Source organism: Bombina bombina, chromosome 5 (assembly GCF_027579735.1).
Source record: "Bombina bombina isolate aBomBom1 chromosome 5, aBomBom1.pri, whole genome shotgun sequence".
NCBI classification, from domain to species: domain Eukaryota; kingdom Metazoa; phylum Chordata; class Amphibia; order Anura; family Bombinatoridae; genus Bombina; species Bombina bombina.
This window is the reverse complement of record NC_069503.1, coordinates 639,733,848-639,805,936: the sequence shown is the minus strand read 5'-3', so window position 1 is coordinate 639,805,936 and position 72,089 is coordinate 639,733,848. Positions and strand designations below refer to the sequence as shown.

The following is a 72,089-nucleotide window of genomic DNA, read 5'->3' as shown; positions in this document are numbered from 1 at the left end:
TTATTCTACCTATTTATGCCTAAATACATAAATCAGCAATAAGGAAAGCAAGTCTACAGGGACAGATGATAACGCCCTGCCTGTCACACTGCACACAAAAGCAAATAAAACAGCAAGAGGGAGATAGACATGGGACCAGAGTTCTATCATAAATAGCTACCTTGTCAAGATTGGCTACCTCAATGTGCGCACGATCACAATTACATAATTGAACGCTACATATGTCTGAAAGGAATGTGTGAAATGTGATTATGTAATGAATAGCGTGCGCAGATGCAGGTAGCAAATCTCAACGAGGGAACTGATCTCCTGCTTCCATTGTATGCATTGTTAATCACACATATATACGCTGCACTGTAATTCCCCCATCTTCACTATGTTTTTTGCCTCCATCTGGGAGGTTCAAGGGGGCGCCATCGCCAATCCTCTCACATCTACTCCAAGAAAACCTCTAGGAATGAACCCCCTCAGGCAGAGGCAAAAAAGATAGTGGAGATGGGGAAATTACAGTGCAGCGCAATGGAAGCAGCAGATCAGTTCCCTTGTCGAGATTTACTATCTGCATCTGCGCATGCTATTTAATACATAATCGCATTCCGCACATTGCTTTCAAACATATGTGGAGTGCGATTACGTAATTATGAGCATGCGCACGTCGAGGTAGCTAATCTCGACAAGGTAGCTATTTTTGACAGGACACCAGCAAGCTCCGTGGCTCAAATAAATTCCTGCTTTAATCCAGACCTGTCACAGTGGGATCTATACAAATCATCAGGTGACCATGTAAAAACATAATAAAACGTGTGTCACACGACCAGATCATGTGACTTGGCAGGACTGTGTTTGAGGTTAACTCTAGTGAGTAGTTCCATATCAAGGGGGATTGTTTACTAGGCATTTTATACCTGCTGGTTGTAATTAAATTCACTACACTTAGACAGCTATTTGTACACCTTCTTATTTTATTTGATCAGATTGACATTCACTTCACATGAAGGGGCTATCAGGTTTGGAAGCTGCCAACTCCCAAAGCAAAGATTTCCTTTATAAAATTATTTACACCTTCCTGTGGGTGACTATAAACATATATAGAAATAAACAGACATCCACACATAAAACAGCTAAAATTAAAACAAAATTGCTTGAGATTAATTAAAATATGGTACCAAAAATCAATAATTAAAAGGCCATTATAGTGGAAACATTACATGGTCTATTTTATCAGAGAGTATGTAATCTTATCACTAGTGACCCTGCAACTTTGATTGGACCACCATACATTAACACACGGGACCAACAGTTCCCAAGCAGTACTTTATGTTTTTAACCCTATTGTGGAGGTTAAACACGTATAGTTGCAAGACTGCTAGTAATAAAATTCCACACTCTAATTAATTAGAGCATGTCATTTTTTTTAACTATAATGGCCCTTTAAATATTGAATAGATTGTAAGTTCTTTGAAGCTAGACCCTTCTAGTGTTGTGTTAATTTTTTATGTTTAGCCTGTTTCATGCATTTCTTTTTTACCTTACAGTAAGTCGGTATCATTATGTTCCTCTATTCATCTACAGAGCGCTAAAGAAGTTAGTGGCTGTATACAATAAGCTCAAATTTTATTCACCAATTTGTATTACCATCTTTTCACTTTTAGGGCATAATCAACATAAATTATCTGTAATCAAAAGAACAGAGAATATTCTAATTTGACTTTCATAAAAAGTCTGAGCATTTCTTTGCAAAGCTATAAAAAGTAGCAGACAATATTGCTTTTGTTTCATATTTCCCAAACTAAGAGGCATGGTGTCTGGCTGTTTCCTGCCAGCATATTCTTTGAAATTCAATTGTTGCTTTGTGAAGTTTAAAAACCAGGCATACATTATAGATGAATTCACTGAATAAATCCAATGTGGTTTAAACAAAGACATCTCGATTTATGGGTGGAGAACAGGAAGTGAAGTTGAAAGAAATATTTCACATTACGCTATTGGATGTCAATTAGATGCAAAAATAAAATGCTAAGTGATATCTGTTTAGGTATATCTGAAGCAAGCAATATTTATTTTAATTACTTACATAATTTGTAGTCAATGTACTTGATTACTTTACTAACATAGGGCTAGATTACAAGTGGAGCTCTAATTTATTGCGCACCCGCAAACAGGCAAATTTAGCCCAAATGCCCCCAAAATGGTGTCTTATCTTTTTTTATGAAAAAAAAATTAGCATTCTTTTTCATAAAAAATTACTGCATAAGGCAGTTTTAAGGGGTTAAAAGTTGGTGGGTGTGGGATGTTAGAATAAAAAAAAAACGGCACTGAAAAGTGCCTTTACATTGCAGTCTATGGGAACTATGTGTACCCTGTAAATATATATATATGTATATACAGGTATATTTATGTGTTAATATGTGTATATACACATATTAACACATAAATATAGATGTATACATTCATTAACATAGATATTTAAAATGGCTGCCTATTGCTGCGCTACTTACCCCCTTCGCTGCGCTTAGGTTCTGTGCCATGTTAAACGGCATCAGATCAAGGCTCCCATTGGAGCCTATGGAAGCGTGTTCTCATGAGCACAATGCTTCCGTGCAATTATTGCACCTAACTCGTAATACCAGCGCGCATTCATGTGCACTGGTATTATCCAGTTGTACGCAAATATGACTTTAGCGTAAGCGATATTTTGCACTCAACTCATAATCGAGTCCATAATTCTTAATCAGTTTACAAACAATATAAAGAAAAATGCAAAAGCAACTTCTTTACCATAACTATTTTACCTAAACTAAGGACATCCGCCCTAAAACTAAGCTATACAAACTCACAAACAAAATATGAACGGAAAATAAAAGCAATGAGAGGGTTGGGGATAGATTTAAAGGGACAGGCAAGTCCAAAAAAGAAACTTTCATGATTCAAATAGGGCATGCAATTTTAAACAACTTTCAAATTTACTTTTATTACCAATTTTGCTTTGTTCTCTTGGTATTCTTAGTTGAAAGCTAAACCTAGGAGTTCATATGCTAATTTCTTAAACCTTGAAGGACGCCTCTAATCTAAATGCATTTGATGGTTTTTCACCACTAGAGGGCATTAGTTCACGTGTTTCATATAGATAACATTGAGCTCATGCACGTGAATTTACCATGGAGACAGCTCTGATTGGCTAAAATGCAAGTCTGTCAAAAGAACTTAAATAAGGGGGAAGTTTGCTGAGGCTTAAATAGAAGGTAATTACAGAGGTAAAACGTGTATAATTATAACTGTGTTGGTTGTGAAAAACTGGGGAATTGGTAATTAATTAATTATCTATCTTTTAAAACAACAAAATTTCTGGTGTTGACTGTCCCTTTAACAATATATAGCTCAAAAAGAAGACACAACACAACACAATGGCAGTTCCAATTTATACATGACATCTCAAAAGTTGAACTGCAATTTTAAATCCAGAGAGTGCAGTATCTTCCTGTTAATATCTGAACTTTCCTGCACACTGGTACATCAATTTTTTTTAGTTAGAGGGCGCCGGTTTCCATGCTATACACACACACACAAATATATATATATATATATACTGTATATATTTAAAACAAAAAAAGAGAAGAGACCACTATTGTCCAGCACTAGACTATTGCTCTATCATAAATATCACACATAAAAAACACAAAAGGGTGAAGGAGAGAAGGGTCTATGCCCCCAGTTAATACTTAATGCAAATTTATTATTGTAACAAGAGGACAACCTAAATAAATCTACTACTAGTCTGCAACAGGAACATCTCAGTATAAAGCATGTGCATATTATATAATTAATACATCTAACATCTGTGTAATGTTCCAAAAACAATATTGAGCTTAAGGGCTGAAAAATGTCCCACCAAAAGGCAAGTAGTTTAAAGTTCGTAAATCACCATCATAAGTTCATTTTCCCAATCACAGCACAACCGGCTGTATTTATAATCCAAAAGGATAAGGCTTATCAGTAGTGTCTCACCAAGTGGCAATTAGATATATACTACTGATTTTAGATCACCCATCCAAACTGCTGATGTAACAGAATTTCAGGTGAACCAATTCCTTCCAACCACGGATACACAACATGAAAAATAGCAAACCGCTATATTACCTTTGTAGATGAAAGCTTTAGAATGACTCAGTGTTGCTTTCACACTTTCGGCAATTTTAGGTTGACTGGGGTTATATGCTGTGTTACCTTACGTTGTGTTTACTTGTCTCCTTCTTCCTGGGTTGGGTATTAGCACCATTCATACACCTTAGCAGTGATGGTATTGCCACAAGTGTTCCTTTTGAGATACAGAAGCGGTTACGAACATTTCAGAGGCACTTGAGCGCATAAGCGCGCCTCTATCGGTAGCTCAAAAATAATAATTTGCAGACAAGCAGTATCTCAGGGGCTTGCAGCTGACAAGCCCGCTGAGTAGCAGCTATGCGCGTTTCACCCATTCAAACATCAATGGCTACTAGAAAACTACCTGGATTAATTGATATACCATTCAGTTTTTTCAGAACATTCAGTGAGTCCTTCACATATGATGGGAGGCTCAAAAGGCTTGGTCTTAGGCAGAAATCAACATACTGAGAAATATGCTCTGTCAGAGATCTCATACCAGATATTATGAGACGCCCAGGGGGCGGATGTTTCTTTTTATGTAACTTTGGCAAGTTATAAAAAGTAGGTGTCACCGGATGTTTCACATATAAAAAATCCAGTTCTTTTTGAGTTATTAATCCCTCTTCTTTTGCTCTATTTAATATTACCAAAATATCCTCACCATATATCTCAAATGGGTTGAAGCGTAGTACTTTATATTGTTTAGGATCTTTTAAAAGGCGTAAACATTCTAAAATGTAATCATCAGTATCTAAAACTACTACGTTACCGCCCTTATCAGATGGTTTGATGGTAATCTCTGTGTCTCTTTTCAATTTGTTAAGTGCTTTCCTTTGTTCTACACTTAGAATATCTGAACTTTGAAAACCTGGCTTCAGCAGATCAATGTCTCTCTCCACTAATTTCACAAAGTTATGTATTAGTGGAGTACTAGATAAAGCTGGCATATATCTGGATTTACTTTTTAGATCACTAAATCCTATATTCTCAGATTTCTCTTCAATATTAATGTCCTGTTTAAAATTCTCACCAGCTAATTCTTTTAACACTTTTAAACTTTGTTTTTCATGTATGTTGAAAGTTGGTCGATTATCAAAAACTTTTTTTAAAATCTATTTTTCTCACGAAAAGGTGTAGATCTTTCACTACTTCAAATTTATATATATATAAATACACACACACAACACACACATGTGTGTAACTAAAGGGTCTCAAAGGTCTCAATCGAGACTGGGCCTGCAAGTTTAGGGGGCCCATGTGGCCATGCAATTAGTACTGGTTTCACTACGGGGACATGGTAGGGCCCAGGCTCCACCTGCATCATGCCTGGCTCCTCTAACACCATATTTGTACAGGGGCCTCTTCTGGTGCAGACTAACCCCTTAGCAGATTAACCAAAGATGAATGGTGTCTTACATTCTCAGAGCAGCCGCACTTTCTGCTGATTTCAAACAGCCAAAAGGGAATTGTTGAAATGGAAGTTTCATTAGTTGTTTAAAGGGATAGAAAAGTCAATATTAAACTTGCAGGATTCAGATAGACCACATCCTTTTAAGTCACTTTTAAATGCACTTATATTTCAAATGTGCTTTGTTCTCTTAGTATCCCTTGTTGATAAAAATATGCAAATATCCTACACTAGTGGGAGCTAGCTTCTGATTGGTGCCTGCACACGATTGTCTCATATGATTGGCTAACTAGATGTATTCATCTTGCTGCCAGTAGTGCAATGTTGTTCCAATTTGATGATAGGAGTAAATTGAAAAGATGTTTAAAATTGTATGTTCTATCCAAATCATGAAAGAAAATTTTGGGTTTCCTATCGTTTTAAATAGTGACACAATAAGTGTAAAGTTTTAATTTCAATAAAACAATGGGTGCTGCCATGTTGTAACTTAGGTTACTTTCTCTGCTGTGGCCAATTAGGGACAGTTATAAATAGGTCACTAGAGTGTGCAACCAATGGCTGTGTGGATTATAACAGTGTCCTGCACTTCTATTTCTAACAGGAACGGGAATGCTCACTATTTTAGAATTGAATTACAGGAAAAGGGGACACAATAAATAATGAAATTTATTGTAGAGGTATTTTATATATACAATGTATCATTTTATATTACCATCTCAAAGTGTTTAATGTCCCTTTAAAGGGACACTAAAGTCAAAAGTAAACTTTCATGATTCAGATAGAGCATGCAGTTTTAAGAGCTTTTCCAATTTACTTCTATTATCAAACTCTGCACATTATTTTTATATACACACTTTCTGAGGCACCAGCTCCTACTGAGCATGTGCACAAGTTCAGGTTATACGTATACTAGTCTGTGATGGGCTAATGACTATCACGATACAGGGGGCTGGCATATGGGGAAAAAATACATTTGTCAGAAAAAAAATCTATTGCTTATTTGCATTGTCTTTTTATTATGCACTTTTTAACTAAGCAATTCTACTGTATTTAGTTGTCCATTAAATGCAGGGACTACCTGTTTGTGAGACACACCGTTCTCAAGATAAAAACTGCCTTTTTAGAGAATTCCACCAGGCGCTTCATAGTGCTGGTGAGATTTCTTAGAGAATCTCACTAGCTAAAGACCATTTTTTGAACCTTGCTAGATAGGTATATTATTTTGTTTGTGGCCATTTATTGGTTGTATAGATTTTAATGGTGAATAAATATTTGAAGTTTCTGCAAAACTGGGAATCTATTAAAATGGACACTAACCTTTTCTGTTGTCTTGTTATAAAATAATATATCAGTCAAGTATAAATAATAAGTAATAAAACAAATTAACATCTTGTTTGCTGACAAGTGGCCAGATTACAATGGAGTGGTATTTAATGCTCCCGCTCGATCGTTAACTGCACTAGAAGTAAGCTTTTTGCGCTTGTATTATGAGTTGAAAGTAAACTGTTTTCGCTCTTGCGCTAACCCAACGAATGCAAAAAGCAAATTTTAGAATATTGGGTACGTGTTCACATACTCCCCCATAGAAGTCAATGGAGAAAAAAAAGTCTAAAAAACACCAAACTCGCGCGCAAACCCGATCGCATATTCTCATATGGTTAATTTTCTAAAACTGCCCCAAATGCCCTCAAAATAGAGGGAATTATAGTTTTTTATTTAAACTAGGCAGTCTTAGGGGTCTAAAGTTGATGGGAGTGAGGTGTAAGAAAAAAATGTCACTGAAAAGTGCCTTTACATTAAAGTCTATAAGAACTGTGTGTTCCCAGTAAATATATATGTATATGACTATATACATATATATTTATGTAGTCATATGTATATATACACATATACAACAAAGCTCACATTGGAGCCTATAGAAGCGCACTCTCATGAGCGCAATGCTCCCAGCAATGCAAATGCAAGCTCACGTTCGCATTGCTGTTAACTTGTAATACCAGTGAACATTAGCGTGCGCTGGTATTACACAGTGGAGTGCAAATATCGCTTTCATGAAAGCGATATTTAGTGATACACTTGTAATCTGGCCCTAAGTATTTTTACAGGACTAATAAATATACTATTTATTTAAATTAACTCTGTTTAGGTTCAGACGACCTTTAAAGACATATTATATCAGATTTTGAAAGGATTAAATAAAATAAGCAAAATTATCATTACATTCTTTAATTGTCTATGGTGGAAAATGATAGTTTTACTTCACCATGTCAAAAGCTTTTGATGTGTCCATGCCAAATAGGAAGAGGGGTTTTTTACTTTTCCCCATCTATAAATGGAACACAGCTACCTGGATTTTCAAGATATCTATGTCATAGCATCATCCCTGAACAAATCCTATTTAATCCTCAAGGACTGTGTATGACATATATTCTATCATGTAAAAAATTTATAATTTGTGTTTAGCAGTGAAATTGTGGTCCTACCAAAGTTGGTCTTGTCAAGCTGTTGAATAAGTAGTTTGAACAAAAAAACAAAGATACACCATATATAATTATACATAATTATAAAGAGCAAGAAACTGGTGGCTACTCAAAATAAAATCTAAAAAGAGCTTTAATAAAGAAAAGGTTGAAAATAGCTACATTGAGGAGTATAACAAAAATAGAAAGTTATGGGCAAAAAAAAAAAAAGGGTCAATGAGTTTCATGTAAAAGGATTTCAATTTTGGAACATGCCAATAACATCAAAAATGCAGTTAAAGATTAAAGAAATGGTAAAACAATCACCACTGTCGCTAAACATTTTCAACTATATCAGCATAGCTCACCAAACCATTTAAAATACTCAATAATTCAAAGAATTAATGTAGGCATAAGATGAGGTAATCTTGAAAAATTACTCCTCAAAGCAGAATGCAAATGGCTATATCTTCTAAACGCAGTGAAGCAACATGGTCTTAATAATAACAACAATTATTCTGTATATTTATAAAAACGATACCAACAACAAAAGGATTAACCAAAATCAAACGATACACACAGTTACAAGCTGCACTTTATTCATTACCTTAAAGGCACTAAATTTGTTTAAACAATAGCACACTATTTGTAATTTTCTAATTTCTCTCACATTTATTTTGTCACTCAATAATATTATAAGTGGATCATAGACACTTAATATTTGAATTATAAGATAAATAACAAATAAATCTAATGTAGAAGATGATAAATATTGGAATATTACCCTATTTCCCTCCATTCACTAATATTAAATTCAAATTTGTTTGCACAAACTGCACTACACTATTTTTAAATTACATCCTTCAAACCATGTAATTCTGACAAGCATCCACAATTGCACTATCACTTTCATTTCACATATACCAATTATCAAGATAGCTAAACTTACCTTTTAGCAGAATCTATTAGAAACAGGGGTCAAGTCCTACAAAAAAAAGTGTGGGAACTCACTAAGACTTCCACCCCTCTCACAATTAATATTGTTTTATACATACATGCATACATACACAGACACACATACACACACACACTGTATTTATATGTATCTATACACTTTGGTTAATGAAAGCAAATTAAAACCAATGAAGGGTTGAATTGTTGCCTTTGGGCTCCAGACTCCTCCTCTGTCACAGAGTCTCACTCACTTAAGGTGCAACAGTCCTATTTCTGCTGAGGGGAGCTAAATAATCCCAGAGCAAGCCACACAGAAATGTAGGCACCATCTGTTCCACACAGTGCAGAGTGATCACACAGCAGGACTGCTGACAGGCTTACATTTAATGTATTGTAGGAAATGTTACTACCCATTACTAGAGGATCTCACTATCCCTCTAACCAGACTGTGCTTCAGCTCCTCTCGCCAGCAGCAGCAGTGTTTACTGAAGTGTTCCTGTTCTCAGTCTAGGGGGAACTTAGTTTCCCCTGCAAAAATAGTGCAAGAACTCCGTTCCCTTGCGTTCCTGCACAACTTGACCCCTAATTAGAAACAAGTCCATTATAACAGCTAATACTAAGATTAAAAGATATCTATAACAACATAACTGCACATTAATTCACTGAAGTAACAGATATAAACTTATTATATCACAAAGATTGAGAACTGATGATATGACCGCAAGTAACATTTAGAACTAGAGTCTATTGAAATTAAGTTGCATAATACAGTGTAACAATCAGAGTATTCGCAATCCAGTTACAAACATGACAATTCAGGCCAAATAAATTTGATCTCCTAATATTCATTTAGCATCAAGTATACGATCAAGAATATCAGGCACCAAATAATATGTATATAATGCTAATGCCACATTGAATAATTGTAAGATCGGATACGCTACAAAGTATCACGTAAAATGTAAACAATGATCAGCCAATAGAATTGTACCAGGAAGTAAAAAGAGAAACTTGTTCGCCTAAATAAGATAACAAATTACTACAAACGTCATTGCATACTGATTGGACATTGCTATTAGAGTGACAACCATACCAACCAATCGAAATTCACATCTCGCCAATCAGAAATAAGAGGAGGGATCAGTAAACCTGTAAATAAACGGTTTCAAAACCAACACGTACCCCCTCTGAAGAAGCATTGAGTAAAATGCATGTCAGGGGATTTCTTTGAGAGCCGTGTCTCTCTTTTTTAAACATGCTTGTTGTATACAGTTGTTATTGGTTAAAAGACCAGAGGCATTTATCTAAAATCTAGAGTGACTTACCTCCTATACATGTAGCTATATTTATCTACCCTACAAACTTACCTTTGTTTAATTATAACCGCTGCATTGCCAGAATACTAACTATAACAGGGAAAGATAAAAAATAATTTAAACACAATTGTTTAAGCAGCCGCTCCAAACCCACCAGTCGGCATACAATCAAAGACTCATGCTGATAATGTCAGACGCCACCACAAACACCAAGCAGCAACAAGGAGACCATCTCACAGAGGCAGGGTGCAATGCCGGGGATGCAGCAAACCAAAAGCAGGTAAGTAACAGAATTGAAAAATCCAGCAGCACAGCAGTGAGCATATTTTGCAGTTGAATCACATTTTTGAGGATCTTAGTTGCCCAAATTTTATATATAGAAGACGTACATCCACTAGTAAAATCTATATTCCCCCGGATGGGAAGATATTTTGAGCTGGTACGATTGATCCCTAATTTGTGGCAAGTTTTGCTCCATGCCAATACTACATTATGCATTGTATATTTTAGGGTTAATTTTTTCATAACACTAAGTTGGTTAGAATGAAGATATGCTTTAAGTGAATACGGGGCAATTATCGTTTCTTCTATTTTATAATTGGTAATATAATCGGCTTCTGTAAGTCAATCCAATGCTATTTTATATAGACATGCAAAATTATAATTTTGAATATTGGGAAGGGCGAACCCTCCCATCTCTTTAAGATCTGTTAGCCTTGCTATTGAAATTTGTGGTTTCTTAAAAGACCATAGGAAACAGGAGCATTCAGCATCAAATTTTTGGATGTCTGATTTTCTTAAAAATACTGGAATATTTTGTAGTAACAATAAGATCTTGGGAAATAGACACATTTTTATTAATGTAATTTTTGCCGATAGGGTAAGTGGTAACTTATTCCACTGCTTAAAATAGTTAAAACATTTTTTCCACAATGGTCCAAAATTTATATCATACCATTCTTCTGGATTCTTTGATAGATTTATTCCTAAATATTTTATATTTATCTCTACACTGATTTATTAGGAGACTATTTCTTTTCTTGATCACCCAAAGAATCTCTGATTTAGATATTCAATGATTATCACATATAGTATTCTTAAATACAACACAAAATTAAACCAGATACATTTCTATACCAATTAGAAACTTATATGGACACTATACATTTTGGAAGGAAAACAGCTAAAGCATGCAATACTAGAAAAGGATTCTATGCCTTTTATTTTTTAATAATAATAACAGTCTCAGTGTTGTGTGGGGTATTTAGATCCTATCATTTTTCAAACCAGTCTCTTATTGCATGTAGAAAAGTGTATGCACTTTTTAGTTCAGGAGAAGAATAAATTAACTAGACTGTCCCCCGTTGTTGCTTACTCCTTTTACTCTTCTTTAGATATGTTATGGATTTATCAACCATCTATCGCACGGGATAACCCCGTTAGAGAGACTGGTCCCTTTTCTTTTTTTTTTTCCCCAGCCTCAATATGTAATTATAATTGATAGTTCAGTAGAATAAAAAAAACTTTACTTTGATTGTATTTTAGGCACAGTACTTATCTTGACTTATCTTGACCTCGTTGTAGCAGATGTATCCGTCCCTATGTCTCTTTAAGACTTGAGGTTGTTACACCATGGGCTCCCCCTCCGCACTCTGTTGCCTCCTACCCCTTAGCGGTTTAGTGTAGGTTCGATATCACTCCTTATGTCCTACCTGCCGTCAAATTGGGGTTCTAGGAGGTTTGCAGTCAGGGTGATAGCTCCATATAGCCCAGGTCAGCTTGTAGGTGACGGCAGCGGGGATCAGGTTTTCCCACCAAGATTCTCCAACTTGCCTTCTTGGATTCACCGCTTAATAGCTCCTTAATAGCTCATATCCCGGCGTTCAGCAGCTTGAGAAACCGCAATCTCTGTATCCGACTTCCCACCGGCGTTATGGAAGCAAACAGCAAGCTTGTCTGCACCTTTCCCGTGCTGCCTCTGTCGCCTTTTAGTCTTCACCCCTGATATCCAATGCCCAAATGTACTGTATGATTTCCCGTGTGGCTCTAGCGAGTGAGCCTTTATGGCTTGCGAGATATCCTGCTCCCTTCGGGTGGCTTGTACACGAAACAATTTGTCCACTCCAGCCTCCTAGATAGCCTGGTGCATGTGTGAGACAAACAATACACACAATTTGCTGTAGAGAGCAGCGGGGGGCCTTGGCGTAGCTGGAGCACCTAGGACACTAACTTTGTGCGTCTACACAAATCCCTCCTCCAAGCAGAAGTCCCAAGTGAAATGCTACAGCGGTCTTAATTGTTATAGGTGGGTTTTTAAAGAGTGTCTAAAGCTATACAAGGTTGAAGGCAGTCTGATGGAGCAGGGTAGAGAGTTCTAGGGGACAGGAGCAGCATGTGAGAAGTCTTGGAGGTGTTTAGAATGGCAGAGAGGGGCAGCTGATGTAGATTGGCAGCTTAGATGGACGAATCTAGCTGAAGCATACATAAAACATTAGAGGGGGAGAGACAGCATTTGGGAAGGCATTTTAGAAGTGGGGTGCAGTAGTCAATGTGTGATAAAAGGATGAATTAGTATTTTTGGGTTTCTTGAGTAAGGAAAGGGTGAGTTCTGGAAATGTTGCATAGGTATGCACAGCAGGATTTGGTAAAAGCTTGTATACGTGGAGTGAATGTGAGTTTAGAGTCAAGTGGGACCCTAAGACAGCAGACCTAGGGTGAGATGTTAAGAATAGAGTCTTCCACTGTAAGCGAAATGTCAGGTGTGGGATGTCGGGGAGATGGTGGGACAAGAAGCAGCTCAGTTTTAGACAGAATGAGTTGTAGGTAGTGTGAAGACATCAAAGAGGAGTTTGCAGAGAGGCAGTTGGTAACCTGTTTGAGTAAAGAGGGAGAGGTTGCAGTAGAGGAAAAATCGATTTGGGTATCATCAGCATATCAGTGGTACTGGAGCCCAAGGAGGATATCAGTTTTCCAAGTGACGATGTATAGATAGAAAAAAGAATGGTACCCAAGACAGAATCTTGGGGTACTCCTACTTCTCTTTTAAATGAAACTGTAAATAAATGGTGTGAGAGAAAGGAAGTTAACAAAGAGAGAGCTGTGCCTCAGATGCCCAAATAATGTAGGTTTTGTAAGATGGACAACTGTGTTGAAAACAGCTGATAAATCCAGAAAGTTGGTAAGGAGTAGTGTCCCTTTGCTTTAGCTGATAGTAGATAATTTGCTACTTTAGTAAGAGCAGTTAGTTTTAAGTGTTTAGGGCCGAAACCAGATTGTAGGGGATCAAGTAAGGAGTTAGTTGAGAGGAACTGAGTTAGGCGATTAAAGACTAGTCTTTCTTATAATTTGGAGGCAAAGTGAAGTAAGGAGACCATCCAATAGTTAGAAGGGGTGTAGGGGTCAAGCAAGGACTTTTTAGGATAGCGTGATTAACATGCTTGGATGTATCATGAAATGTGCCAGTGTCAAGAGACTAGTTAAAGAGATGAGTTAGGGAAGGGGTTAAAGAAGCAGAGAGAGAGGGAAGACATTGTGAAGGAAAAGGGTCAAGTGGACAAGCTGTGAGATTAGCAGAATAGATAATTACAAAAACGTCTTCCTCTGTTACAGGAGAGAAGTAACATGGAGTTTTGTAGGGTGGGTAGGAGGGCTGTGTTTGAGGGGTGTGGGGAGAGATATCATTTGCAAATGTCTCAATTTTATTTTTGAAGTGATCAGCTATAATCGGAGCAGTTAGTTTGGTTGTGGGTGGAGGTGCAGGCAGATATAGAAGGAAATTAAAGTTGAAAAACAGCCTTCTGAGCTTGGATGCGTGAGTTGACATGAGGGATGAGAAATAGGCTTGTTTGGCTAGGCTGAAGCAGCGTTGTATGATCTGTGGATGAATTTATAATGGATTAAATCAGCACGGGTACGTGATTTCTCCACTAACACATGAACATCACTGAATATAGTGGGTCTGTTTGGTGTTGTCATTGAGCACATGATGCATGGCAAACAGTGGAGCATGCAGCCTTGTCAAGTGTTGACTTTAGTGCCAAATTATACTACAAGGCAACAAGGTCTGGACAAGAGAGGGTCAAAATTTTGGAGAGTAGAGGTTTCAGTTGAGCAGAAAAGTCTGTGAGATCCAAGTAATTTAAATTCCTGTAAGGTAGCAGTTTTTGGGGGCTTGAAAGGATGCTACAGTTAGAGAGAAATTTAGTAGATGGTGGTCAGAGAGAGGCTATAGGATGTTAGAGAACTTGGAAATGGAACAGAGGTTGATGAAAAACAAGTAAATTAAGTTGCCTTCACAGTGGGTTGGAGATGTTGTCCACTGAGACAGGCCAAAGAAGGTGGTAAGATATAGAAGTTTAGAGTCAGAAGTCATGTTAGGTTTGTCAATAGGTATGAGTGTGGGAGCCAGGATGGTCTAAAAATTGTGATGCTGGGCCAGCTGGCCTATAGATAACACCAACATGGAGAGCTATAGGGTAGAAGATATGGATAGCATTATCTTCAAAAGATGACAAAGAGAGGGGTGAAGGAATGCAGAGGAAGGTACAGTATGGAGACAGAAGTATGCCTACTCCCCCTTCTTGTCTGTCTCCTGGCCTGGGAGTGTGAATGAAGTGCAGGCCACCATAGGACATAGATGCTTCAACAGTTTTATTAGAAGAGGAGAGCCATATTTCTACAAGTGATCATGCACTATGGCAGATGGGCTTGATTTATTTACCTATGTATCTATGGCTATGTCTAAAATCATTCTCTCTGCTGCCTTCCTCCATGTTTTGTTCATTCTGTTGTTCACTCACACTCTGTATTGGATTAATATCCATTGCACACTATCTCTCTTTTTCAGCAGATGTTTTCTCTCTGAATTCCTGCCTTCTTCTCTGGGACTATTCCTGCTCCCTTTCCTGCCACTATCAGATGGTCGTATACAGTCTGACATCCCTCCCAATATAAACAGGTTCTTGATACACACAGATTTTGTATCTTGCATTTGATAGCTCTATCTTTACAGTGCATCTGTGGAACTTGAAAAAAGATACATCTTTGTAGCGGTGTATGCAGAGATAGAATGCCAATAAACAGGAGTGATAAATTAACAATGCACTCAAGTAAGGAGCTAAGTTAAGGAGTTAACTGTATTCAAATAACCTGCAGGAACACCCTATTAACGGCAAGCGGTATCGTGTTATCTCAGCTTTTTCCAAACAACATAAATAGCACTCGTACTACGAGTTAAAAGTAAACGAGTTTGTTTGAGCGTAATCATGATTTAAGTTTATTTGCGAGGTGGAGTAAAGGATTGGGTAGGGAAAAAAGTTGCACTAAACACAACATAACTACACTTAAAACTTCAGTTACAGTCATATAAACGCTATCTGATATAAATTAATTTAAAAAAATAATATACACATGTTTATGTTTGTATGTTTGTCTGTACATATGTATTAATGTATTTACATGTGTATTAACATACATATGTACACATATAAACACATAAATACATATATATTTATATCTGTATATATCAATACCTATAGATAATTTTATATACGTACATATACAGTATATATATATATATATATATATATATATATATATATATATATATATGAGAATAAATAGAATATATTCTTCAAGTTTTATGTTGAGTTTAGTGCTCTTGAATAAAAGTGATCGCATTAGCACATGAGTAAGAGTGTTAGGTTTTTTCCAGTTTGTGTGCTCCATTGAAGTATATCAGATAATACGTTAACGCAGTTGAGATATTTGAAGTTCAAATTCATGCGTGTGTTGGGTTCTCGCTCATGCACTAACTTTTTACTTTCAACTTGTAATACGAGCACAATCTGGTGCAGGCAAAATGTTTACTTCTAGCGATCTTAACGCAGGAGCGCTGAAGAGCACTAATCTAACCCCAAATGGGCTGGGTTCTCTTGGAAGTTGATTTCTGCTGCCTCTTACTCACATAGCTTTTCTATATCAATACCATAATAATTAAATTTTAAATACAGTTGGCAATTTCAACAGTCAAAACTAGCTATTGGAAATTGTAAAATAAAGATAAATTAGATATTTGCAAACAATTTAAGAAACTTCAGCAAGTAAAATAAATAATTGGGAACACTTTAAAGGAGGGAAAAGTTACAGTACAATATCCTTTAATTACTGAATCCATTGTCATCTGCTGTATACACAGAACTCTGAATTTCTTAATATAGTAAAGTAACCATAAGAGACATTCAGTAGCACTTTGCATTTGCTGTTCTTAATCTTTTAATTGAAATTACAATAAAATATTTTTTTTCTGCAGTTCCAGAATGCTTGTTCATGTTTATGAGCTGTATTTTAGCTTTTTAAACTGTGAGAAGAAAGTTGGCGAACTGTGGAAGTTTTACTGTCTTGAATATAGTATACTAGGACCTCAATCACAATCTTTACAATATCGGCTCCTGAATTTGAGGTTTTAGTTTCCGGCCATTTATTTCACCGTGTTTTAAGGTTGCCGCCTTAGCCATGTTTTCCTGGACAGTCATAAGTTACACATGCTGCAAGGTGTTCATGGAGGGACATGACTAGTGCTAACCAGCAACACTTTTCATGTGCTGCCCATAGGTACAATTCAATATCCTCCATGCAGACCATGCAGAATGTGTAACTCATACTTGAACAGGAATACATGGCCAAGGTGGCAAACCCACCGTGTTTTCCAACTGACCACAATCCCAAAAAAACAGGCTCAGACACAAACCAGGTTTACACTGAAAAATGATTAGGCCATGTAATTGTTTGACTATTATTTTTAAAAAATAAAGCATTTATTAAAAAATGCAAAATACTGCATGTATCTCCATTGAGATGATGAACAATAGGGGGGAAAGTGGGCACTCCCATCTTGCTCCATTTGCCATATTAAAAGATTTGGAAAGTAACCTATTTACTTTTGCTGTCAGGTGTGTTTACAGGTGAAAAATATGTTGTATTGTGGTCTGCCCTAGTCCAAATTTCCTGAGAGCTTATCACAGGAAAGACCAGTCTAGGTGATCAAAGGCCTTTTTGGTATCCATTGATTCGCTATTAATAGGACCTTATGAAGCCTAGCATGACATATAGGGCTAGATAACAAGTGGCTTGCTATTTAGCGTTCTCGCTCATGCATTAACTTTGCTAGAAGCTGAGCTTCAAATTTTGCAAACTTTAATGGAGTGTAAAAATTTGGCAAACCTGATTGTGCTTAAACAAGTGTGCTAACCCGACATGAAATATGAATAATTTACATGAAAACAACAATACTCCCAGCAATGCTGAATATATTAATTTAATATTTCAATTCATATTTTATTGACAAATGCATTGGCAATGAATAATAAGAATGTATCAAGAGGGACCCTCCTCATTCACTCACTCCTCCCCACACATACCCACATCCACCAACAAAAAACAAAAAAACAAAAAGCATACTACAGTATAGACTCCAAGTTGGAATAAACCAACCAAAAAATATTACAACCCCCAAGATGTCCCAAGGGGGAAATTACTTGCATCACTTATTAGAATAGTTACTGTGATGTGTATGAACCCCAATTCTAATCCGGTATTTGATATGGTGTGGTGGTCTGTATAACCATCTATCAACACTTCAAAATAGAAAAGTCCCGGTCAGTTCAATGAACTCCTGTCATGAAAGCTTAATTCAGTATTTGATTGGTGGTTCAGATTCACATCTGTGTCCTGTCATGCTTACGTTAGTGTCCCACAGTCACCCTGGGATGTTAGCATTTGGTATAGAGCAGTATGTTGTATTACAGAATATACGCTAACGGACTTTAGGTGACAAGGTATTTTCGTGATGCACCCCCACTCAGGTAGGCGGATTCCCATTAAAGGTCGGTTCACATGCAGCTCTAAATATGTCATATATGTGGTAATATGCCCCTGTGGCCTGGCATATGTGGGTGAGATGACACAGTATGCAAAAGATAGGATACACCAGCATAAAGCAGCTGTACCCCTAAGATGATGGGGAGATAGACAAAAATTACTCTTTAAAAAAAGAGGCACAATGGATCAGAAAACTAGACACTTTAACACCTAGAGGTCTCAATAGAGATATCTCCTGGGAAAACTTGAGATTGTAGGGTTGTGGAGGGATAGTTTTCTTTTTTACAATCTCTTTTCTTATTTTTAAACCATGTGAATAGCAATGATTGACAGATCTGTGTAGATAAAAATATACTTTTTTTCATTTATTGTTTGAATATGAGGAGGTAACAGTGAAATACTGAATGAGTTAAAAATGTATAATATGCCCTCCTTCATGTTTGCTGCGTATGTATGGGGGTTGAATGTTTAGGATCCAATGAGAAGAGTTCTGCAGCATTAAATAGCGGTCATTCGCTGTTTACCCCATACTCCTTGTCAAAGGGTGGAATCCCGAAACGCGCGTCAGAGATTGTGTGACGCCATCACCTGTGCTAGTGAACTGAGTTTGTTGAGACATGGTTGCAGCAGTCGAAGAGGTCGTAACGAGTTTATATACGCAGATGAAGTACATCAACGGAAACTCACTAAGTCTCACAGGCACAAGTCTCATTCTATTGGCTAATTCGAATTAGCCAATAGAATGAGAGCTGCTTAAATCCTTTTGGCTGATTTGAATAGCCAATAGGATTTTAGCAGCCCTAATTCCTATTGGCTGATTCAAAATTTTCAGCCAATAGGAATGCAATTGACACCATCTTGAAATGTGTCCCGTGCATTGAAGATTCAGTGTACTGCGGCGACCGTATGAAGAGGATGTTCTGCGCCGGATGTCTTCAGGATGGACCCGCTCCGTGCCTCAGGGATCAAGATAGATGATGCCGCCTGGATGAAGATTGAAGAGGCCACCTGGATGAAGACTTCTCGCCACTTGGATCAGGACTTCACCGCCGGATGAAGATTGAAGAGGCCATCTGGATGAAGACTTCTTGCCGCCTGGATGAGTACTTCAATGCCGGGATGAAGATCGTTCAAGCGGCACTTCAAAAACTGTAAGTGGATCATCAGGGGTTAGTGTTAGGCTTTTTTATGGGTTTAATTTTTTAGTTTAGGGGCTGGACAGTAAAAGAGCTAAATGCCCTTTTAAGGGCAATTCCCACACAAATGCCCTTTTCAGGGCAATGGGTAGCTTAGGTTTTTTTAGATAGTTTTTTTTTATTTTGTGGGTTTGGGGGGAGTGGGGGTTTGTAATGTTAGTGGGTCTTTTTAATTTTTTTTCACTAAAAGAGCTGCTATCTTTAGGGCAATGCCCTACAAAAGGCCCTTTTAAGGGTCATTGGTAGTTTATTCTAGATTAGTTTTTTTTATTTTGGGGTGTGTTTTTATGGGTATTAGAATAGGAATATTTTTTTATATAATTTGTTTGTTATTTTGTGTAATGTATATTTTTAGGGGGTGTTTTTTTTTAGCAAAAGAGCTGTTTAATTTAGGGCAATGCCCTACAAAATGCCATTTTAAGGGCCCTCCAAAAGGCCATTTTAAGGGCCCTTGGTAGTTTGGGGGGGGGGTGGGGGTTTGTATAGTGTTAGGGGGGTTGTATTTTTTTTTTAGCAAAAGAGCTGCTTAACTCCGGGAAATGCCCTACAAAAAGCCCTTTTAAGGGCCCCCCAAAAGGTCCTTTTAAGGGCCCTTGGTAGTTTGGGGTGTGTGGTTTGTATAGTGTTAGGTGGTGTTTGTATTTATTTTTTTAGCCAAAGAGCTGTTTTACTCAGGGCAATGCCCTACAAAAGGCCCTTTTAAGAGCCCTTGGTAGTTTATTCTAGATTAGGTTTTTTATTTTGGGGTGGGGTTTTTTTTTCTAAAAGGGTATTAGAATAGGAATAATCTTTATTTTTTTGGATAATTTAGTTTTTTGTATTTTTTGTAATAGTAGGTTTTTTTTATTTTTTGTAATGGTAGATTTTTTTATTTTTTGTAATGGTAGGTTTTAGTGTAAGGTAGTTAGTTTTTTTTCACAGGTAAGTTTATATTTATTTTAACTAGGTAGTTAGTAAATAGTTAATAACTATTTACTAACTAGTCTACCTAGTTTAAAATTAATACAAATTTACCTGTGAAATAAAAATAAAACCTAAGATAGCTACAATATAACTATTGGTTATATTGTAGCTAGCTTAGGTTTTATTTCACAAGTAAGTATGTATTTAGTTTTAAATAGGAATTATTTAGTTAACCATTTAGATCGAATTTCATTATGTTAAAGTTAGGGGGTGTTAGGGTTAGGGGTTAATATAGTTTAATTTAGGTTGTTGCGATGTGGAGGGGCTGGCGGTTTAGGGGTTAATAGGTTTATTTAGTGGTAGTGATGTGGGAGGCCAGAGGTTTAGGAGTTAATAACTATTTAGTTGCGGCGATGTTGGGGTGCGGCGGAATAGGGGTTAATAACGTTAGTATAGTGGCAGTGATATCGGGAGGGGCAGATTAAGGGTCAATAATTGTATTTAGGTGGCGGCGATATCGGGAGCGGCAGATTAGGGGTTAATAACTGTAGGCAGGCGTCGGCGATGTAAGGGGCTGCAGATTAGGGATGTTTAGACTCAGGGTTTATGTTGGGGTGTTAGGTTTAAACTGTATTTTCTTTTTCCCCATAGACATCAATGGGGCTGCGTTACGGAGCTTTTGTTTCCGCGATCCCAGGTGTTAGACTTTTTTTTTTGCTGGCTCTCCCCATTGATTTCTATGGGGAAAGCGTGCACAAGCACATCAAACACAGCGCTTGTTTTGGGTGCGTTATGGATCTTAAAATCTCCATATCGCACGCACAAGTCGTGTTTTTCAAAACTTGTAATCGCAGCGCCAAAGGGAATTAAATAACGCCACTTTTGTTGCGTTTGTTAATTCCCCTATAGCGCTCAAAACTCATAATCTAGCTGTTTATTAATAATTTTTATAAGACAGTGTTATTATGCACACTACTTCCGACACACACCAAAACCCGCAATATACCCTTATCACTTGCGCGCAACAGTTAGCACGCCACTTGTAATCTAGCCCAATGTGTAAAGGTGTCTTACTAACATGTTTTAAATTTTTTTCTAGCAGTCTTTCTCAATTTAAAAAGACTGAGCAATGATATCATGAATATAACCAAGACACCCCCTGCAAGAATGACTTATGATTTCAACATATATTGGGGACTGTAATCAGTAGTCCTGAAAACTTAATTTTTAGTGTGTGTTTGTTATGAAATAAATAATTTATCAACAGGTTTAATAACTCGCTAAATCCTTGACACAAAAAAATTATTAGCAATAGCCCATTCACAAACAAGTATTTTTTCCATGAAAATAACTCAAATAAAATACTAACAAACTGAATTTGTATTAATGGAGGCCAAGATTACAAGTGACATGCTAATGATATTGCCGGTCACAATACGCATTATCGCTGGATCACGCTGTCATTTGTGCCCAACTTGATGTTACAAAGCCATGGTAAATACCATGTATGTATACACACAAAAGGAAAATGTTTGTGAAACATTTTGTAGTAGGATAAGCCCAATTACTTTATTGTATACACCAATAGTATGTGCAGTCTGTTTATCTATTGGTGTCTGTATGTCTATCAATATATGGTCATCAGGCCAGGTTCTCTACAGAATGCTGACCTGTGCAAGATAATGTATTTGCTGCAGATTCAACCTAACCAGTTTCATCCAAAAGTGCAAGGTGGCCTGTTTTGTTTCCAATGCTACTGTGCCCTTATGCCTTCTGCTTCCTCTTCCAGTGTTACTTGCTTCACATTTACTTGGTATATGTGTTAATGGTAAAAGAAAATGACACGCCAACATCTTGTGACCATCATTTTACTTAAATCACATTATCATTGTTTCTTACTGAAGAAAGATTGCACACACACACCTTATCAAGATCATGATATCAGATCAGGGAGTAATATTTCCTAAAATTTTACTAATGCTCTTTGGATTATTCAACATTATCTATATATTAATGCCCCTTCATGTGTTCTAAAAAGTGTGTGCCTGGCTTCTCAGTATTCAGCATCAGTTGAATCCTAAATTACAAATACAAATTTCACCCCTGCATTGTAAAAATGTAACCATGTGTGTCTGTCCTCAGGCCAAAAGGCAATCATCCAGCCTCTCATTGGTTTTAATTTGCTTTCATTAACCAGAGTGTATAGATTATATACATATAAATATAGTGTGTGTGTATGTAAGTGTGTGCATAACGCAATATTAATTGTGAGGGGTGGAAGTCTTGGTGAGTTTATTTTGTAGGACTTGACATATATATATATACAGGTAGCCCTCAGTTTACCCCAGGGTTAGGTTCCAGAAGGAATAGTTGTAAATCGAAACTGTTGTAAATTGAAACCCAGTTTATAATGTAAGTCAATGGGAAGTGAGGGAGATAGGTTCCAGGCCCCTCTCAAAATTGTCATAAGTAACCACTAATACATTATTTTTAAATCTTTGAAATGAAGACTTTAAATGCTTAACCTAATAAAATAATCACACAACACAGAATATATAATTAAACTAAGTTAAATGAACAAAAACATTTTCTATACAGCATTATAAACCTAATAAAATAATCACACAACACAGACTTCACTTGCATTTTTCTGCAAACAGTTCTTTCTATGCATTCCAATCTGGACTGATTTATAGACAGGAAGATCTTGTTCCTTTGAAATCTGCTCGATAGCTCAGGTCTGGTTAAACTGATTAATTTCAGCTTGCTTGGCTTTGCTGCAACACAAGCGGACAGCTCCACCTACTGGCTATTTTAATAAATGCACTGCTTTTCAATAGCAGTCACATGACTGGAAAAAAACATAATTTATGCTTACCTGATAAATGTATTTCTCTTGTGGTGTATCCAGTCCACGGATCATCCATTACTTGTGGGATATTCTCCTTCCCAACAGGAAGTTGCAAGAGGATCACCCACAGCAGAGCTGCTATATAGCTCCTCCCCTAACTGCCATATCCAGTCATTCGACCGAAACTAGCCGAGAAAGGAGAAACCATAGGGTGCAGTGGTGACTGTAGTTTAAAATTTAGACCTGCCTTAAAAGGACAGGGCGGGCCGTGGACTGTATACACCACAAGAGAAATAAATTTATCAGGTAAGCATAAATTATGTTTTCTCTTGTTAGGTGTATCCAGTCCACGGATCATCCATTACTTGTGGGATACCAATACCAAAGCTAAAGTACACGGATGAAGGGAGGGACAAGGCAGGTACTTAAACGGAAGGGACCACTGCCTGTAGAACCTTTCTCCCAAAAATAGCCTCCGAAGAAGCAAAAGTATCAAATTTGTAAAATTTTGAAAAGGTATGAAGTTTAGACCAAGTCGCCGCTTTGCAAATCTGTTCAACAGAAGCCTAATTTTTAAAGGCCCAGGTGGAAGCCACAGCTCTAGTAGAATGAGCTGTAATCCTTTCAGGGGGCTGCTGTCCAGCAGTCTCATAGGCTAAGCGTATTACGCTCCGAAGCCAAAAAGAAAGAGAGGTTGCAGAAGCCTTTTGACCTCTCCTCTGTCCAGAGTAAACAACAAACAGGGAAGATGTTTGACGAAAATCTTTAGTCGCTTGTAAGTAAAACTTTAAAGCACGGACTACGTCCAAATTATGTAAAAGACGTTCCTTCTTTGAAGAAGGATTAGGACACAATGATGGAACAATAATCTCTTGATTGATATTCTTGTTGGAAACTACCTTAGGTAAAAACCCAGGTTTTGTACGCAGAACTACTTTATCTGTATGGAAAATCAGATAAGGAGAATCACATTGTAAAGCTGATAACTCAGAGACTCTACGAGCCGAGGAAATAGCCATCAAAAACAGAACTTTCCAAGATAAAAGTTTGATATCAATGGAATGAAGGGGTTCAAACGGAACTCCTTGAAGAACCTTAAGAACCAAGTTTAAGCTCCATGGAGGAGCAACAGGTTTAAACACAGGCTGAATTCTAAACAAAGCCTGACAAAATGCCTGGACGTCTGGAACCTCTGCCAGACGCTTGTGCAAAAGGATAGACAGAGCAGAAATCTGTCCCTTTAAAGAACTAGCTGATAATCCTTTATCCAAACCCTCTTGGAGAAAGGACAATATCCTAGGAATCCTAACCTTACTCCATGAGTAATTCTTGGATTCATACCAATGAAGATATTTGCGCCATATCTTATGGTAGATTTTCCTGGTTACAGGCTTTCGTGCCTGTATTAAGGTATCAATGACTGACTCAGAGAAGCCACGCCTTGATAAAATCAAGCGTTCAATCTCCAGGCAGTCAGTCTCAGAGAAATTAGATTTGGATGATTGAAAGGACCTTGTAGTAGAAGGTCTTGTCTCAGAGGCAGAGGCCAAGGTGGAAAGGATGACATGTCCACCAGGTCTGCATACCAGGTCCTGCATGGCCACGCAGGCGCGATCAAGATCACCAATGCTCTCTCCTGTTTGATTTTGGCAATCAGTCGAGGGAGCAGAGGAAACGGTGGAAACACATAAGCCAGGTTGAAGAACCACGGTGCTGCTAGAGCATCTATCAGCGTCGCTTCTGGGTCCCTGGACCTGGATCCGTAACAAGGAAGCTTGGCGTTCTGGCGAGACGCCATGAGATCCAATTCTGGTGTGCCCCAACGATGAACCAATTGAGCAAACACCTCCGGATGGAGTTCCCACTCCCCTGGATGAAAAGTCTGACGACTTAGAAAATCCGCCTCCCAGTTCTCTACACCTGGGATATGGATCGCTGATAGATGGCAAGAGTGAGTCTCTGCCCAGCGAATTATCTTGGAGACTTCTAACATCGCTAGGGAGCTCCTGGTCCCCCCTTGATGGTTGATGTAAGCCACAGTCGTGATGTTGTCCGACTGAAATCTGATGAACCTCAGGGTTGCTAACTGAGGCCAAGCTAGAAGAGCATTGAATATTGCTCTTAACTCCAGAATATTTATTGGGAGGAGTTTCTCCTCCTGAGTCCACGATCCCTGAGCCTTCAGGGAATTCCAGACTGCACCCCAACCTAGAAGGCTGGCATCTGTTGTTACAATTGTCCAATCTGTCCTGCGAAAGGTCATACCTTTGGACAGATGGACCCGAGATAGCCACCAGAGAAGAGAATCTCTGGTCTCTTAATCCAGATTTAGCAGAGGGGACAAATCTGTGTAATCCCCATTCCACTGACTGAGCATGCATAATTGCAGCGGTCTGAGATGTAGGTGCGCAAATGGCACTATGTCCATCGCCGCTACCATTAATCCGATCACTTCCATGCACTGAGCCACCGAAGGGCGCGGAATGTAGTGAAGAACACAGCAGGAATTTAGAAGCTTTGATAACCTGGACTCCGTCAGGTAAATTTTCATTTCTACAGAATCTATCAGAGTTCCTAGGAAGGAAACCCTTGTGAGGGGTGATAGAGAACTCTTTCCCTCGTTCACTTTCCACCCATGCGACCTCAGAAATGCCAACACTATGTCCGTATGAGATTTGGCAATTGGGAAGTTTGACGCCTGTATCAGGATGTCGTCTAGATAAGGGGCCACTGCTATGCCCCGTGGTCTTAGGACCACCAGAAGAGACCCCAGAAGCTTTGTAAAAATTCTTGGGGCTGTAGCTAACCCGAAGGGAAGAGCCACAAACTGGTAATGCCCGTCTAGAAAGGCAAACCTTAGGAACCGATGATGATCTTTGTGAATCGGTATGTGAAGGTAAGCATCCTTCAAATCCACTGTGGTCATGTACTGACCCTCCTGGAATTTGTTTAAGATCTTTAGATCCAAAATTGGTCTGAAGGTTCCCTCTTTTTTGGGAACCACAAACAGATTTGAATAAAATCCCTGTCCTTGTTCCATCTGTGGAACTGGATGGATCACTCCCATTATTAGGAGGTCTTGCACACAGCGTAAGAATGCCTCTTTCTTTATCTGGTTTACAGATAATCTCGAAAGGTGAAATCTCCCTTGTGGGGGGGAAGCTTTGAAGTCCAGAAGATATCCCTGAGATATGATCTCCAACGCCCAGGGATCCTGAACATCTCTTGCCCACGCCTGGGCGAAGAGAGAAAGTCTGTCCCCTACTAGATCCGTTGCCGGATAGGGGGCCGTTCCTTCATGCTGTCTTAGAGGCAGCAGCAGGCTTTCTGGCCTGCTTGCCTTTGCTCCAGGCCTGGTTAGATTTCCAGGCCGGCTTGGATTGCGCAAAAGTTCCCTCTTGTTTTGTAGCAGAGGAAGTTGATGCTGCACCTGCCTTGAAGTTTCGAAAGGCACGAAAATTAGACTGTTTGGCCCTTGATTTGGCCCTGTCGTGAGGAAGGGTATGACCCTTACCTCCAGTAATGTCAGCAATCATTTCCTTCAAACCAGGCCCGAATAGGGTCTGCCCCTTGAAGGGAATGTTAAGTAATTTAGACTTTGAAGTCACGTCAGCTGACCAAGATATAAGCCATAGCGCCCTACGCGCCTGGATGGCGAATCCCGAATTCTTAGCCGTTAGTTTAGTCAAATGAACAATGGCATCAGAAACAAAAGAATTAGCTAGCTTAAGTGTTCTAAGCTTGTCAAGTATTTCAGTCAATGGAGTAGCAATGCATGCAAGGGGCTGCAGGATAAAACCTTGTTGAATAAACATTTTCTTAAGGTGACCTTCTAATTTTTTATCCATTGGATCTGAAAAAGCACAACTGTCCTCGACAGGGATAGTGGTACGCTTTGCTAAAGTAGAAACTGCTCCCTCCACCTTAGGGACCGTCTGCCATAAGTCCCGTGTGGTGGCGTCTATTGGAAACATTTTTCTAAAAATAGGAGGGGGGGAAAACGGCACACCGGGTCTGTCCCACTCCTTAGTAATAATTTCTGCAAACCTTTTAGGTATTGGAAAAACGTCAGTACACACCGGCACCGCGTAGTATTTATCCAGTCTACACAATTTCTCTGGCACTGCAATTGTGTCACAGTCATTCAGAGCAGCTAAAACCTCTCCAAGCAACACCCGGAGGTTCTCAAGCTTAAATTTAAAAGTAGACATATCTTAATCAGGTTTCCCCGAGTCAGAGACGTTACCCACAGACTGAAGCTCTTCCTCAGCTTCTGCATATTGTGACGCAGTATCAGACATGGGCCTTAAAACATCTGCGCGCTCTGTATTACGTCTAACCCCAGAGCTATTGTGCTTTCCTCTGAATTCAGGCAGTCTGGCTAATACCGCTCAAAGGGTATTATCCATGATTGCCGCCATGTCCTGCAAAGTAATCTCTATGGGCGTCTTTGATGTACTTGGTGCCATTTTAGCATGAGTCCCTTGAGCGGGAGTCAAAGGGTCCGACACGTGGGGAGAGTTAGTCGGCATAACTTCCCCCTCGTCAGAATCCTCTGGTGATAATTCTTTTAAAGATAACAGCTGATCTTTATTGTTTAAAGTGAAATCAATACATTTAGTACACATTCTCCTATGGGGTTCCACCATGGCTTTTAAACATAATGAACAAGGAGTTTCCTCTATGTCAGACATGTTTATACAGACTAGCAATGAGACTAGCAAGCTTGGAAAACACTTTAAATCAAGTTAACAAGCAATATAAAAAAACGTTACTGTGCCTTTAAGAGAAACAAATTTTGCCAAAATTTGAAATAACAGTGAAAAAAGGCAGTTAAACTAACGAAATTTTTACAGTGTATGTAAGAAGTTAGCAGAGCATTGCACCCACTTGCAAATGGATGATTAACCCCTTAATACAAAAAAACAGATTAACAAAACGAAAAATATGTTTTTTAAACAGTCATAACAACTGCCACAGCTCCTACTTTTGAAGCCTTTTGAGCCCTTCAGAGATGTCCTATAGCATGCAGGGGACTGCTGAGGGAAGCTGAATGTCACAGTTTGTAATTTTAACTGCACCAACTGTAACTTTTATACTATAACAGTGGAAAGCCTCAGGAAACTGTTTCTAGGCAAAAATAAAGCCAACCATGTGGAAAAAACTAGGCCCCAATAAGTTTTATCACCAAAGCATATATAAAAACGATTAAACATGCCAGCAAACGTTTTATATTGCACATTAATCAGAGTATATACCTCTGATAGCAAGCCTGATACTAGTCGCTATTAAATCACTGTATTTAGGCTTTAACTTACATTAATCCGGTATCAGCAGCATTTTCTAGCAAATTCCATCCCTAGAAAAACTTAACTGCACATACCTTATTGCAGGATACCCTGCACGCCATTCTCCCTCTGAAGTTACCTCACTCCTCAGACATATGTGAGAATAGCAGTGGATCTTAGTTACTTCTGCTAAGATCATAGAAAAACGCAGGCAGATTCTTCTTCTAAATGCTGCCTGAGATAAAATAGTACACTCCGGTACCATTTAAAAACAATAAACTTTTGATTGAAGAAAAAACTAACTATATTTTACCACTTTCCTCTTACTACCTCCAGCTATGTTGAGAGCTTGCAAGAGAATGACTGGATATGGCAGTTAGGGGAGGAGCTATATAGCAGCTCTGCTGTGGGTGATCCTCTTGCAACTTCCTGTTGGGAAGGAGAATATCCCACAAGTAATGGATGATCCGTGGACTGGATACACCTAACAAGAGAAAAGGTTGTTATTCTGAAACGGTGTAAATTGAACCGTTGTAAAACGAGGGCCACCTGTATGTGTATATATATATATATAAAATAAAAATAACATTTTCTTTATTATTTATTTTTCTTTCTATATGAAGAACAATTAATTTACCTTCTGCTTTAGTGTAGTTATAACGCAGTGTCAGGTTAGTGCACAAGCAACAACTGATACCTTTTTATTTTTGTAGCGCACACCATAAAAGTCTTTGTAGAGAAGTTAGCACAGTCACAATATCTGAAGTCCAGAGGTTAGCGCACCTCAGTCTTTCGCTCACACACTAATATTTTAGTGGTTCACTGCATCAATAGTGATTCATAGAATAACAAAATAACTGGATGATAATTTTAAATGTGCAAGGTAACTCCCTTTGAGTCCATTTGGAAAGTAGGTAAAGGGGTGTGATTTCTACGATATATATGTGTTAAAATCAAATAGAAAAGCTATGTTTATGTTGATATAGAAGCAGATTTAGGATCCCAACTTTCAATAGATGAGTGGTACTGCTTAGCAGAACAAAGCCAGAAATTCTCTAAGGTGGTCTAGCCCTGTAATTTGTAACTTATACAAAGTGTTTCTCTGTTGTTATTTTAGATAATCTTGTTCCCCTCCTTGTGAGATACTCCTGCATAAGACAGTTCCCAGATTCAACAAGTTTATTATTAATTTATAGCAAGACTTTGTAAAGTAGTTAGAATTAGATACAAGTGGGATATAACACATTTTTTTGTCTTTCATAGTTCAGATTGAACATTCCATTTTTAAAAACTTCCCAATTTACTTATATTATCAAATTTACTTTGTTCACTTGGTATCCTTTGTTAGAAAGCATGTAGCTAGAATCAGGAGCATGCATGTGTATAGCACTATGTGGCAGTTTTACAAGAATGCTTTTAGCAATGTTATACATGTTGTACATTGTTAAAACACTGCTGTTATATAATGTTCAAGAGCACTCTTGCAAATATACTGCCATAAAGTTCTCCAGACACGTGTATGCTAGCTACCTAGGTGTTCTCTTTAACAAGGAATACCAAGAGACCAAATTAGTTATAGAAGTAAAATGGAATTATTTTTTAATTGTATGCTTTATCTGAATCATGAAAGAAAATGTTTGTGTTTCATGTCCCTTTAGCCCTTAACCCAAAATGATGTATATACTGTATACGTCATGCGGTACGAAGCCCATTGTACCACATAACGTATATATACGTCACAGCTTAAAGGGACATGAAACCCATTTTTTTTTCTTTCATGATAAAGAGTGTTCAGTTTTAAACAACTTTCCAATTTACTTATATTATCTAATTTGCTTCATTCTCTTGATATCCTTTGTTCAAAAGCATATCTAAATAGGCTCGGTAGCTGCTGATTGGTGGCTGCACATAGATGCCTCGTGTGATTGGCTCACTCATGTCTATTTCTTCAACAAAGGATATCTAAAGAATGAAGCAAATTAGATAATAGAAGTAAATTGGAATGTTGTTTAAAATTGAATTCTCTATCTGAATCATGAAAGTAAACGTTTGGGTTTCATGTCCCTTTAAAGGGACAGTATACGCCAATTTACATATACCTGCATGTAATAGACACTACTATGAAGAAGAATATGCAAAGATACTGATCTAAAAATCCAGTATAAAACCTTTTAAAAACTTACTTAGAATCTCCAAGTTTAGCACTATTGATGAGGTTAAGATGGGACACCCAGTGAAAGGGGCAGGGAGCAGACACTTTCCCCCTCCCCTATCTCTGCATATGAAAAGACAGATTAGAACTATAAATTAAAACTATACATTTTTACAAAAACACTCCCAGATAGATTATATAAATGGATCATCTACAAAACATTTATGCAAAGAAAAATCTGGTGTACAATGTCCCTTTAAGGAAGCTACAGCAGCCTCGGCTGTAAAGTGACAGCTGAGAGCTGCTGTTTCTGAGCTGCAGGCACCTGTCTGCCTATAGAAATGGAGCACAATCAGTGCGTGGGTTCCATACGAAGGCAGATGCCAGACCATTACAGACGGTGACACTGTGTGTGTCACCATCTGTAACGATAATCTGCTGGTGCTGGAGAAGCTGTGGGAGGGAAAGCGGGAGGTGGGTGGGCGGTCCAGTGGCGGAGGGGGGGAAGGATTTTGAGGGAGTGGGAGGGGCCCTACAAAGCAAAAACAAAAGGGAGAGATGGGGAAATGCTCTACAGAAAAGGTATGAATTGGGGGTGGGGTTTCTCATATGTAAGGATTGCTCGGAGGGGGGACCACTACACTACAGAAAACATTTTAAAAATATATAAATATATACTGGAAAAAAAATAAAAAAATATGTATAAGTTAGGTACTGTCAGACAGCTACCGGTACCAAAAGATGGCCACCATTAGTGGGAGGGGGAGGTTTAGAGAGCTGTTTGGGAGGGACCAGGGAGGTGGGGGAGTTGAGGAAGATAACTACACTGTTAATAGAAAAGATAATAATAATAAAATAAGCCCTAAAAATGCATACTGGCAGACTGTCTGCCAGTACATAAGATGGTGTGGTTGAGTGTGGGTGTGTGGGGGGAGAGCTGTTTGGGAGGGATCAGGGGGTGAGAGGTGTCAGGTGGGAGGGTAATCTCTACACTACAGCTAAAATTAACCTTATAAGGTACCTTATTAACCCCTTCACAGCCAGAAATAATAGAAGTGTGGTGCGCAGCTGCAATTAGAGGCATTCTAATTACCCCTGAACAAAGGGGACCCCAGAGAAGCTTTTACAATCATTTGTGTCATGATTGCACAATCAGTATGTAAAAAATTTCAGTGAGAAACCCAAAGTTTGTGAAAAAGTTAACAATTTTTTTTATATGATTTCACTGAAATGGTGACTTCTCTGAAATTCCTGGTAGCTAAGGGGTTAAAGGGACATGAAACCCAAACATTTTCTTTCATGTTTCAGGTAGAACATACAATGTTAAACAACTTTTCAATGTACTTCTTTTATGAAATTTTCTTCATTTTGTCCTTTGTTGAAAAGCAGGAAGGTAAGCCCAAAAGCGTGCACATGTCTGCAGCACTATATGGCAGCAGTTTTGCAACAATATTATATATTAGCAATAACACTAGATGGCAGCACCATTTCCTGTCATGTAGAGCTTCAGACATGTGCATGCTGCCTATCTAGATATCTCTTCAACAAAGTATAACAGGAGAACAAAGCAAATGTGATAATAGAAGTAAAATGGAATCTTTTTTAAAATTGTATTCTCAGTCTGAATCATGAAAGAAATGAATTTGGGTTTCATGTCCCTTTAAGAACTAAGGTTTTTCCCAGTTTCTGTGTTTAAATGGCAATCTTGGCATTTAGCTCACTATTGGTTTCACAGTTTACCTTAATTATCTGCTCTCTTGTTAAGAGCACCCATGCATATTGTACACCATTTTTATAAAAGACAAACAAGCCTTTCTAGTGATAACCCGTATGGGTATATAAAATAACAATAAATAGGAATTTAATACTAAAAATATAGAAAAAATGGAACAAAAGCATTTTTTGCAGTTTTGTTAATAACAATTTCTACAGAACTAGTGTAGCTAAAGAAAAATACCGCCAAATAGATTTATTATGTTGTCCTGATTTTAGGAATACCCCATATGTCTATGTTTCCAAGTAATTTATAGCTAATATAGACCAAATACTACAAAGATGGAATTATGAGTTTAACACCAAAATTTGCTATACTTAGACTGTAAGCTAAATAGCAATCACCCAATTCAAAATTGCTACACAAAAGTAAATATTTGTAGAATTTAGACAGCCCAGGGTATTTATCGATAGGTATTTTGACACTATGGCCTATATTTATCAAAGTCTGGCGGACCTGATCCGACAGTGCGGATCAGGTCCGCCAGACCTTGCTGAATACGGAGAGCAATACGCTCTCCGTATTCAGCATTGCACCAGCAGCTCACAAGAGCTGCTGGTGCAACGCCGCCCCCTGCAGACTCGCGGCCAATGGGCCGCCAGCAGGGAGGTGTCAATCAACCCGATCGTACTCGATCGGGTTGATTTCCGGCGATGTCTGTCCGCCTGCTCAAAGCAGGCAGACAGGTTATGGAGCAGCGGTCTTTGTAACCGCTGCTTGATAACTGCTGTTTCTGGCGAGCCTGCAGGCTCGCCAGAAACACGGGGCATCAAGCTCCATTCGGAGCTTGATAGATATGCCCCATTATGTTAAACCCTTTTAACTCCAAGGGCAGAAAATAAAATTTAGGGGGAAAAAACACACACACAAAAAACTTTATTAAACAAAATCATGGAAGGATACTAAAAAGATCTCATATTATCAACTCTTGTCAGCCTCAATAGCAGATGTTATAGATGCAATGGAACCGTATGCAAAAGTTTGGGATTAATGGCCTCCCAATTTTAATCAGCTTTCTGATTTACCTACAGTATTTCCTAAGTCATTGTTTTTGAACTATTAATACCTTGTTCTAAAGTGAAAAAATAGTTTGCTCAGTGGAAATGTGGATACTGAATTAAGACGTCTTAAATTATGGTGTTTAATTCCTAGATAAGAGTTATTATGTAATTAACCCTATTTTTCTGATGTTAACTATTTTATATTGCTATGTTAAAATGATTAGTTATTGTTTACTTTCTTTTTTTTTGTGTAACAATGAAAATTATTTTGGTATTTATTCTGCACCTTTCAGGATATATTTTTGTAAGTGATTTTTTTATTTCCCAGGTCACCATATTAGTAGTTGTATGCACTAAAACAAAAAAATATATATTTTATATTTATAATGAACAACACATTCCTAAAAGGGAAAACACTATTAAGGAATCAGCATTATTTTGGCTAAGTGAAAATTTCACATAATTCTTTAATTTACTTCTGTTTTTATTCTTTTGACTGTATAGTGATTACATTATCATTATTGTTGTATTCACCTAATTAAAAGATTTAGAAAAAAATCTCAGTCACAATAACAATCTGTTGGGTTAATGTTTACACTATGGTTGAAGGTTGTCTTCTGATTTGTTTTAGTAGCAGATAACCTACTAATGTAATGCATCTGTATTGTGCAAATTAATATTTTCCCAGGGCTTTATAAATACTACAATAACTATAATAATAATAACTGAACAATTGTTATACATATATTTTGCTGTATTATCATATCTGAATCCTTATGCAATTCACTGAAAAAAATACATTAAGGGATAGCAAAGTCCAAATTAAACTTTCATGATTCAGATAGGACATGTCATTTTAAACAACTTTCTAATTTACTTTTATCATTAAATTTGCTTTGTCCTCTTGTTATTCTTAGTTGAAAACTAAACCTAGGTAGGGATACTAAGTAAAACTGTGTAATTGACTGCACCTGGATGAAAGTAACCAAGCTCACTAAAAATGGGATTTCCTAACAAATAATCCCAAGATATATAGGGAATAAAAGAGACAAAATAGGAGCGCCAAAGGCTAAAGGTTACTAATCAAGAGGTTTGCTGATGGGGTTAAATAGGTCAAAAGCAATAAGAACTTGAAATATTAAAATTAAAAAATTGTTTAGACATCAGGATATGAATAAAACATTAAAACAAAAAAGTTAAAACCAAAAACAAATAGTTTAATGATAGTAAATCTAACCACACATAGGCAGATCAGACTGACCAAGCTGACCAATAAGTGAAATGTGGCAAACAAGAGAACATAAGAAATAAATACAAAAATAAAAATAAAAAATAAAAATAATGTTGAGTGTTCGTATAAAAAGAGTTCAAATGGCCATTATAAAGTAATAAAAAATGAAGGCCTAAATAATGTCCATAAAAGTGATGAAATCCTTGAGGGTGTTCTAAGTAGTGCTGTACCAGCCTTAAGGTGTGCACCTTGTGGGATCGATGAGCCTAAGCGTGCTCTGCCTGTGAAGAATAAATAGAAAACCTGCAAAAAACAGCTAAAAAAGGCGAGTCTAATGGAAACTAACTCACCAGGGTTGAATACAAGCCTCCTTATGTGCAATCTACACGTTTCAGCCCTTATCAGGGCCTTTCTCAAGACATAAGGAGGTATGTGTAATGAGGCCTTATAAGTATTATGAGTTCAAATCAGTAAGTAAAGCAGTTACTGCCAAAATCAATGCAAACCAATGCTGTAACGTCAATACGTGCACATAGAGGAAAAAGAGCAGGGATACGAATTAAGAACAAACTAAGACCTAGCGACACTGTGACTAACATATCCAGTAGTGATACAAAGTCAGAGACTAGTAATGAAACTACCCTTAATGATATTAAAGGCATATAAAATCTTAGCAATATCACATTGTCAATGGAGGAAAAGCAGGTACTAAGTCTAGGCCTCACATTTGCACCCTCACAAAGTTTTGACAAATTCAAAACCTATTTGAATACAAAAGAATTTGTGAGGAAATTGACCCTCAAGAGGTATTTTATGAAAACACCTCTAGAATGCAAACAATCAGATATTGTATATATGTCTAATTCTGATCGATATACACACACCGACCTAAAACCTAAATCCCGGTTCTTCCCCACTAATCATAAAGGTCCAGCAATAGAATCATTTGAGACTATGGTATGTAATGATATTAAAAAACTCAAATCACAAAACAAATTTCGTAAGAATTTGACAAAGAGTCAACTAGACACTATCAGAAAACTAGAAAATAACAGGGAAATCATCATCAAGTCTGACGATAAGGGTGGTGGAATAATAATTCTTAATAAAACTGACTATTCAAAGGAATGTAATAGGATATTAGACGATAAAGAGACCTATGAGATATTAAACTCCAATCCCACTAATAACTATAAAAGAAGTTCTACAAACAACTCTGTGGCACAGCCATGGAGACAAGGTTCGCGCAGAGCTATGCAAACTTGTATATGGGTAAATGGGAATCCATCTTTTGGGATTCCTGCCCGGCCAGCGTGGACCTGGTCCTATAGAAAAGATATATTGATGATATATTAATGATCTGAAGGGGTAGTCTTGATGACCTTACTCAGACCCTAGAGGTGATGAACCAGAATCAGGCCAACTTGAAAGCAAAGAAAGTATCAACTTTCTAGATCTTGATATCCAAGTTAAAGATGGTATTATTGAGACATCAACATATTTTAAAGATGTCGATTGCAACAATTATATTCACCATACGAGCTGCCATCTGAGCAGATGGATTACAAATATCCCAAAAGGGCAACTCATGCGAGTTAGAAAGAACTGCTCGAATTAGGGCACTTGGATTACACAATCTCTTAAACTTGAGGAGAGGTTTCTAGAAAGAGGGTACAATGAAGAACTAATTGATAGAACTATCAATGAGGTTGGTGAGATTGATAGGAAGTCCCTGCTGAGTTAAAAAAATAAAACTAAGAAATCCACAACACAAAAAAGTGAATTAGAAGTACCGTTCATTACCCAATATAATGAGAAAAGGGGTACCATAGAAAAAAATCATTAAAAGACACTGGCACTTACTAAAAGATGATGATGTGATAGGTGAACACCTGACTAGCACACCTCAATTTATATATCGCAAAGCAAAGGATCTTAAGACCATCTTAGCCCCAAGTATAGCAACTAAAACATTTCAAAATGATTGTGACTTGAGGGGCAATAGACTTAAAGGTTTTTTCCCTGTCACTTCTGTAACCTTAACCTTGACTGGATTTACCCCAAAGGTCTAAATGCCAACTTTGAAGCAGTCCATCTGTGATGGATACCCCGGCTGCCCCGACTGGGTAGCTCTGCCAAACAGGTCCTGCTTCCTCCCTGCCGCCTGCAGCTATGTAGCTGGCAAGTGACCACAGCCTGTAGCCACCCCTGATGCCCGACAGCACCAGTACTCTGTGTCCTACCCTGTGGAAGACTCCAGCTACCCTGACTGGGTAGCTCTGACAGAGGGTCTTTCCTTTGCCTGGAACAGGCTGCTATGTAGCCCAGGAAAGTGATTTTAGCTGGAGCTCACCCAAATAACTAGACAGTCTAGCATTCAGGTGAAACAAGAACTGATTTTATTGAAAACACACACTCCTTTTATACAGACAGCTCATCTTGATAAGACCCTGGACAATACCACTATTTTCCCGCCATTACCGCCCCTCCAGACAGCCCGGCACCTGCATAGGAGCCACAGTCTCACATAATCCCAATACCTAGGGGTGGCGGTTTCGGGGTGATCCCTGGAGTGGTGGCACTTCCAGGGTGTCATTTTAAAGCTCTCGGTCCCCAGATGCCACAGTCCAAAAATTACACAATCTCTTAAACTTGAGGAGAGGTTTCTAGAAAGGGGGTACAATGAAGAACTAATTGATAGAACTATCATTGAGGTTGGTGAGATTGATAGGAAATCCCTGCTGAGTTAAAAAAATAAAACTAAGAAATCCACAACACAAAAAAGTGAATTAGAAGTACCGTTCATTACCCAATATAATGAGAAAAGGGGTACCATAGAAAAAAATCATTAAAAGACACTGGCACTTACTAAAAGATGATGATGTGATAGGTGAACAACTGACTAGCACACCTTAATTTATATATCGCAAAGCAAAGAATCTTAAGAACATCTTAGCCCCAAGTATAGCAACTAAGAAATTTCAAAATGATTGTGACTTGAGGGGGAATAGACTTAAAGGTTTTTTCTGTAAAGCCTGTACACATGGTAAAAAAAAAACGATATTTTTAAGTCTCATACTAACCATGAGCAGTTTAGTGTCAAAGACACAATTCAATGTACAGATAAGTTTGTCATCCATCTGATAGAATGTGGCTGTGGTCTACAGTATGTAGGACAGACTACACGCCATTTGAAGGACAGAATCAGGGAACATCTCCTCCAAATAAAATGGGGAAAAACAGACCTACCCATCTATAAGCACTTCAAAGATCAGCATCATGGTAAAGATGACACTTTTTAAATTTATGGGTATCTGTAGGGTATCGAGAGACTGGAGAGGGGGTGATATTGAACAAAAAATGCTCAGGATAGAATCCAAATGGATCTTTAACCTTGACTGGATTTACCCCAAAGGTCTAAATGCCAACTTTGAAGCAGTCCATCTGTGACGGATACCCCGGCTGCCCCAACTGGGTAGCTCTGCCAAACAGGTCCTGCTTCCTCCCTGACGACTGCAGCTATGTAGCTGGCAAGTGACCACAGCCTGTAGCCACCCCTGATGCCCGACAGCACCAATACTCTGTGTCCCACCCTGTGGCAGACTCCAGCTATCCTGACTGGGTAGCTCTGACAGAGGGTCCTTTTTTTGCCTGGAACAGGCTGCTATGTAGCCCAGAAAAGTGATTTTAGCTGGAGCTCACCCAAATAACTAGACAGACTAGCATTCAGGTGAAACAAGTACTGATTTTATTGAAAACACACACTCCTTTTATACAGACAGCTCATCTTGATAAGACCCTGGACAATCCCACTATTTTCCCACCATTCCCGCCTCTCCAGACAGCCTGGCACCTGCATAGGAGCCACAGTCTCACATAATCCCAATACCTAGGGGTTGCGGTTTCGGGGTGATCCCTGTAGTGGCGGGACTTCCAGGGTGTCATTTTAAAGCCAGATGCCACGGTCCAAAAATCAGCATGATTTGTTACTGGGGACCGGAGTTACAGTCCTTTGAAGTTATGGAGTTAGGGGTGACCAAAACCCCCAGTTCCCAAAGGAGCTCCCCTCTTATAATTGCTACAGCTCTTGTCCTCCCTAGGGGTTACCAATCCCCAAAAGAGCAGAGCTCTGGGGCAAAGGGCTGCTGGAGCAACCAGGGGTAAAGTTAGCGGGTGTCCTGCTGTCCTGTGGCCGACCGGGAGTTCCAGGAGCCCAGCCAGCCTGAGAGGAGTTAGGCGGGTGTCCGTTGAGAGGAGGACGACCGGGAGTTCCAGGAGACCAGCTAGCCTAGGAGGGTTTTCCTGGTCATACACCAGCTCTTCACAAAACAAGCAAACAAAAGCTTCCAGAGATTGTGGTTGCTCTGAGGAGCCCAAAACCACTGAGAAACAACAGGGGTGAGGTTGTAGGGGGGGTTGGGGGTTGCCTTAGCTTTCTGGTATCTGTGACAACATCTTTTCTAGTTAATCACATCTATAGCAAATAAGATGGCTGTTCCATCTGTAGAAACCGCTATGCATTACCACTGGCCATAGGTTTGTAAACTGAAAACCTAAAGATTAGATCTTCAACAGAGGGGACATATATTATTGGGATAGGTGTATTCTTGTTCTCTAGACACTACGAAGTTCCTTATACACTTGCATAGGTGTAGTCTTGTTCTCTAGACACTACGTACTAGCTTGTATTTGTATTTTCTCTGTTGCTGGCTAGAGGCAATACCTATCACATTCCCTATTCAACATTTATAGCATTTATTTATGACATCATATATCTATGTTTATATATTTATGTTAACTATTTAATAATTTTAAGTAATCGTTTTTAGTCCTTTCTACATCTTGAGTGATCATTATCTATGCCGTGTATACTGAACCTGATCATCATGTATGATGTGAAATATTCATTGCAACATTTATTTACATCATGTGTTTATGTCTATATTAATATATGTATATTAATTAATTATTTTTAGTTAACTCAACTTCTCTTTTGAGTGATGATTACTAATGCCCTGTACACTAGAACCTGATCATGTGTGATACCAAATATTTTGGTTTATATTGTGGTTCATATGTGTTATAACCAATGTGAGAGATATATGTAACCTATTTATTCGATTGTCACCCAATGTCCAATCTTCTGTTAATACTAGTGGCATATTTGTTATATGAGTTATAGAAATATATACTTCTATATATATTTTCTATATAATTTATTTATTTTTATATTTTTTATATTTTGTATGAACAGCACTGGGATGAATACAGGCCTCTGTTTCCATCACTATTTCTTTCATTTTATTTAAGTAGTCTCTCTTTTATTCATATTGTCACCTGCTATTTGGTGAAATGAATATATTTTTAACCATTATTATTGTTGCATTTGTATCATAACCATGAATCTCAAAAGTGAGTTTTATGCCCAACTAATAACCAGAATTCCTAACAGGTACTGACTAGTCCTTGAGTCTCACATAAACTAGATAGAACTTCACATTAACAATAAATAAATCTATTTTCCTTAAGTTGACAACACATAAACATTAAGTTGAATATACATAATCACTAAAGTTGATCCCATATACTCTTGCTATTGATTTGATGAGTAGTTCCATTTTAGGGCAAGGTTTGCCCTTAACAAATATGACATCCGCTCATTCCAATACCGGAAATAGCTCTATAGCGCCAAACCGGAAGTATACAAACCAGATATGACGTCAAACTGGAAGTCTGTGTACCGGAACTGGAAATGCATGTGGCGTCAACACGCGATACACGTGTTGACGTTACAGCATTGATTTGCATTGATTTTGGCGGTAACTGCTTTACTTACTGATTGGAACTCATAACACTTATAAGGCCTCATTACACATACCTCTTTATGTCTTGAGAAAGGCCCTGTTAAGGGCTGAAACGCATAGATTGCACATAAGGAGGCTTGTATTCAACCCTGGTGAGTTAGTTTCCATTAGACTCGCCTTTTTTAGCTGTTTTTTGCCGGTTTTCTATTTATTCTTTACAGGCAGAGCACGCTTAGGCTCATCAATCCCACGAGGTCCACACCTTAATACTGGTACAGCACTACTTAGGACACACTCAAGGATTTCATCACTTTTATGGACATTATTTAGGACTTCATTTTTTATTACTTTATAATGGTCATTTGAACTCTTTTTATACGAACACTCAACATTATTTTTATTTTTTATTTTTTTTCTCACTTTGCCCCAGGAGGGGCACCTTCTTTTTGACAGTCCCTCTCATTTGTTTATACCCGGGTATTATCCTTATCCTGCATATATGATTATTTGTCACCCTCAAACTTTGTCATTTTCATTGCAGACTAATTTAAGCACTCTGTAGTCAGGTGATTATCCTTGCATTTATTTCTTATGTTCTCTTGTTTGCCACATTTCACTGATTGGTCAGCTTGGCCAGCCTGATATGACTATGTTTGGTTAGATTTACTATCATTAAACTTCGTTTTTGGTTTTAAGTTTTTTGTTTTAAGGTTTTATTCATATCCTGATGTTTAAATATTTTTTTAATTTTAATATTTCAAGTTCTGATTGCTTTGACCTATTTAACCCCATCAGCAAACCCCTTGATTAGTAAGCTTCAGAAAAAATGTATAACAGGAGCACCAGGTATATGGATAAAACATTAACTTTATTAGAACATGAAGGGTATCTTAACCCCTGGGTAAGAACATACATATATAATAGTCAAACAGATGAAAAAAGGCTGACCGGTTTGCCTTACTCCTAGCCTGCTTAAAACTGTCTAGCAGTTCCCTGATTTAAAAACCATCATCTGAAATCCTATTGGTTCAGGAACTCACACCCCTAATCACACACCTGAACCAATAGGATTTCTGTTTGACTATTATATATGTATGTTCTTACCCAGGGGTTAGGATACCCTTCATGTTCTAATAAAGTTAATGTTTTATCCATATACCTGGTGCTCCTGTTATACATTTTTTCTGAAGCTTAGCTTATCATTTGGCCAAACAGTGAGCACAGGATTTGGATACTAACTGCGGTTGGTGAGCTAGCGGCACACTGCATTGGACTGTCTTTTCTTCCAAGGGATTCAGGTGGACGTTTTTTATGGCCCCAAAAGTAAAACTAGTGGGCAGAAAATAGGATACCTGGATTACATGGCTTATCTGTTCACATTAACACTGGATACAGCATCCGAATCTGAGGAAGCATTTCACCAAGAGACTGAATAGTGGTGAGTCAGTCAATTTATTCTATTTATTCTACATACGGATGTCTGGGAGTGGTCCCTTGTGAATAATAATATTGTGGGGGTTGTTTTGGGGAACACCGTCACATTTCTATCTCTACAAACAGCCTAACTTTTGCAGTGGCCTTACAAGGACTTATTTATAAGTTACCTTTAACAATTAAGACTCTTTACATTTCTATGAATAACAGTGCATACACCTTAACCATTCCCCTATTGCACTTCATAAGTAACCCTTGATTAGTAACCTTTAGCCTTCGGCGCTCCTATTTTGTCACTTTTATTCCCTAAACCTAGGTAGGCTCATATGCTAATTCGATAGCCCTTAACCCCTTAAGGACCAGCGACGTACCCTGTATGTCACTGGCCTTTTTTTGGGACTTGATTGTTTTATAGCGCGGTCTTGCCACCAGCGTTGAGACTGCTCTATTCCACAAAGCCTGCTGGAGGGAGGGCATTAATAGCGTGTTCATGCTAGACTTGTGCTATTATGTCCGGAAAAAACCCTTAACGACCAGTGACATACAGGGTACATTGTGGTCATTAAGGGGTTAAAGGCTGCCTCTGCATTTGACAGCTTTCACAGCTAGAGGGTGTTAATTCATGTGTTTCATATAGATAACATTGTGCTCATGCGCGTGAAGTTATTTAAGAGTCAGCACTAATTGCCTGAAAAGCAAGTCTGTCAAAAGATCTGAGATAAGGAGGCAGTCAGCAGAAGCTTAGATACAAGGTAATTACAGAGGCAAAAAGTATATTTCTATAACAGTATTGGCTATGCAAAACTGGGGAATGGTAACTAAAGCGATTATCTATCTTTTTAAACAATTAAATTGTTGTTGTTTACTATCCCTTTAATATGTACAATGCGCAACAAATTCCTAAAGGGGAAAATACTGTTAAAGAATTAGTATTATTATTATTTTAGCTAAGTGAAATTTCTTGGGGGGAGAAAACACAAAAAATACTTTCTCATATTTCTTAATTTTTGCTTTACTCAGTAGTAACCTTGAACGCCATTACCTTAACCAATCAAATTACTTTCTTAGATTATTTTTGTCAGCTGAAACTCAGGAAAGAATGCCTATGGTTGTTTCTAAACACTCAACATATTTGATTTTAGCAACTGTCAAAACACATTTGTAATTTTTATATTACATTTTACAAAAAAAAGAAGACTGAGTTTTGATTCCAATGTTTTTAGCTTTAGAAAATTATGCATATACTCTCACATTCAATTTCATCTCTTATGTCTGGGAAAATACAAATGAAATGTGTACCATTTAAAGTTATTTCATACAAAAACTCAACAGTTGCATTAAATCCTGAGGTCAGTGTTACAACATAGAAGGGATCAGGTCACACTAAATGTGGTCTGGAATGTGTAATGGAGATTAAAGCACACACTGCATGTGAACTATTGGCACTACTGTCTTCCTGCACCAAAAAAACCCTGAGTTCTGCAAAAACAAAAATCAACCACAAGCACAAAACACATTTTTAAACTATAATTAGTTTTAAAGGGACATTCAATTTCTAATGCAATCCCCTATAGAATATTTAGTTATTAAAGCAAAAGCATTACAATATACAGTTATTTTCATTTTGCCTGTTTCTGCTCTAAAAGACGTATGACAAAGTTGCTCTAGAGAGGACTCCATCAAAACAGACATGAAAGTCAAAATTAAACCTTAATGGTTCTGACAGAGCATGCTCCTTTAAGAGACTTTTCAATTTACTTCTATGATCAAGTTTACTTTGTTCTCTTGATATATTATGTTGAAAAGCATACCTAGGTAGGCTGGGAGTTAGCTGGTCATTTGTGGCTGCACATGTACCTCTTGCTAATCTTAGTTGAAAGCTAAACCTAGGTAGGCTCATATGCAAATTTCTAAGCCCTTGAAGGTCAGCCCCTGCATTTAACAGTTTTTCACAGCTAGATGGCGTTAGTTCATGTGTTTCATATAGATAACATTGTGCTCATCCGCGTGACATTTTTTAAGAGTCAGCACTAATTGCCTGAAATGCAAGTCTGTCAAAAGATCTGAGATAAGAAGGCAGTCAGCAGAAGCTTAGATACAAGGTAATTAGAGAGGTAAAAAGTATATTTCTTTAAGAGAGTTAGTTATGCAAAACTGGGTTATGGTAAATAAAGGGATTATCTATCTTTTTTAAGCAATAACATTTTTGGTGTACTATCCCTTTAAAGGGACAGTCTACTCCATTTAAAAAAAAAGATAGATAATCCCTGTCACGGATACCAGGCCACAAGGGTTAAACCTCCATCCCCTACTACCTAGCACCCTCTTGTTTCTCAGCGTATTTAGGTTTTTAAGAGAAACCGCAATCTCCCAGACCTTTGATTTGCTCTGTTTTATAGTTTACACATTGTCATGAAAGAGCTGGTCTCTGACTGCCTAGTCCCTCTCTGGCTGGCCAGGCCCCTGGAACTGGCGGCCAGCCACATCGTCCCTCATCCCCGGTGTCTTTTACCCCAGGTCGCTCCAGCGGCCCCTTGTCCCAGAGCTCTGCTCTTTTGGGGATTGGTACCCCTTGGGGAGGGCAAGAGGTGGGGTGATTGCTGGAAGGGAGCTTCCTTGGAAACCGGGGGTTCCGGACCACCTTCTACAACCCCCACTCCCCAGTGGCCTTCCCAGTGTATGTTTAATCACCCATAGCTCCGGCCCTTAGCCATGGATCATGTTGCTTTTTGAGCTGTAGCAGCTGGGGACCTAGGGCTTTCGAACGACAGCCTGGAAGTGCCGCTGCTCCCCTGGGATCACCCTGGAACCACTATCACTCTACCACTGGACACTATGGGACAATGGACTCTATGGAAGGCGCCGGCCTGTCTGGAGGGGTGGGAAGGGTGGGATATTTGGGGCACTGATAAGGCTCTTATCTTGATGAGACTGTGTATAAAAACTGTGTGTTTTCCCAACAAAGAATTACTTTGTGTTTTCACCTGAATGCTAGTCTGTCTAGTTATTTGGGTGGGATTGCCTAAAATCACTTTCACCACTACATAGCAGTAGGCTCCAGGTACAGGAAGGATCATTTTGGCGGAGGTACCCAGTCGGGGTAGCCGGAGTCTGTCACATTTGTGGCAGCGGTGGGATACTTCCATCTACCTGAAACGTCCAAACCACCAACTGAAGATTTCTTCAGATGAAGCAGTATGCGGGCTTCAAAAGGAAAAACTAAAAGACTTGTTGGAAGCTCGGGAGAAAACTGTGGGCCACAAGTCTAGGGCAGTCATCATCGAGGAACTGATAGAGGACGATCGGGCTGGTGGGATTCGATAGTGACCAAAGCAGTGAACAGCCCAGTATGGCATCCACAGTAGAGACGGTCCTGTCAGAGGTAAAGAGAGAAAGGTCCAGTGGTGACTGGCGCTCTACGACACCACCCCACCAGCGAAGGTTATTACCAAGATAGTGTCTGAAACCACCCAGCTCAAGTTAGCGGAGGTCCATTAAGTCTATGGGGGAGCCCCGCAGGCTTCCCCAGTTCGGGGTTCCCGGACACCGAATGTAACGGTATAACCCTGGCATAAAAGGGCAGAGGCACAGGCAGCATACAGTAAATTTCCCCTCTCCCTCCCCCCAAGCATGAGTCAAAGCTCCATGGTGAGGGTCAAACAGATATCAGCCAGAGCTGTGGGTTTATTGTTCTTAAATACACATTTTTCACATTAGTACCACCAACAGGGTTTTGTAAAACAACCAATAAACACATGCAATACTCTCAGACACTCCCACACAAAATCATCCCTTCTGCCTGGGATGCAATTATCTTACACAATGATTGATACAATTACCTTACACAATGGTTGATACGATTATCTTACACAATGGTTGATGCAGTTATCTTACACAATGGTTGATACAATTATCTTACACAATGGTTGATGTAATTATCACAGACAGAGAAATACAGTTCAATTGCCATGGAGCCAAAGTCTTTCATTATACAAATGGGCTACATGGCATAGCTATCTGGGGTATCACTGTTCAAATAGGGCAAGTACTGAATGACCTGGCTTTCATGTCTTTGCAGGGGAAAAGTAAGCGTTTCAACATGGGGCCATAGTCTAAAGGCAGCAGGTGGGCAACCAGGCTCCTCCAATGCACAGTGGCAAGATTGGTCTCGTCACATCTCTCCCCTTTTCCAAATAGACTAACAGGGTATCTGACCTCCTGCCACTACGGCTGTGTGGGGGTCTGGTATGCTGAATTGGTGGGTTGCGAGGTGGGCAGAGACCAGCTGTACTCTGCCCTGGTGCCAGCACTACCACGGAAGTAGCCTGGTCGGAGCCTGGTTGCTGGAGGGGGAGACCGATCGTCTCCCCTTTGGACAAAGCACCATGCTGCTGTGGGGGGAGACCGACTCTCTCCCCTTTGGCTAAACAGCCCTGTTGCTGGGGGACAGGACCGACTGTCCCTACCCCCTGTGCTGTAAGTGCAGAGACCACGGTCCCATCTGCACAGTTGTGGGGCTTACTGTCTCCCCCTGGTGTGTTAAGCTGCCGCTGGGGAGAGGGGGTAACAAGCTCCTCTCCCATACATACTTCCAGCCGCTGGGGATTGGAGACTGGGCTCCCAATCCCCTGCATCTCACTCTGCTGATGGGGGACAGGACCAACTGTCTCTGCCCCCTGTAACTCAGCCTGCCGCTGGGGAATGGAGTCTGGACTCCCAATTCCCTGCATATTCCTCTGCTGCTGGGGGACAGGACCAACTGTCTCTGCCCCCTGTAACTCAGCCTGCCACTGGGGAATGGAGTCTGGGCTCCCAATTCCCTGCATATTCCTCTGCTGCTGGGGGACAGGACCAACTGTCTCTGCCCCCTGTAACTCAGCCTGCCACTGGGGAATGGAGTCTGGGCTCCCAATTCCCTGCATATTCCTCTGCTGCTGGGGGACAGGACCAACTGTCTCTGCCCCCTGTAACTCAGCCTGCCGCTGGGGAATGGAGTCTGGGCTCCCAATTCCCTGCAGGACCAGTGGAGAGACCTCGGTCCAATCTCTACTGGCCACCTGGGGTCCTTCCCAGTAAATCTCCACAATATCTTTCCAGCTGAATGGGTCTGGATCTGGGTCTTTCACCTTGCTGTCCTGCTGAGCCTTCCCAATTGAGTGGAAGAGATCTTGGTAGTCCTGCTCCAGTTCCCACTCCAGGGCTGCTAAGTGAGCCAGGTCTGGCTCTACCTCATGGGGGTCAGCCCAGTCATGCCTAGCCTCCCTCTCATAGAAAATGTCCTGAAGTCTGGTCTGCGCAGGGCTCCCAAAGTCAGGCTCTGCAAAGGACTCCCATAACAAGCCAGGACCATTAAACTCCTCTCCCTCTGGCTTGTCATGCTTGGCTGTCCAGGGTATATACTGTGCCAAATACCACCAGAGCGCCTGATAGGCATCCTCCAGCCATAGCTCCTGCCATACCCGGTGCTCTAGTTCCTTCACCCATTCCTCCAGGGGCTGCTCTCCCAGGAAGGGCATCCGCAGGGCCACTTGCTTCTGCAACCACTGCTCTTCACTGGGGAGACTCTTACCCTGCTGGTATTGTACATTATCCAGAGCCTGGTACCAGATGCCTTTCCTTAATGCATCCCGGCCATCCAGGTCCTCCTCCTCGTATAACACTGCTGGTTCCATTCTGTTGCTTTTAGGGTCGCTGTACTGGGACATGCGTTACCCCCAACTTGTAAATCCACGGAATGGTGTCTCCTGTAGCTGTCCTTCTGGCTGTGGGAACGATCCCGTCGCTTGCCACCAAATGTAACGGTATAACCCTGGCATAAAAGGGCAGAGGCACAGGCAGCATACAGTAAATTTCCCCTCTCCCTCCCCCCAAGCATGAGTCAAAGCTCCATAGTGAGGGTCAAACAGATATCAGCCAGAGCTGTGGGTTTATTGTTCTTAAATTCACATTTTTACACATTAGTACCACCCACAGGGTTTTGTAAAACAACCTATAAACACATGCAATACTCTCAGACACTCCCACACAAAATCATCCCCTCTGCCTGGGATGCAATTAGCTTACACAATGGTTGATACAATTACCTTACACAATGATTGATACAATTATCTTACACAATGGTTGATGCAGTTATCTTACACAATGGTTGATACAATTATCTTACACAATGGTTGATGTAATTATCACAGACAGAGAAATACAGTTCAATTGCCATGGAGCCAAAGTCTTTCATTATACAAATGGGCTACATGGCATAGCTATCTGGGATATCACTGTTCAAATAGGGCAAGTACTGAATGACCTGGCTTTTGTGTCTTTGCACGGGAAAAGTAAGCATTTCAACATGGGACCATAGTCTAAAGGCAGCAGGCGGGCAACCAGGGTCCTCCAATGCACAGTGGCGAGATTGGTCTTGTCACACCGAAGTTGCCTCATGAGGCTTTCCATGCCTTCAAGGACGAGGGGGAAAAATAGACGGCAATCTCCAGGTCTTCGAGATGCAGTGTGAACTGCAGGGAGTTGCCCATGCCGACTGAATTACCATCTTGTTCAGGAAGCTGTCAGGTCGAGCCCTGGAGGCCTTCCATACTGTCCCTGCTGGGGACAGGAAATACTATGACAAAGTTAAGGAGCGTATCTGTGACGAACCAAGGTTATCCAACCCTGCGCCAGTCACTTATTTGGCACAGAAATCACTAATATGTCACTAATATGTCACAATCTAGCCACACCAGACAAGCTTGTGATTTAGTTCAGTGGGTGCAAGGGTTAACAACACTCTCCAGTCGGTACTAGACATAAAAGAAATGCCCAAAACTCCCCTTTAATGCCACCCACACTAAACTAACTATAATATTTATGCTGCCACCACATGATTTATTAAAGGAAAAATCCTAAGGAAAAACCCAGACTTACACATTAACTTGCAGAATACAATTTAGCAGAAAATAACCTAAATTATACAGTTCTTATATTCCATTCTCTTCAGTAACGTGGTTCAATTATTAGACAAAGGCCAACACTTAATAAAGGAATTATTTATTATGCCAAAAATATTATGCACAATGCATTATTAATAAAAAGTTGTTACAAATACAATTACACACAGTAAACAGGTTAAAATAAAATGAAGAAAATAACAGACCTAATACTTTCCTAGCTTATAAGTCTGCCCCCAGGTAGATGGGCAAGAGAAAATGGTCACTCACGCTGTGGAAGCCTCCCTTGTAGAATGAACAATCTTATAGTTAAAAAATACGATTCTTATACCTATTTTCCAGAGATTAAGTTGCCTGACCACACCCTCTTGGGTGGGCTAAGAAACCCCCCTGTCTTTATGACCTTCAATAAACTAAGTTTTTGCCTGAAATTATAGAACCCATTATAATTTCTGCTAGGTAAAACAGAATTTATGCTTACCTGATAAATTACTTTCTCCAACGGTGTGTCCGGTCCACGGCGTCATCCTTACTTGTGGGAATATCTCTTCCCCAACAGGAAATGGCAAAGAGTCCCAGCAAAGCTGTCCATATAGTCCCTCCTAGGCTCCGCCCACCCCAATCATTCGACCGACGGACAGGAGGAAAAAAACAGGAGAAACTATAGGGTGCCGTGGTGACTGTAGTTAGAGAAAATAATTCATCAAACCTGATTAAAAAACCAGGGTGGGCCGTGGACCGGACACACCGTTGGAGAAAGTAATTTATCAGGTAAGCATAAATTCTGTTTTCTCCAACATTGGTGTGTCCGGTCCACGGCGTCATCCTTACTTGTGGGAACCAATACCAAAGCTTTAGGACACGGATGAAGGGAGGGAGCAAATCAGGTTACCTAAACAGAAGGCACCACGGCTTGCAAAACCTTTCTCCCAAAAATAGCCTCTGAAGAAGCAAAAGTATCAAATTTGTAAAATTTGGCAAAAGTGTGCAGTGAAGACCAAGTCGCTGCCTTACATATCTGATCAACAGAAGCCTCGTTCTTGAAGGCCCATGTGGAAGCCACAGCCCTAGTGGAGTGAGCTGTGATTCTTTCTGGAGGCTGCCGTCCGGCAGTCTCGTAAGCCAATCGGATGATGCTTTTAAGCCAAAAGGAAAGAGAGGTAGAAGTCGCTTTTTCACCTCTCCTTTTACCAGAATAGACGACAAACAGAGAAGAAGTTTGTCTGAACTCTTTTGTAGCTTCTAAATAGAATTTTAGAGCACGGACTACGTCTAAATTGTGTAGCAAACGTTCCTTCTTTGAAACTGGATTCGGACACAAAGAAGGAACAACTATCTCCTGGTTAATATTTTTGTTAGAAACAACCTTTGGAAGAAAACCAGGCTTAGTACGCAAAACAACCTTATCTGCATGGAACACCAGATAGGGCGGAGAACACTGCAGAGCAGATAACTCAGAAACTCTTCTAGCAGAAGAAATAGCAACCAAAAACAAAACTTTCCAAGATAACAACTTAATATCTATGGAATGTAGAGGTTCAAACGGAACCCCTTGAAGAACTGAAAGAACTAGATTTAAACTCCAGGGAGGAGTCAAAGGTCTGTAAACAGGCTTGATCCTAACCAGAGCCTGAACAAATGCTTGAACATCTGGCACAGCTGCCAGTCGTTTGTGTAATAAGACAGATAAAGCAGAAATCTGTCCCTTTAGAGAACTCGCTGATAATCCTTTATCCAAACCCTCTTGTAGAAAGGAAAGGATCTTAGGTATTTTGATCTTATTCCATAAGAGTCCCTTGGATTCACACCAGCAGATATATCTTTTCCATATTTTATGGTAAATTTTTCTAGTTACCAGTTTTATGGCTTGAACTAGAGTATCAATCACAGAATCTGAAAACCCACGCTTTGATAGAATCAAGCGTTCAATTTCCAAGCCGTCAGCTGGAGGGAGACCAGATTTGGATGTTCGAACGGACCCTGTACAAGAAGATCCTGTCTCAAAGGTAGCTTCCATGGTGGAACCGATGACATATTCACCAGGTCTGCATACCAAGTCCTGCATGGCCACGCAAGAGCTATCAAGATCACCGAGGCCCTCTCCTGCTTGATCCTGGCTACCAGCCTGGGAATGAGAGGAAACGGTGGAAACACATAGGCTAGGTTGAAGGTCCAAGGCGCAACTAGTGCATCCACTAGAGTCGCCTTGGGATCCCTGGATCTGGACCCGTAGCAAGGAACCTTGAAGTTCTGATGAGTCGCCATCAGATCCATATCTGGAATGCCCCATAAGTGAGTCAACTGGGCAAAGATCTCCGGGTGGAGTTCCCACTCCCCCGGATGGAATGTCTGACGACTCAGATAATCCGCATCCCAGTTTTCCACACCTGGGATGTGGATCGCAGATAGGTGGCAGGAGTGATCCTCTGCCCATTTTATTATTTTGGTCACTTCTTTCATCGCCAGGGAACTCCTTGTTCCCCCCTGATGATTGATATAAGCAACAGTCGTCATGTTGTCTGATTGGAATCTTATGAATCTGGCCTTTGCTAGTTGAGGCCAAGCCCTGAGAGCATTGAATATCACTCTCAGTTCCAGAATGTTTATCGGGAGAAGAGACTCTTCCAGAGACCATAGTCCCTGAGCTTTCAGGGATTCCCAGACCGCGCCCCAGCCCACTAGACTGGCGTCGGTCGTGACGATGACCCACTCTGGTCTGCGGAAGCTCATTCCCTGGGACAGGTGGTCCAGGGTTAGCCACCAACGGAATGAGTCTCTGGTCTTCTGATCTACTTGAATCACTGGAGACAAGTCTGTATAGTCCCCATTCCACTGTTTCAGCATGCACAGTTGTAATGGTCTTAGATGAATTCACGCAAAAAGGAACTATGTCCATTGCTGCAACCATCAATCCTACTACTTCCATGCACTGAGCTACGGAAGGACTAGGAATAGAATGAAGAACTTGACAAGCGTTTAGAAGTTTTGACTTTCTAACTTCTGTCAGAAAAATCCTCATTTCTAAAGAATCTATTATTGTTCCCAAGAAGGGAACTCTTGTCGACGGAGACAGGGAACTTTTTTCAATGTTCACCTTCCATCCGTGAGATCTGAGAAAGGCCAGAACGATGTCTGTGTGAGCCTTTGCCTTTGAAAGAGACGACGCTTGTATTAGAATGTCGTCCAAGTACGGTACTACTGCAATGCCCCTTGGTCTTAGAACCGCTAGAAGGGATCCGAGTACCTTTGTGAAAATCCTTGGAGCAGTGGCTAACCCGAATGGGAGGGCCACAAACTGGTAATGTTTATCCAGAAAGGCGAACCTTAGGAACTGATGATGTTCTTTGTGGATAGGAATATGTAGATACGCATCCTTTAGATCCACGGTAGTCATAAATTGACCTTCCTGGATTGTGGGTAGAATCGTTTGAATGGTTTCCATTTTGAACGATGGTACTCTGAGAAACTTGTTTAGGATCTTTAAATCCAGAATTGGTCTGAAAGTTCCCTCTTTTTTGGGAACTACAAACAGATTTGAGGAAAATCCCATTCCTTGTTCCGCCGTTGGAACTGGGTGTATCACTCCCATCTTTAACAGGTCTTCTACACAATGTAAGAATGCCTGTCTCTTTATTTGGTTTGAGGATAAATGAGATGTGGAACCTTCCCCTTGGGGGTAGTTCCTTGAATTCCAGAAGATAACCCTGAGAAACTATTTCTAGTGTCCAGGGATCCTGAACATCTCTTGCCCAAGCCCGAGCAAAGAGAGAGAGTCTGCCCCCTACTAGATCCGGTCCCGGATCGGGGGCTACTCCTTCATGCTGTTTTGTTAGCAGCAGCAGGCTTCTTGGCCTGCTTACCCTTGTTCCAGCCTTGCGTCGGTTTCCAGGCTGGTTTGGTTTGAGAGGCATTACCCTCTTGTTTAGAAGATGCAGAGTTAGAGGCCGGTCCGTTCCTGAAATTGCGAAAAGGAACGAAAATTAGACTTATTCTTGGCTTTGAAAGGCCTATCTTGTGGGAGGGCATGGCCCTTTCCCCCAGTGATGTCTGAAATAATCTCTTTCAATTCTGGCCCAAAGAGAGTCTTACCCTTGAAGGGGATATTAAGCAATTTTGTCTTGGAAGATACATCCGCTGACCAAGACTTTAGCCAAAGCGCTCTGCGCGCCACAATTGCAAACTCTGAATTTTTCGCCGCTAATCTAGCTAGTTGCAAAGCGGCATCTAAAATAAAAGAATTAGCCAACTTGAGTGCGTGAACTCTGTCCATAACCTCCTCATACGGAGTCTCTCTACTAAGCAACTTTTCTAGTTCCTCGAACCAGAACCACGCTGCTGTAGTGACAGGAACAATGCACGAAATGGGTTGCAGGAGGTAACCTTGCTGTACAAAAATCTTTTTAAGCAAACCCCCCAATTTTTTATCCATAGGATCTTTGAAAGCACAATTATCCTCGATAGGAATAGTAGTGTGCTTGTTTAAAGTAGAAACTGCCCCCTCAACCTTAGGGACTGTCTGCCATAAGTCCTTTCTGGGGTCGACCATAGGAAATAATTTCTTAAATATAGGAGGGGGGACAAAAGGTATGCCGGGCTTCTCCCACTCCTTATTCACTATATCCGCCACCCGCTTGGGTATAGGAAAAGCGTCAGGGTGCACCGGAACCTCTAGGAACTTGTCCATCTTGCATAATTTTTCTGGAATGACCAGGTTGTCACAATCATCCAGAGTAGAAAACACCTCCTTAAGCAGTGCACGGAGATGCTCTAATTTAAATTTAAATGTCACAACATCAGGTTCTGCCTGTTGAGAAATTTTACCTGAATCTGAAATTTCCCCATCCGACAAAACCTCCCTCATGACCCCTTCAGATTGGTGTGAGGGTATGACAGAGCAATTATCATCAGCGCCCTCCTGCTCTACAGTGTTTAAAACAGAGCAATCACGCTTTCTCTGATATGCAGGCATTTTGGATAAAATATTTGCTATGGAGTTATCCATTACTGCCGTTAATTGTTGCATAGTAATAAGCATTGGCGCGCTAGAAGTACTAGGGGCCTCCTGCGTCGGCAAAACTGGTGTAGACACAGAAGGAGATGATGTAGAACTATGTCTACTCCCTTCATCTGATGAATCATCTTGGGCAACTTTACTATCTGTGGCAATACTGTCCTTACTTTGTTTGGACGCTATGGCACAATTATCACACAATTTTGAAGGGGGACACACATTGATCTTCAAACATATAGAACATAGCTTATCTGAAGGTGCAGACATGTTAAACAGGCTTAAACTTGTCAAGAAAGTACAAAAACCGTTTTAAAACAAAACCGTTACTGTCTCTTTAAATTTTAAACAGTGCACACTTTATTACTGAATATGTGAAAAAGTATGAAGGAATTGTTCAAAATTTACCAAATTTTCACCACAGTGTCTTAAAGCATTCACACCAATTTTCAGAGCTTTAACCCTTAAAATAAAGAAACCGGAGCCGGTTACAGTTTTAACCCCTCTACAGTCCAAGCTACAGCCTTTGCTACGACTTTACCAAACCCAGGGGGGAATACGATACCAGATGAAGCCTTCTAGGAACTTTTCCAACTACTTTCAGATCCTCACACATGCATCTGCATGTCTTGCTCTCAAAAGTAACTGAGCAGTAATGGCGCGAAAATGAGGCTCAGCCTACAACTGGGAAGGCCCTTCCTGACTGGAAAGGTGTCTAACACAGTGCCTGATGTTAAAAAACGTTCCCCAAGCTAATAAGTGTGAATTACAAGCATAAACATGTATAAAATGCCCAAATAAAGCAATCGATTTTGCCCATAAAAGTGTCTACCAGTTTTATAGCCCATATTAAGCCCTTTATTCTGTTTGAGACTAAGAAAATGGCTTACCGGTCCCCATGAGGGGAAATGACAGCCTTCCAGCATTACACAGTCTTGTTAGAAATATGGCTAGTCATACCTTAAGCAGAAAAGTCTGCTAACTGTTTCCCCCAACTGAAGTTACTTCATCTCAACAGTCCTATGTGGAAACAGCAAACGATTTTCGTTACTGTCTGCTAAAATCATCTTCCTCTCACAAACAGAACTCTTCATCTTTTTCTGTTTCAGAGTAAATAGTACATACCAGCACTATTTTAAAATAACAAACTCTTGATAGTAGAATTAAAAAACTACAACTAAACACCACATACTCTTAACCATCTCCGTGGAGATGTTGCCTGTGCAACGGCAAAGAGAATGACTGGGGTGGGCGGAGCCTAGGAGGGACTATATGGACAGCTTTGCTGGGACTCTTTGCCATTTCCTGTTGGGGAAGAGATATTCCCACAAGTAAGGATGACGCCGTGGACCGGACACACCAATGTTGGAGAAATCTATTTTCAGATATACTGAACGGCAATATCTTCCTTACATTGTGAGCAACGGTTTGATACCAGATATGACAGGTTTGTCATACTTCCTTTAATTTAATGTCATAACAGTTTTAAACACATATATACATTATACCCATGTCCCTTTATTGACCTTATCAGTTTCTGTGACTAAGGCACTGTTTTCTATCATGCCCGCTGCTGACAGTCTGAGCCATATAGCTCTATCCTGTGTATACTACAAAGCATTTATGAGGTTCCGGGTACTTCAAACAAAAACAAACTTTTCACAAACTAAACAGAATTAACCCCTTAGCAGCTAAATCCTGAGGTATTCGTGACACCTCCCCCAATAAGAGACGCAAAAGGGGGTGGCTACAAGGCACTCCCGATGCATATCAAAGGGAGCTTCCCCTTGCGGTGATAACGCCATTGCCAGACAAATTGCACATAGCAGTTTTGCCAGCAGGATGCCCTCCTTTTAAAAGTGACACACTATTCGCTCTACCCAGCTGATTTAATATATTGCAGGGACCCTCTCATGCATCCTGTAGTTTGTTCTGTCTCATGGGCGTTAGTACAAGAACATTTTGCACCATCTCATACACTCCCTCTCTGGCAGTAAAATATGGCAACTGTCTTTGTGGGAATATGGCATCTCTGGGTTTTGCAGGTACCTCACCCAATAAGGCTAGCATCTTATCCCTGAATAACACATCATCCCCTGTTACAGAGGTGCCTGTGAAGCCTAGGGTCTTGCTACCTATGGTGTGCTCTCTGAACATATTGTGTGCTGTCAGTTGCTGCTTAACTACCCAGGGCTCTTGCCTTCCCACTGGAGTAGAGTAGAATTCCTGTACTCCTGCACTCTGTTATGGTTGGTAGGAGGTTGACTAATGGCCCCGCTCTTCTCCACTGTAGGTCCTAGCTGCTGAGCCTGCTGGGGACTCTGATGCTGCACACCTATCAGTGTATTGGCTGAATGGCACTGTGGGGCTGTATAAATACACTTCTCTATCCTCCTCCCCCCTGTGTCTGCAGTCTGTGTCAGTCTCTGTCCCCTAATCTGTGTAGTCTGTTTATAGGTCACAGCTGAGGTTACTGGGGTTTCTGTCACCCACAATCTTTCACCCTCACACTGGGGGTCCCTCAAAGAGTACCCTGTACTCTCCTCACCCACACACTCTGAAATCTGTGGCTCTACTGCTTCTATCATTGAGTGGGCTACCTTTTCCCCCTGCTCTCTCTCACAGTCAGTCTGCCACTTTGCATCCCCACACAGAATTTGGGATCCTTCTGACACTGGTGCAGACAAGCACACATCTTCCTTCTGCCATTTATCCCATATATCCTGTCTTCCCACAGGGGACTGAATTGGTCCTGGCACAGACTGGCACACATCATCCAGCGGCCCAGCCACCCAGTCATTCTCTCCCCCGTCAATCTCACCTCCTTCTATAGAATCCACTGATTCAATCACAGACAGACACTCACCACTCATCTGCCTCCTCTCACAGACAGTTTCTCCCTGTACAGTTAAACTTGGTTCAGGCACAGACAGACCCACACATTGTATCTGCCTTTCCCCCATCAGTCTCACACTGTACAGTTAACTTTAATTCCACAGATACTGCTGGTTTAATTACAGGAAGACACACAATATCTATCCGTCCTTCTCCCCAGTCAGTCTCTCCTCTAACAGGATCACATCTCAGCACAGACACCCCCAGTTCAGGCACAGCACATTGCACACATGCACTCTGTCCTCCCTCCTGGCTATAATGTTTCTGAGCATGTTGACACACAGCCCTTCTCACATAAGGGTCTTCAACTAATGTCACTAGGTCACATGTAGCATTGACAGGCACATAAAGAGATAACAATCTACCAAGATTAGTACCCAGTAAAACATCATTAGGAATATTTTCAGATACCCCCACATTTCTTAAACCTCTCCCCGCTCCCCAATCAAGATATACCCATGCCATAGGCACTGCAAGTTTCATTCCCCCAATCCCTTTAACTGCTACAGTCCTGCCAGGAATAATGTCTTTAGAGCGCACCAGCCTTGGACGTACAAGAGTCACAACTGCGCCTGTGTCCCGAAGCCCAAGTGTTACCTTAGTTCAGATGAGCACAGGTTGCAATTTCTCATGGTTGTTTTCCTCTGGATGGGTAACAAACAACACAGATGCTGGTACTTCTGAGGGATTACCCCCTCCAGCTGATTACTCCAAGTTAATTTTCTCTTGGCAAGTGGAGCTGATGTGGCCTACTTTGTTGCAAGCAAAACACCTGCGGGTATCCCCCTGCCCAGATGCAGCACTCGCCCCTCCCTTCCCAGAGGGAACAGACACATGAAATAAAGACACAGTAGGTTTTGTGAAGGGGGGTCGTGCAGCAGCTCCTTTCCAGGTGGATTCCCCCTTAGCAAAGCATTTTTTCCCATTCCCTGGTGACCTGTTGGCTGTGTAAAAAATCAGCCAGCTCACCAGCTTCCAATGCAGTTATGGGTTTACGGTCCAAAACCAATTCTTGAACTTCTGCTGGGCACAGCTGCATAAATTGCTCCTTCACGATCAAATCTTCCAGCTCTTCTATAGTGGCAACCTTTAGCCCTCTGACCCACTGTTTAAAGGCTGTCATCAAGTTCCCAACAGCTGCAGTATAGCTCTCTGACGTACTTTTCTGCAGAGAATGGAATTTCTTCCTGTACACCTCAGGAGTAAGATTATACCTCCTCTGCAGTGCAGCTTTAATGGAATCATAGTCCTGATCAAACTCTAAGGGTAGTTCAGCAAACGCCTCCAGTGCAGGACCTTTCAGGTCAGCGGTAAGGTACTTGGCCCACTGCTCCTTTGGCAACTGGAACTGTCTGCAAACTTTCTCAAAGCTACACAGGAATACATAAACATCTCCATCTTTCTCCAGAGTGGGAAAATTCTCTGCATGCACTCTGGGAACAGGTGGGTCTCACTCTCTAGGTTCACTAGCAACAGGTGAGACCATCCCTCTCTCCAACCATACAAGCTGTAGCTGATACTCTCTCTCAGCCTGTCATTCATCACCCTGTCTTTCAGCTGCCAGAGACTCTCTCTCAGCTTACCTAGCCGCCTGTCTCTCAGCTACAGTAGCCTGTCTCTCAGCCACAGCAGCCTGTTGTTCGTGAAATTTTGCAATCAGCTCCATGCGCAAACTTGCATCCACTGAGCCCATATGTTTCAGTACAGTTTGTAAATAACAGTCCAATGGATCCCCAAATTCTGATGAATCACTGCCCACAGCTGCAGACACCTCTCCTGATGCTTCAACTGGTGTTGCCTGGCTGTTATCATATTCGATAAGAAGTTGTATTAGTCCATCTTTGTTTTTTCCACGGGATGGGATATCTCGCTCCTGGCATAACAGTGCCAACATTTCCTTTGTTTGTTGCTGATATAATTCCATATTAAAAATAAAAATAGAAAAGAAAAACAGAGAATAGGGAAGGGGACTGTTTGCAATGTGTGACTATATAATGCACTGAGTTTTAGCCTTTGGAAATTGTGAGTTACAATTTCTTTTTAGTCCTGGGATTTTCACACTAGCAAATCCACAAGCACTAAAATCTAATAAAAAAAATTATCTGCACCGCTGCCCACCAATTTGTGATGAACCAAGGTTATCCAACCCTGCGCCAGTCACTTATTTGGCACAGAAAGGGTTATCAGACCCCTTCTATTGTCACTAATATGTAACAATCTAGCCACACCAGACAAGCTTGTGATTTAGTTCAGTGGGTGCAAGGGTTAACAACACTCTCCAGTCTGTACTAGATGTAAAAGAAATGCCCAAAACTCCCCTTTAATGCCACGCACACTAAACTAACTATAATATTTATGCTGCCACCACTTATGATTTATTAAAGGGAAAATCCTAAGGAAAAACCCAGACTTACACATTAACTTGCAGAATACAATTTAGCAGAAAATAATCTAAATTATACAGTTCTAATATTCCAGTCTCTTCAGTAACATGGTTCAATTATTAAACAAAGGCCAACACTTAATAAAGAAATTATTTATTATGCCAAAAATATTATGCACAATGCATTATTAATAAAAAGTTGTTACAAATACAATTACACACAGCAAACAGGTTAAAATAAAATGAAGAAAATAACAGACCTAATACTTTCCTAGCTTATAAGTCTGCCCCCAGGTAGATGTGCAAGAGAAAATGATCACTCACGCTGTGGAAGCCTCCCTTGTAGAATGAACAATCTTATAGTTAAAAAATAAGATTCTTATACCTATTTTCCAGAGATCAAGTTGTCTGACCACACCATCCTGGGCGGGCTAAGAAACCCCCCTGTCCTTATGACCTTCAATAAACTAAGTTTTTGCCTGAAATTATAGAACCCATTATAATTTCTCCTAGGTAAATCTATTTTCAGATATACTGAACGGCAATATCTTCCTTACATTGTGAGCAACGGTTTGATACCAGATATGACAGGTTTGTCATACTTCCTTTAATTTAATGTCATAACAGTTTTAAACACATATATACATTATACCCATGTCCCTTTATTGACCTTATCAGTTTCTGTGACTAAGGCACTGTTTTCTATCATGCCCGCTGCTGACAGTCTGAGCCATATAGCTCTATCCTGTGTATACTACAAAGCATTTATGAGGTTCCGGGTACTTCAAACAAAAACAAACAAGCACAAGACACAATTCTTCTTGAAAAGCAAATAACTGTTTTTAGTTCACAAACTAAATAGAATTAACCCCTTAGCAGCTAAATCCTGAGGTATTCGTGACAGTATCCTTGCCCGATATGCTATGGACTTTTGGTTCACCGGCTGCAAGTGACCACCTTGGCCGAGGCCACACAGCTCATCCTGCTGGAGCATTCTACAACCATGCTCCAGCAGAGGTAAGAGAATGGGTCCACGATCGGCAACCCACAACAGCAGACCAAGCAGCCATACTGGAAGACCAGCATCTGGATGCCCAGCGTCAGGTCTGCCCTGAGCCATGACTAGTGCCTCGCTCTGCTCCAGCCCCTGCCCGGCAGTCACCGACAAGACCAGCACCTGTCTGCCCCGCCAGGCTCAGTGCACCTTGGAGATGCTACAAATGAGTGCTCTGGCTCAATGTGAAAGAGCTCCTGTTTGGAGCTATCAAGCTGCTGCCCACTGTCTGTATACAGAGGGCCCTACCAATTATGCCAACTGGGCAGAAGAAGAAGTCGGAATCCTCCATGAGGTGAACCCCACGACTGGCGACAACCACCGGCACCATCACCAGGACATCTGGGTCAATGGTCAGTCAGCCCGGGGAATAAGAGACACTGGAGCTACAGTCACCCTGGTCCAACCCCACCTAGCCTCCACCTCAGACCACACAGGGAAGTCACTTGCCAATCGGGTGGCTGGGGATGCCGTACTAAGGATCCCCACAGCACAAGTGCACCTGGATTGGGGTGTCAGCTCCTGTGCTGTGGGAGTCATGACCCATCTGCCCACCGAGGTCTTGTTGGGAAATGACCTCGGCCACCTTGCCTTGCCTTTGTGTGGGATAACCCCACGGATGTTAGTGCAGTTACCACCCACCAGCAAGCCAGATTCAAGTCACCGCACCTGATCTGGGGACCCAGGTAAGACATTCTGCCCTGACTCCTATCCTACCCCCCGACCAAATCTCCTGTCCATCCCCCTCTAACTTCGCCCAGGAGACTCTGAGCAACCCGACCCTAACCCCTTACTGTGACCGAGTAGGGACTGCCCACCAGGGCCCAGGGGAAGAACGTTTTCAGTGGGAGAAAGGGCTCCTGTACCCAATCTCTGAGAGGAGAAAAGGGCCAGGGCCAAAGCGCCCGCTGGTGGTACCGAAGAAATATCCGTACCATCCTGCTGCAGATAGGGCATGATATCCCCCTAGCAGGACATCTAGGAAAGTCCAGGACCCATCACCGACTAACCCAGACCTTCTTTTGGCCAGGGATTACAGTTGATATTAAGCGATACTGTCAGACTTGCAAAGTATTCCAGAAAGTAGGGAAGACAGGGGACCATTCCAAAGCCTCCTTACACCCCCTCCCCATCATTGAAGAACCCTTCAACAGAGTTGCTAAATATATAATCGGTCCCTTGGCCTGACCCAGCCCCACAGGGAAGTAATATATACTCACAGTGGTAGATTACGCTACTAGATACCTGGAGGCAATCCCTTTGGCTAATATCCAGGTGGATACGGTGGCAGATGCAATGCTCCGGATATTCAACAGGGTAGGCTTTCCCCGGGAAGTTATCTCCAACCAGGTAACCCAGTTCATTGTGGAGATCACCCGGCAGTTATGGAAACTGTGTGGGATCAAACCCCTGCACAGTGCCCCCTATCACCCCCAGACTAATGGGTTATGTGAGAGGTTCAACAGGACCCTGAAGCAGTTGCTTAGGATGTTCTCAGCCTCTCACAGGGACTGGGAAAGATACCTGCCACACCTCCTATTTGCATACAGAGAGGTGCCCCAGGAATCCACAGGATTCTCCCCATTTGAGCTAGTGTATGGCCGGAAAATAAGTGGACCTGTTAAGAGTGGGAGGAATCCACAGAAGAGGAGGGACACTCCGTTGTGGAGTACATTCTTGAATTCAGGGACCGACTTAAGGACCTCGCCAAAAGGGTGCAAGAGAACCTTCAGGTTGCTTTAAAGCAGACAGAAGCGGTGGTATGACTGGAATGCTCGTAACTGGACACTGGCAGTGGGGCAGAAGGTCCTAGCCTTGAAGCCTGTCAAAACGGACAAACTACAGGGCTCCTGGCAGGGACCCTACCGAGTGGTAGAGCAGCTGAACGACACAACATATCTGGTAGCTAAATGTTCAGATTACGGAGTCCGCAGGACCTTTCATGTGAACATGCTGAAGGCATACCTAGAAAGGGCCAGGGATGTGGCCACCATTTGTGCTCCGGCTGTGGAGGACTCCGAGAGTCTTTCCATGCTGGAGCTCCCCAGACGGGATGAGGTCCCCCCAGGCATAGCAGACATACAGCTGGATGACAGGCTAGGGACTAGACAGAAGGAGCAAGTCTGGCAAATGCTAGAGGCTAGGCAAGACATGTTCTCCACTACCCTTGGGTACACCATGGTGATACACAGAGTAGAGATCACTGGGCAGGCACCCCTGTGACAGGCAGTGTACCGGGTGCCCGAGGCAGTCAGAGACAGTATGCATTGAGAGCTCAGGGAAATGCTGGACCTAGGTGTTATTGAACCATCCAACAGTCCCTGGGCCTCCCCGGTGGTGCTGGTACCCAAGCAGGATGGGACCACTAGGTTCTGCATAGACTACCATAGGCTCAATGACAGAACTATGACCGATGCCTACCCTATGCCCTTGGTCAATGACCTAGTATACCAGATCACCCATGGCCACTTCCTGACCACCCTAGACCTCTACAAGGGATACTGGAAGATGCCCTTGGACCCCGGGTCCATCCCCAAGTTGGCATTCCCTTCGGCCCAAGAGTGAGGCAGTCATGAACTGGCCCACTCCCAAGACCAAAACCCAAGTCTTAGCTTTCCTAGAGACCGCAGGGTACTACCGTAAATTTCCCCCAATTACAGTGCCCTAGCCAAACCCCTGACCAACCTAACCCATAAACAACTACACCGACAGGTCCTGTGGTCCCCAGAAGGTGAAACTTCTTTCCAGAACCTTAAGACTGCATTGATCTCCACCCCTGTCCTGGACGCCCCTAACCCAACCAAAAGCTTTTGTGTCCACACAGATGCCTCAATGTTCGGGTTGGGAGCAGTACTAAGCCAGGTGGATGAGGAAGGGCAGGACCACCCTGTAGCTGGAAGCTGTTACCCAGGGAGGTAGGCTACTCGGTGGTGAAAAAGGAGTGCCTGGTCCTGGTGTGGGCCATTAAGAAGCTTCAACCGTACCTCTATGGAAGGCCCTTCACCGTCCTCACGGGCCACAACACCCTAGTCTGGCTCAACTGAGTTTCTGGGGACAACAGACATTTGCTGCAGTGGAGTTTAGCCTTGCAGTCCTTCAACTTTGACATACAGTACAGGCCGGGAAAAAGCAATGGAAACGCTGATGAACTTTCCCAGCAAACTGAAGTGGAATAGCTTTTCGAACAGCCCCAGGCCAACCTGTGTGTGGAGCTATCCGGGTCTGCCGGACTGCAAGGGGGGAGCTGTCATGACTACCAGGCTGCAAGGGTTAAACCTTCATCCCCTACTACCTAGCCCCCCTCTTGTTTCTCAGCGGATTTGGTTTTTTTAGAGCAAACGCGATCTTCCAGACCTTTGATTTGCTTTGTTTTATGGTTTACACATCATCACATCTCTGGGTGGCCGGGCCCCTGGAACTGCTGTCCAGCCACATCATCCCGTATCCCCGGTGTCCTTTACCCCATGTCACTCCAGTGGCCCCTTGTCCCAGAGCTCCGCTCTTTTGGGGATTGGTACCCCTTTGGAAGGGCAAGAGGTGGGGTGATTGTTGGAAGGGAGCTCCCTTGGGAACTGGGGGTTCTGGACCCCCACTACAACCCCCACTCCCCAGTGGCCTTCCCGGTGTAGGTTTAATTACCCATAGTTTCGGCCCCCAGCCATGGATCATGTCACTTTTTTGACTGTAGCAGCTGGGGACCGAGGGCTTTCCAACGAATCACCCCGGAACCACCATCACTATACCCCTAGACACAATGGGACAATGAACTCTATGGAAGGCACCAGCCTGTCTGGAGGGGCGGCAAGGGCGGGAGATTTGGAGGACTGATAAGGCTCTTATCTTGATGAGATTGTGTATAAAAGCTGTGTGTTTTCCCAATAAAGAAGTACTTCATGTTTTCACCTGAATGCTAGTCTGTTTAGTTTTTTGGGTGGGATTGCCTAAAATCACTTTCTCCGCTACAAGCGGCAGGTTCCAGGTAAAGGAAGGATCCTTTTGGCGGAGCTACCCAGTCAGGGTAGCCGGAGTCCATCACAATCCCTTTATTACCCATTCCCCAGTTTTGCATAATCAACAGTTATATTACCTCTTTGGCTGCTAAGCCATTTCCCACCTGGGTGCTAAGCTGGATTTGAGCTTTTTTTTTTTTTTTACTTTTTTTAAATATATTTTTTTTTTACTCTTTTACTTTTTTTTCAGATCCCCACTTAGACTTATACTGTTGGAAAGGCTAGGTGGTTACCTTTCCAAAGGTGGGTCTTGGGGGCCTGTAACTGCTTATTTGCCTAAGATACAGGCTTCTAAGCAGCATTCCACCATTTCCCTATATTGCCTATTGGTAATTTCAAATAAAGTTGGGCGGTGATGTCATTACCTCGTTGTGCGTGACGTTACCACACGAAAAGTGAAGCCCCAACGATGCCTCTCACTATTCAGGCCAGATCACCACGGTGGGAGTAGGTGGGAGCCCCCAGATTGCCCTCAAAGTGGGTGAGTGCTTGTGACGGCTCTGAGCCATCCTTAGCACCAGACTGAGAAAATTTGTGACGGCTTAAAGTCATCGTTAGCACTCAAGGCGTTAATATACTTTTTACCTCTGTGATTACCTTGTATCTAAGCCTCTGCAAACTTCCCCTTATGTTAAGTTCTTCTGACAGTCTTGCATTTTAGCCAATCAGTGCTGACTCATAGGTAACTCCACGGGAGTGAGTACAATGCTATCTATATGAGTCATGATACAATCATGTGGAGTAGTTGATACCTGGATTGGCTACTCAGCAGAGGTGGTATTGTCTCAGCCTGGAAGGGGTTAAGGTGAACTGTTTTTTCTGTGTGTGTGAACTCTGCTTTCAGAAGGCTGTAAGCTGAGATCTCCCCCCCCCCTTCTTAGTAGTGTAACTGTGTGTAGGAATGCAGAACGCTCCTCCCCTTGAAGACTGATAGTGGGAGCTAAGACTTCTTTTTATTGGCCAGACTCATTGTAAATTATAACCCGGGCATTGTCTTTGACAAGACAAAGAAAAATTGGTTCAAGTATGCAAGAGAGAGACTTTTTAGTCAGAACTGCCCTGGGGACCAAACCACTAAACATCTGGAATGGCAGCTCTCCACATATCTATAGGAACTTGGTAATAAGTAAGATATTGTGTAATTGTTGTAATGTCCCATTTTCTTTTTAAAGAACTGTAGCTTTGCATTTGTATGTTATTCTGAATGTCTTTATAATTTTGCACTGTGTAACCTGTATTGATGTTTTTGTTATTAAACGCATAGAAAATCTCATTCTGTCTTTTGGGCTCTAATATCCAAATTCACACTCCTGTTGAGACAAGGTTAAAGGCACGTTACCTAAGTATTAAATAGTGTGAGTTTTTAGGGGTTCCTCAAAACTCCCCTTTAATTTAAAAAGTTTTGGTGGTGGCAGCAGGGAAATTGTTAATTAGAGCAGTGTGGACAAGATTTGGGGGCTAATGTGGTGTCTCTTTTAAGGTCCTTTTGCAGAGTTGCAAGGATAAGGGAACCAGAGCTGTGTGCCATTAACCACTTCATGCCCACACCCCTCTATTGTGACACTGAGAAGGTTTGATTCATCACAAACTGGCTGGCAGCGGTGGGGATATTTAGAGTTTTTTAGTTTTATTTGGATAGTACTAAAAGAAATTGCATGTTTTTGTGTAATTTCCCAAAAACAGAACTCAGTGCCTAATTAGAGAGATATACATGCAAAGAAGCTGTAATGATTTAGTAGAGAGTGAGGATGGATCACAACTGCAGAGTATGCAAAATAAATGATTTGTATCACTTTTGGCAAATGGACTATTGAACAGCATAGACCAAGCTGCTTTAAGTGAAGTTGTTATTCTCAAGTAATTGAATTGCAGATCAGAAACTTGTCTGGCAACGAATGATGTAAATAACATATGCTGTTGAATGTCACAGCAATAGTATAAACATAAACAAAGGCTGGATCAGAAGAAATGTAAAAAATAAAACAATTTCTTAGTAGCAAACTTTAGTGTTCAGCTAGCTCCCAGTATGATAAATCTTGATAAAGAAAATCAGAGTTCCAGAAAGCAGGTAGTGTTGCTATTAGTGCTGGAGTAAGATATAACAGTTCAGTGTGAAGTGTAACTCTCAGTTTTAGACACTGTTAGTTAGTTTGTCACAGAATGGTATACACATGTGCTGATAGTCTTGCGGTCAGTAGAGCAGCAGGGAAAAGCAAAGTTCAAGGTTTATTTGTACAGCACAGCTTAAAGTAACTACAGTGCTTACCCCCAGTCACCGGATGGTGTGAAATAGAAGCAGAATTAATTCTGAGATGTCCTTGTACTTAGTCCGTGGGAGGTTGTTTGTAGATGAGTTGCACTGTGTTGCAGTGGAAGAGAGATTGAAGTCCGCTGTGTGAGAAACGCTTCAGTGGCTCAAATGAGATAGCAACTCAGAGGGAGAAGGCAGCAAACACACTGCAGTATGAAATAAGTCTCTGTTGTAGCGTGCACGCTTAAAAGAAAAACTCGCCTCTGTAAAAGTTTATGTAGGCAAAATGAGCATATGAACCGGCAGTAAAAATAAGTAATCCCAAGGTAGTAGCTGGTTCAGAAATTGGAAGAAAAGCAGACTGGTTTGTTTTCAGAAAAAAACACACAGCAAGTGGAAAACAGACAGACTTCAGAGCTAGTCTAGAAACTTAATAATTAAGCACCTGTCTGCAGTCAGCTGATGCCTTAAGTACAGGTAAGGCTGAAGTCAGGTGAATGGGAAAGGCATAGGTAAAACATGGAGTGGAATCCATACATAAGGTGAATGGGAAAGGCATAGGTAAAACATGAAGCGGAATCCTTACAGAAGCAGTTATTTTTCCCTCCCTCTTGTTGTTTGTTGCTACGCTCAGTATGGAAGAATATAGGAGAATGCCTGAATGGTCTCTGGAGTTTCTTTGCAAGAAAAGAGGAATTACTATTCTTGGCAAAGTGAAAGAATAGCTGATACTGGAATTTTTGGAGGCAGAGGGCCTCACAACAGAGTTTGAAACATTCACAGAAAGGGTTACTGTGGAAGCTGTAACTCAAGACCTGGTACCCAACACTGTTGACCTTCCTGTAGCCCAAGGACTGGTACCTGGTGCTGTTAACCCTGTAAGTGTCATGGAGTCTGAGCTACAGACAGCACTCAGATACTTGGGGGATGTTGAACCCAAACTAAGGATGGAACTGATCCTCAAGTATCAAGAAGAGAAGAGAAAAAGAGAGAGAAGCTGCTGAGAGAAAAAGAGAGAGAGAGGCTACTGAAAGAAAGAGAGAGAGAGAAGCTGCTGAGATAAAAAGAGAGAGAGAAGCTGCGGAGAGAAAAAGAGAGCACAAAATAGCTATAAGGGATACCCAGAGGAGACATGTGCTAGAGGTTTTTGAGTTTACCATAACCGAGGCACCTCTCCTGTACCCAGAATTTTTGCAATATATTTGCCAGACAGTGAGCCCGTTGGCCAGAAGAGTGCTCCTGGGAATGGAACCTGATTCAGCAGCAGGGGCTACAGACAGCACTAACAACGAAGCCCCAGGAGCCAAGTGTTCCACTGTGCAAGCTGTATCACCTCCCTGGAGGGAGGGAAAGTGCCAGCAACTGACAACTGATTCTACAGAAGTACCTTCCCCTGGAACATCTCCCATCAAGGGGGCAGAAGTTGCATTGGGCAAGGGGGATACCCGCCCATGCATTTGGTGCCATGAGTTTGGGCACCTGCGTTTTGCCTGCCCCACCAAGGAGAAACCTCAACACACAGTCTGGGGTGGGAATACAACAGGGAAACCTGCAGCAGCTTTGTTTGTGGGTGGGTCAGCAGGTAATCTGCAGGGTGTCACAGAGGGAGATTATGTGACCATGAGACATCAGGACACTGGGGCTGGATATCTCTTGGTGCACCCTGAAGTGGCAGAGGATATTATCCCAGGAGAGACTGTGGATAATGAAGAAGTTTGTGGGGAGTGCCCTGCGGCATGTGTGCCCCTGGATTGGGGTGTGGGAAAAGGTTTGCAGGAGGTGGGGATTTCTGCGGATATCCCTGTTGTTTTGCTGGGGGATGATATGGGCCGGATGCTTTGTCAGTACGCCCCAGAAAACAACACCTGCAACCTGGAAGGGCCAGTAGAGGGCCTTGCACCAACTGAGGTACTGTGTGAAACTTTGGGGGACCCAGAGGGGAGGCTGGGGATGGACACATCGCTAGCTGCACCAGAGCTGGAGGTATCCCACCAAAGGATAAAGGATTATTCCCTTGAACATGATTGCTGGGAGGGGGGGCTGAGGATTAATGCAGCTCTGCCTTTGTGTACACCAGTAATGTCTTGTTCTGATGAAGATGTATTGAAAATGTTTGTAACAATGTTGCTTCTATTGAACCTGGGCGCTGGGAGGGAGAGCCTAGGGTTAATGATGATTTATCTGAACCTGTACCAGTACTGTATTGTGCCAGTGAAAAGGGTTATACTGCCATTGATTGTGACAATGGGATGCCAGCATTGCAATGGGAATGTGAGAGAGCAGCAGGGCTGGGCCAGCATTGCATATGCAAGGAGGAGTGAATGGCATGGCTGGTGTAGGGGTCATCCTGCCCTGTTACAGAGGGTAAAACAAGATGGGACCCTGAGTGTGGCTGTGGACCTCCCCTACAGGAATGGCAGATTTGAAGAAGAGGGGGAGGGAGATGTAGCTGCAGTGACTAATGAACAGGCTACTCCTACAGAGCATACTGGGGTAGATGTGAACAGTGGAGTATCTGGCCTAAACATAGCAAGAATTTATCTTAGTCCCCTAGTGAGGTACCCTGGGGGAGTTCTAGATCCCTTTATGAGTGAGAGTGAGTGTGTGATATCCTGCAAGGAAATGTCCTCCACGAGAGAAATTGTGTCAGCTGATGCTAATTGTTACAGGGGGCAAATGAATGCAGAGAGTGTGCAGAAAGGGCAGATCTGGTCTTATGAATGAGGAAAGACTAGGATTTAGGTTGATATAGGGGATCAGCGTGGGCTGACCCCCTATTTCAACCATTTTAAAAGGGGAGGTGTCATGATACAATCATGTGGAGTCGTTGATACCTGGATTGGCTACTCAGCAAAGGTGGTATTGTCTCAGCCTGGAAGGGGATAAGGTGAACTGTTTTTTCTGTGTGTGTGAACTCTGCTTTCAGAAGGCTGTAAGCTGAGATCTCCCCCCCTTCTTAGTAGTGTAACTGTGTCCCATTTTCTTTTTAAAGAACTGTAGCTTTGCATTTGTATGTTATTCTGAATGTCTTTATAATTTTGCACTGTGTAACCTGTATTGATGTTTTTGTTATTAAATGCATAGAAAATCTCATTCTGTCTTTTGGGCTCTAATATCCGAATTCACACTCCTGTTGAGACAAGGTTAAAGGCACGTTACCTAAGTATTAAATAGTGTGAGTTTTTAGGGGTTCCCCAAAACTCCCCTTTAATTTAAAAAGTTTTGGTGGTGGCAGCAGGGAAATTGTTTATTAGAGCAGTGTGGACAAGATCTGGGGGCTAATATGGTATCCCTCTTAAGGTCCTTTTGCAGAGTTGCAAGGATAAGGGAACCAGAGCTGTGTACCATTAACCCCTTCATGCCCACAGCCCTCTATTGTGATGCTGAGAAGGTTTGACTCATCACAATATAAAACACATTAACTAGCTCTGTCTAGCAGTGCAAAACTGTCAAAATGCACTGAGATAAGAGGTAACCTTCAAGGGGTTAGAAATCAGCATATGAGCGTACCTAGATTTAGCTTTCAATAAAGAATACAAAGAGAACAAAGCAAATTTGATACTAAAAGTAAATTGGAAAGTTGTTTAAAATTCCTATCTGAATCATGAATGTTTAATTTGATTGAGGTAACAATTTGATTGTTGACGTTTCGGTCCCTGCTTGGGCCTTTCTCAAGACAAATATGTTCTTAAAAGTACAAAATATAACTATGTATAATTAAAAAAATAGATACTAGAAAATTAATGCATAGAAAAACAACAGTGACTTCCATCTACCCCATAATAAACAGAAAGAACAGTTGAAAATAGGTAAACATAAAACTAAACAGACTTACTACAATACTTAATAGGTATTTAGACATAATCATAGATATACCAATCTAGCCACAAATAAATATACTAAATCTCAAATATTCAATCAATATATACTAAAAAATGAATGCATAGAAAAACAACAGTGACTTCTGTTCTACCCCATAATAAACATAAAGAACAGTTATAAATAGGTAAACATAAAACTAAACATTTGGAGACTTACTACAAAACTTCATAGGTATTTAGACATAATCATAGATATACCAATCTAGCCACGAATAAATATACTAAATCGCAAATATTTCATCATTGCCAATGATGTGAGCGCATCAGGAATTAGAGCTGCAGGCACCACAACCACAGTCCATACTCAAGTAGACAGAAGCTCATAAAAAAAAAAGACACAGGACATGTATCAGAAGAGGGGGCTGGTGGAAAAAAAACATAAAAAAAGCTAACCAAAACAGAAGGTGTGGTTATCAACCTGAGCAGTAGATTATTGGATAAAGATGAAACTGAACTCTTGAGTAAGGGCTTGAATTATGTACCTACCCCAAAACAGGATTTATTCAACAATTTGGTTGATATACACCGATTACAAAGGGCTCTAAAACTAAAGGAGTACTTTAAAGCCTCACATCAACCTACTGGTCATAATTAACTATCAAAAAAATCTAATTTTGAGAAAAAAAATACTCACCCAGCAATTAAAACTTTCACCAAGGTGTGTATCAGAGGTTTGGCAATGATTGCAATAATAAAGGAAACACTATAACTAACTTGAACAACCAAGAATGGTGGGCACTAAAAAGAATTAAAAAGGATGACCCCAGACGTCCCAGCCAAGTTCTTATTCCGGCTTAAATGTTTTATTAGATTTTATGGCGTTATAATAATAGATGTACTTTGACACTCCAAGACTACTACACTGCGAACCTTATTCCACTTACTGATATCTCACTACCCAAGTCACGTAACACATTTTTCCCTTTCCTTCTTTGTTTTCTTTTTCTCTTCTCTTTCTTTCCTCTTTTCTTCTGTGATTATAATAACTGTTGTTTGATCTTGAAAAAAAAAAAAAAAAAAATTTTGCAAGCTTTGTTTTCCGGAAAGCCTTTATCCAATAGGACACTACGGACTACCTTATATTTCCAATGTAGGCAGCAATGCCCTAAGCTTCCAGATTGTCTGTAAGATTTCTTTTATTTTGTGATTTTCACTATTGTCGTACTGGCTTACATGTCTGTAAACATTTTTTTTTTTCATTTTATGCCAATAAAGCTTGTTTAAAAAAAAAAAAAAAAAAAAAAAAAAAAAAAAAAAAAAAAGGATGACCCCATAATTATTCAAACTGCCGATAAGGGAGGGGTCATAATTGTAATGGACTACACGTACTACAGAACATAATTTCTCAATGATGGTATAACTTATAAAAAATTAACTCCACAACCTTGTTCAAGAAGAAACTGGATGACAGTTTGACATATGTGGCCACATTGAAAGATCTATCTGATTTTCTCACTACAGAGCATCCTATACATCCCTTCATCTACAACATTCCAAAGATCCATAAGGAACAAGTCAATCCACCAAGTCGCCCCATAGTGTCAGCTGATAATTCCCTCTTTCAGAATCTGGCTAAGTTTATTGATTTCTACCTACAAGATGTGGTTAGAATCACAGATGCATTTCTACTCGACTCTATAGAGTTGATTAAACTACTCCATAATAGAATGTTTCCTAAACACTGCATATTAGTCACCCTCAATGTTAACAGCCTCTACACAAGCGTACATGGGCCCCCAATTGAAGTGCTACTGACTGGCTCTTGATGTGCCTCACGCACAATTACTTCAGGCTTGAGGACTCATTTTACCTCCAGTTGTTGGGCACCATTATGGGGTCAAGCTTGGCCTCATCGTATGCCAATTTATTCATGGCCT

At 40.8% G+C, this 72,089-nt stretch overlaps 1 pseudogene; it reads right to left on the bottom strand.

Annotated features, from left to right (window-relative positions):
• Positions 1-12,989: 12,989 nt before the first annotated feature.
• LOC128661581 (uncharacterized) lies at positions 12,990-60,136 on the bottom strand (annotated as a pseudogene).
• Between the last annotated feature and the right edge of the window lie 11,953 nt (positions 60,137-72,089).